Source organism: Colobus angolensis, unplaced genomic scaffold, assembly GCF_000951035.1.
Source record: "Colobus angolensis palliatus isolate OR3802 unplaced genomic scaffold, Cang.pa_1.0 Scaffold16, whole genome shotgun sequence".
NCBI classification, from domain to species: Eukaryota; Metazoa; Chordata; class Mammalia; order Primates; family Cercopithecidae; genus Colobus; species Colobus angolensis.
In genome coordinates this window covers 11,739,294-11,811,382 of record NW_012114710.1, presented here as the reverse complement: position 1 = coordinate 11,811,382, position 72,089 = coordinate 11,739,294, and the positions used below count along the sequence as shown (strand labels likewise).

General features: G+C 37.6%; 1 protein-coding gene across 6 annotated transcripts; it reads right to left on the bottom strand.

The window, feature by feature from the left end:
• Positions 1–19,803: 19,803 nt before the first annotated feature.
• On the bottom strand, positions 19,804–71,064 carry CA1 (carbonic anhydrase I). 6 transcript variants are annotated; one of them, XM_011937101.1, is made up of 10 exons: positions 70,956–71,022; positions 42,924–42,977; positions 40,997–41,071; positions 32,940–33,000; positions 29,697–29,894; positions 28,391–28,509; positions 25,024–25,119; positions 24,006–24,068; positions 21,203–21,358; positions 19,804–20,246 (listed from the first exon to the last, which is right to left on the bottom strand). In XM_011937101.1, exons 4-10 carry the CDS (start codon positions 32,974–32,976, stop codon positions 20,130–20,132), a joined length of 786 nt encoding a protein of 261 aa, XP_011792491.1. In that variant the 5' UTR covers positions 32,977–33,000; positions 40,997–41,071; positions 42,924–42,977; positions 70,956–71,022; the 3' UTR covers positions 19,804–20,129. The 6 variants fall into 6 exon arrangements, with proteins under 6 accessions (XP_011792491.1, XP_011792490.1, XP_011792489.1 ...); XM_011937100.1 differs by lacking the exon at positions 42,924–42,977 and having other exon boundaries at positions 70,956–71,064; XM_011937099.1 differs by lacking the exons at positions 40,997–41,071; positions 70,956–71,022.
• Between the last annotated feature and the right edge of the window lie 1,025 nt (positions 71,065–72,089).

The window sequence follows — 72,089 nt, the reverse complement described above, 5'->3', positions numbered from 1 at the left end:
TAATTCACATGAAAGAATATTCACAAATTATTGACAAAAGAAGTGAATTATGGAAGAATTAGGTCTCAATTTGTAATTATCTATCTATATATTTTTATCAATCTGTATAGCTCTCTATATATTTATCTTTATCTATATATCTACCTTTGTATCTTCAACCATCTCTCTATCTCTATCTATATATCCATACATGTATTTCTGGAAGATTATATATCAATATCTCAATAGTGGTCTTTGGACAGAAGGATTATGGGTGATTTATGTTCATTCTTAAGCATTATTTGTATTTTCTAATTTTCATTCAATTAACTCACATTCTTCACCTACACGTCCTGGAAAATATCAGATGGTGGCAACTTCACAATTCTGGTAATAAAGAGGGCTTCTTCCCCTGCACAAATGCATGATCATACCCCTCTATCTTCCCATATTTAGAACAGTAACATGACATTCTGGGTGTCCTTTTAAAAAAAAGTATTCTAAATTCTCCTTAGAGAAGACCAGCAAGATAAAATTCTACGAGGCAGCAAATGCTGATGTGGAGACTAGAGATGAAGATGGTTCAGCAATGACGCATCTTACTGGTTTGGTCACAGAAAGGAGTGTGTTGCCAGTTCCCGCTGTCGGGATGCCTTTTGTGTTCTGCATCTTTTTTTTAGCTCAGGGATTATCAGGGCAATGTTTCCATGCCAGAGCATTCAATGCAACACTGCCCACCTAAATTCAGAGCTCCGTGTGATTACTACCAGCTTTTAACAACTTTGCTAGTTAAAAATTTATCTCTTGCCAACAGAATTTGTTCTTATGGATGACTTATTCATTCAGAAAGTAAGCAAATAATGCTATGGTGACTTCAATGCCCTACAAAGGCATTTACGCAGAGTTAATTTGAGTAGGGTATAATCTTTCAGTTGCTTTGTCAATAAAACATCCAAATTTTCTTTTCCACACTGACACTTTACATACTTGACTTCCATAGTCTGTAGGCATCATGGGGACTCACGGGACCACATGATCTAACACCAGTTATGCTGTCAATAATGCTCTGTGGTGAGGATGGAACTCAATATTCCTTAGTTAATCTATACATTCATTTTTAAGTATAAATAAAATAGTAATACTGTATTTTCAAATTGTTATACTACAGAGTGAGATACAGATTTTTTAAAATTAACTAATTTCTTTTAGAGATGGGGTCTTGCTATGTCGCCCATGCTAGACTGCAGGAGCTATTCACAGGCATGTTCATGCCTCAGTACATCCTCAGGAGGATCCTGAGACCAAGTGATCCTCCTGCCTTAGCCTTCTGAGTAGCTGGGACTACAGCCGCACACCACCATGCCTGGATCAAAAGTTAATTTTTGAAGTTACTTCTGAAACATCGTGTCGTGATAGGCAAGGTTAAGCAGTTGTTCCATCCCTAAGTCTGTTTCTCTGGAGACTCCCACTAACAAGGTCCTGAAACAAATTAGAACAGATCTAAAAAACATCAGGTCACAGATCGAGAAAGATGTTTAAAAATTGAAACCATAGCCAGGCGCGGTGGCTCACTTCTGTAATCCTAGCACCTTGGGAGGCTGAGGCAGGCAGATCACCTGAGGTCAGGAGTTCGAGACCAACCTGAGAAACATGGTGAAATCCCATCTCTACTGAAAATACAAAAAATTAGCTGGGCATGGTAGTGGGCACCTGTAATCCCAAACTTGGGAGACTGAGGCAGGAGAATTGCTTGAACCCAGGAGGCGTTGCAGTGAGCAGAGATCACGCCATTGCACTCCATCCTGGGCAACCAGAGTGAAACTCTGTCTCACAATAAATAAATACAAGTGAAAAATTGAAACCATGCACAAAGAATTGGGTTATTTACTCAGTCAGGTTAAGAGTATGCAAGAATATCTTCAACCCAGTAAATAGAAAATCAATTGAATTACTTTTTTCAGGTAGAGGGATCTGGGGAATCCCTTGGCAATATCTTTTAAGTGGGTTCTTGAAGTTTTCTATACCCTAGTTCTCATCTAAACCTGAAACAACTTTCTCATTTTCTCTTAAAAGTGTATCTTCTAAAAGACAATATATTTTTTTCTTTTCTTTCTGTCTTTCTTTCTTTCTTTTTTTTCTAAGATGGAGTCTCGCTCTGTTGCCCAGGCTGGAGTACAGTGGCATGATTTTGGTTCACTGCAACCTCTTCCTCCCAGGTTCAAGCGATTCTCCTGCCTCAGCCTACTGAGTAGCTGGTACTACAGGTGCTCGCCACCACACCTGGCTAATTTTTGTATTTTTAGTAGAGACAAGGTTTCACCATGTTGGCCAGGCTGGTCTCGAACTGACCTCAAGTGATCCACCTGCCTTGGCCTCCCAAAGTGCTGGGATTATAGGCATGAGCCACTGTGCCTGGCCAGACAATATATCTATGTAATAGATTCAACAAACATTTGCTGGATGTGAACTCTGCATCTGGTCTTTTATATGTGGTCCCTCAAAATATTCTTTAAAAAACAATATTGCTCCAGAATAGCCTCAACAAGTGTCACCAATTTGCATGTAGGAAAAGGATGTTCAGAATACACTAACCTTTAAAACTGGTCAGCCTTTGCACTAACCAGTTTTTCCTCCTCCCATCTTGTCCAACTCTTATCTATCCTCTTCTTTGCTGGTCATGTTACTTTAAGTAGACTTGTTCCATAAATAAAGGTTAGGAAATGGAAGATTTTGTAAGTTAATAATAATAAAAAATCCAGTGCATTGTCTATGTAAGTCTTGCATTCTCATTTTATAATTCTGGTTGACATTGTTTATATTATTTCCATAAGTCTGCTTCTTTTTCCTTTCCCTAAGAACAACAAAATATCACTCAGAAGAAAAACAAAACAAGCTTACCTTATCGACAAATGAATTGTCTGTATGAGTGAACAAATGTTTATTGAGTAGCTACTATATGTAAAGCAGTTAGAATATGATGATAAAATGATGAAGTCCCTGACCTCATGGGAATCTCGAACATCAGTTAGTAATTATTAGTGTGATACATGCTGGGAAGCAGAGTAACATAGGAACATCTATTGCTTTCTTTTTATCTTTTTTTTTAATAGCTCACCCTAAAAGTTAATGTTTCTATTTGTGCTTCTGTGCATCAAATGAATTATTAAGAAATATATAATGAATTCATATAAAGAGTACAAAGTATGTGCAGAGAATAAAAAGGCAACAGCTTGAGGCAGGAAGAATATATTACATTTCAGGAACTGTGATCTTGGAATCTCTCTGTCCATATTATCTATTCTTCTTTCAATGCTAGCAGCCCGTTGCCTGTTTAATTTTTTTCTTTTCCTTTTTTTTTTGAAACGAAATTTGGCTCTTGTTGCCCAGGCTGGAGTGTAATGGTGTGATCTCAGCTCACTGCAACCTCTGCCTCCTGAGGTCAAGTGATTCTGCTGCCTCAGCCTGCTGAGTAGCTGGAATTACTGGCGCCCACCAGCATGCTGGGCTAATTTTTGTATTTTTAGTAGACACGGGGATTTCACCATGCTGGCCAGGCTAGTCTCGAACTCCTGACCTCAGGTCATCTGCCCGCCTCGGCCTTCCAAAGTGCTGGGATTACAGGCGTGAGCCACTACACCTAGCCTTGTTTCATTTTTTTTCTGTTAGTTAATTATCTCTGTATGGATTTAGCAGAGACCTATGACATTTCTAGTATGACACTGCCATCTTGACCAAATCTACTTATAAGTACTGTTCTTGCTTCAGCAGAGCAAGAGGTTTGCCATCTTTCTTTACATGCTGATTCCTTCATTACCATTTAATCTACTTCTTAGTATGTTTTTCTGACTATACTGTCGAGTTTAACCTGCCTAGGTAAACGCAGAATTACACAACATCCCGAGGTTTGTAAACTTCAATGTCTCTCATTTCTGGCCTTGTTAACAGGTGTGATTTATGAAACTGTGCTTGTTAATTTTGTTTTATTAGATTACACAGTTCTTGAGGGTAGAGGTCATCTTATGAAACATTTATAAACTTGATAACATAAAATACAGTGGAAATACCTTGAAGTCCTATTAAGTCATTTAGTAATATTTTGTTGTGGGAAGAAAGAAGTATTATTTCTGCTCCAAAAGAGTTTCTGCTCCAAAAATGACCAGATAGAAGTGATTTAATTTCATTTTTTAAAATCAGGCAGATATCTATAATTCTCCTGTACTTTATGTACCATAGAATAAATATGAGTGCTTATAAAATGCTGCAATATTGGAGGTCACTTAGGAGCATATTGTATTTCTAATGGCTAGTGACATACATATTTATACTCATTGTTTTAGACATATAAAGCAATCAAATATATACTCTTTATTCACTTATTGCTTATCTACAGTTTTGCTGCTTAGATGCCAAACACACTTTTCTTCAGAATTTTAGGACATTATGACGACTTAGGAAAAATTAAACATAATTTGGCTCTAAGAAAGAGTACTATGTTTTAATAATTTATTTATTTTTGAGACTGAGTCTCGCTCTTTCACTCAGGCTGGAGTGCAGTGGCCCGATCTTTGCGTACTGCAACCTCTGCCTCCCAGGTTCAAGCAATTCTCTTGCCTCAGCCTCCTGAGTGGCTGGGACTACCGGCACGTGCCACCATGTTCAGCTAATTTTTGTAATTTTAGTAGAGACGGGGTTTCACCACGTTGCCAGGCTGATCTTGACCTCTTGACCTCAAGTAATCCATGGACCTTGGCCTCCCAAAGCGCTGGATTACATGCATGAGCCACTGGGCCCATTTTAATAATTTATATATACATACATATCTTTAAAGTGTATCTTGAAAGAAAGTTTATTTGGCAGTTAAGGGTTCAAACACCACCTCCACAAATATTGGAATTCCCATCCTGGCTTTGCTACTCTCCAGCTGTGTGGCCTTCTACAGAAGCAGCTACTAGAGCTCTCTGAACCTCAATTTTCTCATCTGTAAAATAAGGATAATAATTGTACATAATTCACAGGGTTGATGTGATGATGAAATAAGATATGATTTCTAGTTAAGCCTAAACAAATATTGCTTGATTTCATTAGGTATTTATTTAGCAAATACTACCCAATGTGCAGTCACAGTTCTAAGTCTTGGTAAATATTAATTAACTAACTTTTTTCATTTAATACTTCAATCTTCATAACCTTGTAAGGTAGGCAATTTTATTACATCTATTTTATAGAGGAGGGAACCAAGGGGCTGAGAGGTTAAGATAACTACTTGAGGTCAAAAGACAATACCAGAGCCAGGCTAGCAACCTGGGCCATTAGGCTCAATAATTCATACTCATTTTTTTGTTTTGTTTTGTTTTGTTTTGAAATGGAGGTTCACTCTTGTTTCCCAGGCTGTAGTGCAATGGCACGATCTCAGCTCACTGCAACCTCTGCCTCCTGGGTTCAAGTGATTCTCCTGCCTCAGCCTCCCGAGTAGCTAGGATTACAGGCAGGCATCACCACGCCCGGCTAATTTTATAGTTTTAGTAGAGGTGGGGTTTCTCCATTTTGGTCAAGCTGGTCTTGAACTCCTGACCTCAGGTAATCCACCTGTCTCGGCCTCCCAAAGTGCTGGGATTACAGGCGTGAGCCCCCGCGCCCAGCCAATAATTCATACTCTTAAACAATGCTGCCTTGTTTTATTTATATTTATATATTAATTCAACCAAGATATTTAACTCCTACCACGTGTCAGGAAATGTCCTAGACACTTGGATTATAAAGATAAAGACGTCTCCAACCTTGACAAGATCATGGTTTAGTGGTAAAAAAAAATTCGTGAACAAATAACTATAATATAATGTAGAAGACATGTGCAGTGGGCTATGCAAGCACAGTGGAGAGAAAGTTTAATGGAAGTTCTAACCTCCACATTTGAGGGGCTGTGGGAGAGGTACACATGGTTACACACATGGCATATGCCTAACAATTTGAACATTATAAATCAACTTTTATACAGTTACTTTTATAATGACAAAATTAAAAGTACATGTAAATTTACAATTTTTTGTGACCAAAAGTCAGTACAATATCAAATACAACTGATTTAAATATTCATAGGTAAATCTGTGTATTCAATTGAATATTTGGTAATGTTTAGATGAGTAATAAAATAAAATAATTCATAAATAAAATGTATTTATTCCACAAATATATTTTTCTGGCCTTAATTTTAGCAGAATAGTGAATTATAATTTTATGATCAAGATTTTTACATAATTTATATACTATTGACAGTAATAATGTAAATATCTAAAAATATACTTGTGTTCACAATGTATATAATGTTAACATTTTAAAATCAACTCATGCCAGATGTGGTGGCTCACGCCTATAATTCCAGCACTTTGGAAGGCCGAGGATGGTGGATCACTTGAGGTCAGGAGTTCGAGACCAGCCTGGCCAACATGGTGAAACCCTGTTTCTACTAAAAATACAAAAATTAGCTGGGTGTAGTGGCGCATGCCTGTTATCCCAGCTACTTAGAAGGCTGAGGCATGAGAATTGCTTGAACGTGGGAGACAGTGGTTGCAGTGAGCCAAGATCATGCCAGTGGACTGCAACCTGGGCAACAGAGAGACTTTGTCTCAATAAATAAATAAAGTAAAACAATACACAAAATTAAAAATTTGTAATTTTCATATTTTTTGAAATGTATTTTTATATCATCTATTAAAAATAAAATGTATGATATAAAATCAAAGTATTAAACAAGACATTTTTGAAAAATTAGTTAAGGCTGAAATTTGTAATTCAATTTTTTGAAAATTTAATTACATTGTATTTTTATAAAAAGAAAACAATTCCCAATTCTAGCAATCAGTGTCCATCTAGTTGCCAATTGGATTGATGTGTCACACATGTTACATCTAGACCAACTTACATGCACATTTAAGAGTAATATGAATTGCTTAAAATTTCAAAATGTTCCTCAGCAGCCATGTGCAACTGCTATGAATACTCATTCATTTGTGAGTATCTCTAGAACCATAAATTTGAGTACACAGACAAGAAAATGTGTACTTGGCTCTGTCTTCTGAGAACTGGGAATAACAGTTTATTTTGTAAGAATCTACTGCATATATGTTGTTTGAAAAGAATGACTACTGTGGCCTCCCTTGCCTAAGTGCTATTACTGCTCAAGTCCTCCCCGTGCTCTGCAGCAGTCTCCATCTCCAGCACTGGCAGTGGCGCAACTCACAAAACCTTGCCTCGTTCAGACACAGTGACCTTTTGTTTCAAGGACATAAGACTAAAGACTTGGAGAGGTATCTCCTTGGGCCCTCAATCATTTTAATCATGACAACAGATATTTAGTGTTATGGGTTCTGCTGTGCCAGTCTGAGCATCAGATACAAAAAGACAGTTATGTGTATATGTTTCTCAAGAAATTTATTTTTGTTTGTTTATGATGTGTGAGGTCCTCTAAAGTGCGGGGTTTAGCCCAGGTCTTCTTGTTTAGGTCTAAGGGTCAGTGTAACTATTTCTTATGGGACCAAAGAATTTTTTAGAATGACACAGATATTTGCTTGCATCTTGAAGAAGATATAGCACCATGAGACATGCTACTGACTGTGGAAAGGCACCGAGGAATGTAGTGGCGTAACCTGTTAAGGGAACTGAAGACACGTCTGTATGGCTGGAGCACAGGTTGCTTGAGGGGAGTAGTGGGAGGTGAAGCAGGAAAGATAAGTTAGGACACATCCCAGAGGTCTCAAGAGCCACTTTAAGGAACTCGGAGTTTATCCTAAATCAAAAGAGGAACGTAAAAGGTTTTATACAGGGAAATAGTTGATTAATTGAATCCTGGATGGGGGCGTATAATTAAGAGAAGGGCAACCATAGAGGCAGAGGCACCAGTTAGGGTGGTGATTATCCCTGCAAGAAGCAAGGATGACTTTAATAATGATGTGTTAGTGGACTTGGAAATGATGAAGGAAGTTAAGAGGGATCCGGGATAAGTTGACAGACTGGGTGTCTGCGTGGGGGTGGCACATTTTAGTTGTTTAATAAATGTTGTTTGGGTAAAGTTTGCTCCTGTTGCCAGTGCCTCCAGCATTTTAACTACACTATCACATACCCTTGTTTAACTGTGGTTGATTTGCATACATTGTTTCAATACTTCGAATTGCAAAGTGGGTACATTCTTACCAAGAAAAGATTCACTCCAACAGAGTGGTGCCACTAGGTTCTCAGTGAAGCTGGTCTGTTACTGTTACACAGCTGTGTTTATTCCTATTATGAGGTCCTTGGGTCCAAGTTCATCTCATAGGTCCATCAGGTCATAGATAACTGTGATATAATGTACAATGTGCATCAACAAGTTTTCTGTACACAGAAAAAAACCTGCCATTCAGTTAGCTTTCCTAAGACTCTGTCCACATTGCCCAGTGGGAAACATTTGGAATCCTTTTCAAATTTTCCAAATAGACTGTAACTTCACAGAATGTTTCCTTTGTTCTTTAAAGTGTTAAATCATTTATTTTAAATCAGGTTTAACCTAACGCAACTTTAGTTTTGGTTTGCTCTATTTGATTTCAAGTAACCTTTCAAAACAGGTCGGGAGCAGATTTATAATAATGTAGCTTAAACTTGGCTTGGAAATTTGATAATGGCAGGCAAAGGGGACTATGTTGTTCTTATATGTCTTTTTAAGAGCCCTCCTTATTTATGCCTTTTCATAGTTGGGTCAACTACACTGCTTGATGTAAACTCAATCCAAATTCTAACCTGAGCTTAAACAAAGGAAGGGATATGAGAAGCCCACCCTAACAACTAGGAACTCCACACCTAGCCAACCCTGCTACTGCTATTGACCATGTGATCTGGTTCTAATAACTGCTTCCGTCCAATTCTGTGTATCTGAGTCCAGGCATTGTTAATCAAGATTGTCTAAAATATGGACAATAGCACACTTTCACTCATTTTTTTTAATACAGAAATTGAAGTCTGGTTCCTCAATCTCAACTTTGGGACTGGGGCTCTTGATTGTGTGTCTACATTCTGGATTATCCAGCTGGTCCTGGCTTTTATTCCAGGGCACACCATTATTTTGTATCTGAAGTTTTAGTATGGACTTACTATTTTTTGTCAGTTGCATTATCTTTTACGTATTTTAGTTTGTACAACAAGACGGCTTTTCTTTAATGATATCTATTCTTCTCAAGTTAGGCCTATTCATCTTGCATATTCCTCATCCCAGGAGAAACGGCCAACAACAGGTTTCAAACCCTTCTATAGCATTCCAATTTGTTGAGCAGATTAATTGTATCCTGGAAGAGATGCAAATTTGTAGCTCATACACCAGTAGAAAAACCTTGCTGGATAACTAGCAATAGGAAGTCAAAGTTAAATCATTATTCCTCTGCCTTCCTAGCATGTGGTTGTGTACATATTATAGTATGCATTTAATTCCAATTGGTCTTACAGTTAAGTCTCCTCAGTAGGATTGTAAGGTCCTTTTGACGGGGTCTATTCTTATTCATTGCTGTATGCCTTGCAGCATGAGGGTAGTGCTTTCCAGGTGGTAAACGCATAGTAAATGGTTGAAAAACTAAAGACGTATAATAAAATTAGAATGTGTAAGATTCTCATTAATAGGATCAGTGTCTTATTCATTTACCTTCTTTATACTAATGTAATATTTTCCACATAGTGAAATACCTAGTAAATGTTTGAATAGTAAAGACAGAATTAGAGTATCACTTTTTGAATGTATATTTGCTCTCTAATTTTTTTGCTGCATAGAAATCAGCTGTCATATTGGCTTTTTGTGCTTGATTTTTCATACAACATATTATTCTTTTTTTTTTTTTTTTGAGATGGAGTGTCACTCTGTCACCTGGGCTGGAGTGCAGTGGTGCGATCTCGGGTCACTGCAACCTCTGCCTTCTGGGTTCAAGCGATTCTCCTGCCTAAGCCTCCCGAGTAGCTGGGATTACAGGCACCCACCATCATGCCTGGCTTATTTTTTGTAGTAGGGACAGCATTTCACCATATTGGCCAGGCTGGTCTTGAACTCCTTACCTTGTGATCCACCCACCTTGGCCTCCCAAAGTGCTGAGATTATAGGCGTGAGCCACCACGCCCAGCCCGTATTATTCTTTTTTATGGTGAGAACAGCTGCACCTCTGTTCAAGTCAAATACATTGAGTGCCCACTGTATGCTTTAACTTCTCAAGTTCTTCAAGAGACACAAACATGAATGATTAGATGAATCACTGCCTTCCTTATTTCTTTCCTCTCACCTGCTCTTTTTGCATTCTGTTGTCTAAAAGAAGAGATATAGCTATTTAGGAAGTAGTGGCAGGAGGATCTCTTGAACCCAGGTTTGAGGCTGCAGTTTGAGGCCCTATCTTCTCTAAAAGAAGATAGAATCTTTTTATATGTTTATCATATGCCTTATCAAGCTAGATCAACTACACTGCTTGAAGCAAATTCAATCCTGCTGGTCTCCAAAACAAGAAAAAAAGAAGAGAGAAATCAAGTGCATGCGTACTATGAAACACGACAAAGGGGAAGAGCTTGGGGAGATGCTCATCTAATGTCCTGGGGGGAACGCTACGCTGGGTAAGGCTTGTATCCAGCTGTGGGAACTTTCTAGAGAGGTGGTATTTGAAATCAACATGAAAGTATGGCCAGGATTTTGACTGAAGAAGTAGGAGACCATTGGAGAAGAGAAGAACAAGAGTAGAGACAGAGAAGCAAGATATGTCTAGAGAATGTCAAATGGGTTTGTGAGGCTTAATGTACAAATAGCAAACAAGTGGGAGGTAAGTCTTACAAGGACAAGGTAGATGGAAGACACATTGTGAACTTTAGGGAACCTGTACTTGACTTGGGAAGACAGTGGGGAGCCATAACCATGTGTGTGTGAGTGCATGAGAGAGAGTGTGTGTGTGTGTGTGTGTGTGTAAGGAGACAGAGAGAAAGATAGGAGTAGGGGGAGGGCTCCCAACCATAGCAAGCTATTATAATCACTTGAGGATCTTTGAGAAAGATACTGAATCAGCCCAGATCTCTAGAGTGAGAATATTAAGGTGACTTGGGAAACTGTACTTACCAAAACCCCCAAAACTCCTCAGGTAATTTTTATTTCCCAGGTTTGGGAGTCACTTGTGGATTATAGATTACTGGCCAGGAAATTCTGTTCACTAATTTATCAAAAGTCTATTGAGGTCAGCCTTGCAGTGGATCTTGCCTGTAATCCCAGCATTTTGGGAGGCCGAGGCAGTTGGATCACCTGAGGTCAGGAGTTCGAGACTAGCCTGGCCAACATGGAGAAATCCTGTCTCTACTAAAAATACAAAAATTAGCTGGGCATGGAGGTGGGCACCTGTAATCTCAGCTACTCTGGAGGCTGAAGCAGGAGAATGGCTTGAACCTGAGAGGTGGAGGTTATCCTGAGCTGCGATTGCACCACTACACTCTAGCCTGGTGACAGGGTGAGGCTTTGTCTCAAAAATTAAAAAAAAAAATTAAAAGAAAGTCTATTGAACACCTACAATGTATCAGACACTGTGTGAATTGCTGGAAATATAGAAAGGAAGACAACAGGCACCATCACTGATCTCATAGAGTTTACAGCCTACCAGGATTAACCAACACCAAATGAGTAATTACACAAATTATAACTGTACTAAGTACTGTTCAGGAGAAGCACGGGTGCTGTGAGAAAACGTAATGATGAGCCTGACAACTCTAGTTGGGGGAGACAACCCTGACGAGGTAAAATTTTAATCAGAAGCTCAGGACTCAGGTAGGCGAAAGGTTTGAGAGTCACTGTAAGTAATTCAGAGTGAAATAATGACTTGAAACAGGGACAAGAGTGAAGGGGGAGATGGATGAGCTTCTGTTTCTGTTTGCTTTGTCCAATAAAATCAAGGGGAAAATTATGTCAAGAAAAATCATCAGAAAGTAAAGCAAAACTTGAGCTATCATTTTGGCAGAACTGTGGATTTCCCAAGTTTTTAATAAAATTGGTGCCATTTCCCAAACACTTAATGCTTAGCTTGGGCTGTGGTCTCTGGAATTGAGTCTTTGTTAACTTCTTCGGTGCAACAGAAAACTGTATTTCTGCTGAAATAAGGAATTGAAAGTTTATATACCCTTCTTGAACAGTGCCAATCTACAAAAATACAAAAAAAAAAAAAAATCCCTCTTTTCCCAATTTTAGAAAGAAAATAAATGCCTGAGAGATCTCTCGGCTCTAAACTATTTCTCTAGGTATAACTTCTCTCTTTATCTATCATTGAATCTTAGCTATCTAAGGAAGCAATAAATGTTTCCAAGAACTTCCATTTATTTTCTTTTACATGTTATTTAAGCTGCAGAGCTTTCTGAGACTTTTCATTTCTGTGGAAGTAACAAATGCTGCTGTTTAATCTGTGTTCCACCTGAAAGCTTAGATTTCTTTTTGAGGTGATTTTCTGATTAACTCAGTTAATTTTCTGATTTGTATAGGGATTTATTTTCCTGGAAATGGCTTAATGATTAGCTCTAGTATTTACAAAATAAAAATAACTTCCTGACCTGCTATTCAGTTCATATGGTGGGTGGAAGGAAATGGCTGTTTCTGATATTCAGTTGACATGCTAGGATTCTACCATTAAAAATTTCAGGGAAAATTCAGATTTCAGAATTGGGAGTGTCTTTCTCAAATGAGCCCAGTTCTAAACTTTACCTAGATTCACCTAACTTTACTCCTAGCCCAATCTTTTTCCTCTCTCATCTTCAAAGAAGTGGTAACTCTTTTTAAAGTTTCCATTTGGTTCACAATGGCCCCTAAACTGCATCTGCTCCTGCAGCCTATAGCCTATCTTCCTAAATGTCAGTGAATTCAATGGGATCTCCACCCCATGTCCAACCACAGTTGATAGGACCATAGCTGGGTCCTATCCAAGCCAGCTGGGATGCTTTTCCTGGGAATATGGAACTGGAACTAGAAATATATCTGTTTCTTCATGTGGTAGGTATCATTGTTCCTGTAAAAGAAAAAATGTAGGAGGTAGCTTGTGACATAGGAAGTTTAGTCCAAGAACACTGCTCTTGATAACAGAAAAAAAGAGGAGGATAATGATAAGAGAAATATTATGTTTGAAAAATTAGAAGGGATCACATCAAGCTCAGTGGTGACATTGATTAGAGCCATGTTTTATGGATTTCCACCGTGCCAAGCAGCCCCTGAGCTACAGGAAGCTCCTCCTGCCTCATCATCTCTGTGCACAGTGGGGCTGGTGGGAACCAGCTTTGAGAGGGCATCATGAACCGTGTTTTGAGTAGTTTGAGATGTTCTTGTGACATCTAAATGGAATATCAAATAAGCATTGGATGTGGGCATTTGAAACAGTCTTGGATAAAAATGTAAATTTAAGATCATAAACCTAATAAAGGTTTACATAGCCTTTGAAGCCGAAGTTATGGATAAGTGAACCTTATTATAGCAAGTTTAAAATTTTGCCATTTAACTCTTTTTTCTTATATTGAACCTATGTTTTTTTGTTACATGATTTTTTTTTCTTTTTTCTTTTTTTTTTTTTTTGAGACAGAGTCTCGCTCTGTCGCCCAGGCTGGAGTGCAGTGGCCGGATCTCAGCTCACTGAAAGCTCCGCCTCCTGGGTTTTACACCATTCTCCTGCCTCAGCCTCCCAAGTAACTGGAACTACAGGCATTCGCCACCTCGCCCGACGAGTTTTTTTGTATTTTTTTAGTAGAGATGGGGTTTCACCATGTTAGCCAAGATGGTCTCAATCTCCTGACCTCGTGATCTGCCTGTCTCGGCCTCCCAAAGTGCTGGGATTACAGACTTGAGCCACCGTGCCCGGCCTACATGATTTTTAAAATAAGACTTCTTCTGGAACACACCCTTTGTATTAATAGTGAACAGATGGTACCAATTTATGCTCTTCTCAGCAACACATGATAGTTCTTATTTCTTTGCATCATTGACAGCACTGTGTATTGTTTAAAAATCTTTACTAATTTAAAGAATGTAAAGAATGATAGAACATTATTTTAATCTGTAATTCTTTGATTATTAAGTTGGGTCATTTAAAAATGTATTTATTTATTATTTGTATTTCTTCTTTACTAAATTGCCTCTTTATGTCTTCCTGACATGTTCTCTTGGAAATTCAATTTTTATGTTAAAAGTTGTGAAAGCTTTTTACAAAGCAAGGACATTGTTCCTGTGGATGCCAGTTATATTGGAACATTATTCCCAGTTGTCATTTTCCTTTTCATTAAATTTTTTTATTGTTGCTGCTTTTACCAACATATTTAATTTTTCACAGTTCAATCAATTATTCTGCCATTTCCTGGGTTTTGCCTTTGGTATTTTTGAATAAAATTCGCCTACCAAATATTATTTAAATATTTATGCATTTTCTAGCATATTGATGATTTCATTGAAAAATTTAACCCATCTTGGATATATTTTAATATATGAGTGAGATCAGGTTCTAACTATTTTTTTTAAGTAGCTAAATGTTATTCTAGCACCATATGATTCTGTTATGCATGTTTGCTTCTGCTGGCAATTTAGGTCATCTAATAACATAATAGAAGGTAACATACTTAAGTAGCATAACATGCTTCTACCTGTAAGGGGTATTAAAATATTTATTAATGACTTGGGAAAGATATACTCTAGTTTTTAAGAGAAAAAATAAAGCCATTTAAAGTTTGTTCCTCTCTAACATAACTGCTATATCTATCTTCTCATAGTTAGGGGATTAGCATCCAAGATGCCATTGTGAGAAAACTCTAGTTACTGGGGGAACCTACACCCAATATTTCAACGTAGGTTCTTCTGTTTTCCATAAATGTCAGCTGGCTAAGAAATAAAGAGAGACAGTATAAAGAGAGGAATTTTACAGCTGGGCTGCTGGGGGTGACATCACATGTTAGTAGGACCATGATGCCCACCTGAGCCTCAAACCAGCAAGTTTTTTTAAGGGTTTCAAAACGGGAGGGGATATAAGAACAGGCAGTAGGTACACATGCTTCAAAGGGCAAAAAGCAGAACTACTAATAAGGGTCTAACAAAGATCACATGCTTCTGAGGGAACAAGACAAAGGGCAAAAGCAGAACTACTAATAAGGGTCCAACAAAGATCACAAGGCAAAGGGCAAAAGCAGAACTACTGATAAGGGTCTATGTTCAGTGGTGCACGTATTGTCTTGATAAACATCTTAAACAACAGAAAATAAGGTTCAAGAGCAGAGAACCGGTCTGACCACAAATTTACCAGGGCAGAGTTTTTCCCCACCCTAGTAAGCCTGAGTGTTCTGCGGGAGACCAGGGTGTGTCTCAGTCCTTATCTCAACTGCACAAGACAGACATTCCCAGAGCGGCCATTTATAGACCTCCCCCCATGAATGCATTCCTTTCCAGGGTATTAATATTAATATTCCTTGCTAGGAAAAGAATTTAGTGATGTCTTCCCTACTTGCACATCCATTTATAGGCTGTCTGCAAGAAGAAAAATATGGCTGTTTTTGCCCAACTCCACAGGCAGTCAGACCTTATGGTTGTCTTCCCTTGTTCCCTAAAAATCACTATTATTCTGTTCTTTTTCAAGGTGCACTGATTTCATATTGTTCAAACACGCATGTTTTGCAATCAATTTGTACAGTTAACACAATTATCACAGTGGCCCTGAGGTGATGTACATCCTCAGCTTATGAAGATAACAGGATTAAGAGATTAATATAAGACAGGCATAAGAAATTATACAAGTCTTATTTGGGAACTGATAAATGTCCATATTAAAATGAAATCTTCACAATTTATGTTCCTCTGCTCCAGCTCCAGCCGGTCCCTCCATTCCGGGTTCCTGACTTCCTGCAACATCTAGTAAGTGCACTTGTGATCCGAGCATTCTAAAGTCTTCAAACACAAGCTCTTTGTTCACCAGTTCACTGTTTTGGTACATGGTGAGAGTGTGCACATATTTTTAAGACTCTAAGTTACTCCTTATGGCTTACTTCTTTATTGAAAGCAAGATTTTATACAAGAATCCTATGGCTACTTCTCCACATTTCCTTCAAACATGTTGTATTTCTATTAAAATATTTTTTACTCTTTTTAAAAATTTTTTTCCTTAGCTTTAAGTCTAGGAACACAAAATAAGCTACCTTTTGTTAATTGGTTAGATACCTACATCCATAGTTCCATTTTGCCAAAGTAGGTATACTCATTTGTACAGTAGCTATGTCTGTCTGTCTGCCTCTCTCTTTGTGTATCTACTGAGATTAAAAATTGGTAACTATATTAAGAGTAATAAGAAAATCTGTGCAGTGTCTCATGGAGATCAGTTGATGAATAAACATTTGGGGTTTATAGATAATCAAGAAGATAATGCTTATAAAATAAGTATTTCCTTATGCTTTCATGGTCTTGGATGCAGAGAATGTTGATGGCGTTTAAAATGATTTTGACCCTTTATTTATCCGATGACGTCTTCCTCAATCAAACTTTCTCTTCTATACCCTTTTATTCTCATTTGTAATCTTTTATTACCAGTAATAAACAATTCACTAAGGTTTGGGTTCTCTTTTTTTAAAAAAATCTTTTTGTATCTCTTCTGCAATGAAACCTTATATCAACCCAAAGTAATACTTTTAGAGGAGAAAGAAATAAAAGATAATTCATGAATGATACCAGAAATATACTGTCATTCCATTTGTAGGTACATGTTATAAAGAATGAGGTAGAAAAGCAAGAATAAATATTATACTAGGATGCAAGATCAAGAGAGACTTGGAGTCCATTTTTAAGTTTTTAAATAGTTTAGAGCAGGGATCTTTTCCTGAGGTTCAGGAATGACTTTGTGATGGGAAAGGAAGCAAAAGACTGAGTTTCTAGACATTCTAAGACTCATTGCAAAATTTTGGCTATATTTGATTATGTGACTTTTTTTTGGTAAGGAAGAGAAGTTTCATAGCTTTAATCACATATTGGTAGGAATCTGCCACCACAAAACAGAGAAAGACCACGGATAGGGAATTACCAGAGTTATAATAAATAGATATCTGCTCTTCTGAGTCATGTAAGGAAATTAAATTTAATGAAAATATTTCTTCTTCTTTATTTCCTTTGCTCTAATTCCTATTACGATAAATTTAATGTATTTTGAGTCATTTGCTAAACCTTACATAAATGAACAATGTAGAAAATATTTTGGACTCATAATTCAACAGAAGGGTACCATAGTGATAAGTGTACAGCAGGGTATTTCTGAAGGGCAAGTGAAAAGACAGAAAACAGAATGGAGTAGAAGCACTCTTTATCCTTGAGCCCACGCTGGGCCTCACCAGCTGGCTTATCATTCTAGATGCCAATAGATGCGGCATAAAGAAGGTCAGCTGCCAAACATCATGGAAAAACCAGAGAATCCTTGCAGGATGTTTAAATTCTTTAGGTAAGTTGACAAAGGATGAGGACGTACAAGAGGAGGGTGAGTCAGTGACACGTATGAGTTACACTCTCAGATGATCCAATGCCTAGTCCACATACCTTCTCTCAACAGCTGTTTTTATCGGCTACTTCAGAGAAATTCATAATGCATCTCATGAGTTCTGCCAAATATATGAAATTCTGGCAGAGGCAGTAAGGGGAAACATGCTCCCCAGTTGGCATTTGCCTTAGGGATAATGTTTGATGGTCATAATGTATTTTTTGTCACATTTTTGCCCTTTCCATAATAAGACTTACAGACTTATATCTAAATGCTGGAATCCATTTTAACCTTCTTAAAAAATATTTGGACCATCAAGTCAAGTGTTTTTCAGATCCTTCCTATGAAATTTATTTCTAAATTGTTTAATTTCTTTCCAGAAAATGTTTTCAAATGAACATCTTTTGCAAATGTATTTCTCAACTTAAGCTCATATCCCTCTTTAGCGCTCACCTTTTGAGAGCCTTTCATAACTTTATAATTACAATCCTATCAATACAACTCATGTAAAGTAATAACATCCTAGGCCAGCTATAAGTGTTGCAGGCTTTCTCAATATCTGGCATATATAGAGTATCATACACAGTTGGATTCCTTTGCAAAGAAAGTATTTTATATTTAGAGATTGCATATGGGGGCAGAGCTAATGTGTTATTTGAGTCCCTTATATTTGTATTTTTTTTCAATTAATAAATTCTAAATTTCCCAACTTTGTGTAGAGAAACAAATCAATTTTGATTAAAAATAAAATAAAAACAAATTACATTTTAATAAAGAGGATTCACCTAAATTCTAGGCCCCAAGTCAAATGTTTCAAAAGAAGTCTCTTAGTATGGTTTTTAGGTGTAAAACAAACACAGCCTTTGCAGAAAGGCTTACTTAGAGCAATGAAGAATCTGCTTACGGTTTTTAAAGCAATTTTACTAAAACTTACAGAAATGAACAATTGGGCTTGGTCTCTACTACTTCAAATGAGATAACTAAAGTAAATAACAAGATTAAACACTGGACACAGGATTTGTAGAATTCTGGATGTAGATATGGCTTCGGCAATATAGGAGGAATAAGTTCTCATGTTTTACAGCATAATAGGATGACTATGATGAACAATAATTTATTGTATATTTTAAAATAGGTAGAGGAAAGGATTTTGAATATTCTCAACACAAAGAAATGATAAATGTTTAAGGTAATGGATATGCTAATTACCCTGATTTGATCATTACACATTGTATACATGAATCAAAATATCACACTGCTTGCCTGGGCACCATAGAGACACCATGTCTCTACAAAAAAAAATTAAAAAATTAAGCTGGCATGGTGACATGCATCTGTAGTCCCAGCTACTCAAGAGGCTGAGGTGGGTGGATTCTTGAGCCCAGGGATTTGAGGCTGCAGTGAGCTATTATCACACCATCACACTCCACCCTGGCTGGCAGAGTGAGACCTTGTCTCAAAAAACAAACAAAAAACACCACATTGTACTCCATAAATATGTACAATTATTGTGTGTCAATTAAAGATAAAAACAGCATACGGTGAAGTGCACATCTGATTAAAAGATTGCATGATGTTTCTATATGATTCTAAGCACAAATGACTTCTTTAGCTTTTTTTTGGAGGCGGAGTCTCGCTCTGTTGCCCAGGCTGGAGTGCAGTGGCGCGATCTCGGCTCACTGCAAGCTCCGCCTCCCGAGTTTAGGCCATTCTCCTGCCTCAGCCTCCCCAGTAGCTGGGACTATGGGGGCCCGCCAACACGCCCGGCTAATTTTTTGTATTTTGTTTAGTAGAGACAGGGTTTCACCGTGTTAGCCAGGATGGTCTCAATCTCCTGACCTTGTGATCTGCCCACCTCGGCCTCCCAAAGTACTGGGATTACAGGCGTGAGCTACCGTGCCCGGCCGACTTCTTTAGCATTTTTATAAACCACTCGCTTGTGACTTTTCTTCCAATTTTAAAGTAAAGATTCGCCATGCAAACTAACTAGTTGTAATAATAGCAGAGAAGCATTGTCCTTGCTAACGTGGGGAGAAGAAGTGAAAGCAATATCCAGAAGCATCATCCTCCTATATAAAAGATAATCTTTTTGATCACAGACAACACAAATGGTAGCAATGTTGGGCCAGCATAACGATATTAAATCCAGTTGTCATCTCAGCTGTATTTTTGTCTTCAGGAGTAAGCAAATGAATTTCTCAATATTTTATCTTCAGCTGCTCTTAGGTTGTTACATTTGACACAAAATACTCTTGCAAGTAAAGTAAGATTTTTGAATGTAAATGGAGTAGAAGCTTAATGGTTTTAGAAACTGAATGCACAATAGAAAGAAAGAGATAAAATTATTAGTTCAAATAAACTGAAAAAAATAGACATACAAATCACTTAGTTGTAATTTTAAAGAATTCCTCAAACTAAACTTGAATTTAAGCATAAGCTAATGCTTACAGATTACTATTTGCTAGCTTACTAATTATTATTTGAATTAAGCAGTAAGAAATAAAATTTAAGTTTCTTAGTTTTACGGGTTGATTTGAAGGCATGCTATCTTGCTAATATTGAAATACATTTATTTCTTAAAAATTACTATTTTACTGGATTATGTCGGAAGCACAGCTGTGTTCTTGAGGAAGGACAAGTTTCTTCTCCGACTCATCAAAATGAAGCTCTCACTGTTCTGCCCTTCAGAGGTTGGGTTGGACGGTTGTTGTGCTGAATGGGGACAGGGTTATCACCTTCAACATTTGATAGAAGACTGCGGAATTGTGCCAGCTGGAAGGATAAAATATTTTAAAAATAAAAAGTTTTTAGAGTTACATAAAGCATTTTATTTACAGTATTACTAATGCACTAATATTCAGAAAACTGAGTTAGAAATGGCAGTGATATCACTAATAGGAAGAGAGAAAGCCCCAAAGCCTTTACATTCATTCCTTTGAACCAGGCATTTTGCTTTAATTATTGATGACTGGGTTAAAGTATCAACTTTTTAATTTCAGCTGGGGTATGTTAGGCAAGTGATGTATTAGCTTGGTACCTTAGTTTCCATATAGTACTTACTTCACTGTGTTGTTGCGAAGATTAAATGGGTTAATACAGGCAAAGCCCTTAGAATGATGCTTGACATATAGCATGTGCTCAATAAATGTCAGTTAGCAACAGGCTACAATGCTTGTCCTGTGGGTTTGTTATGAGAATTGGCTAACAAAAGATATGTAAGGCACATAATAAAAGTGGTTGAGCAACCAATGATACTTACTATAATCACAATTATACAAACAGTTAATGAGATATTTTGCTGAATATATAAAAGTTTAAGCTCCACAAAAGGAACAAAAATATTTTGCCAACTATCAAGGTATGCCAGCTGAGAGCCACGGTTCCCCAAAATCTTATTGAAATGTCCACACAGTTTTTCTTTTATTTCTGAAATGCTTAAGAAGCATTTCAGGACAGGTCGGACATTTAACAGGTCAGACATTTCCTTATTAAGGAGGAAAGAGTAGTGGGAGTCATTTTTTTTTTCTGCATAAAGGTCAAAAAATTGTATTATAATGCAGTTTTGGATAGTTTAATAAACCGATGTCCCCAAATTATTATTTTTAAGTTGGGAGGAAAAATGAACTTCTCACAAAGCTGATTGAAATAATAATCTCTCTCATTGATACTACCAATTAAAGTAATATTCCTGCTACATATTCCCGGTTCCCATTCATTCACAACTCTACCTGCTCTGAGCTGACACTGATGCTCTCCTTACAGATGATCCAGGTTACACTCTCATAAAGAGGAGGATGAGTCAGAGAGCCAGAGTAGGTCCAGAAATCCAGGGATGAAGGAAGGAGAGTAGAGGGGTCAAAATTTGTGAACGGGGCTCGTTTGCCCTGGAAGAAAATAATACATCATTACAGCATGATATAAAATACTTATGTGAATATATGTGACATATATATATGCTATATTATCTTGTTATACATTATGTAGACATTTTAGCTAAGAGCCATTGATTTTTATATTTCATATTTCTTGACTGGTGTGTTTGTGGGTATAAACAGTAATATCAACAGAAGAAAAAAGATGAAAAATGTGTTACATGTAAGTTTTTGACCAAGACATCTTCTTCCTTCTTCATTTGGTTGCAGATAAGCAAAGATGCAAAAAACGTTTTTACAAACTGTATCTTTAAAAGATATTTAACTTCTAGTATAACGCTTTTATTTTTTCTCTAGGAATGATGCCAGATTCTATTTCAATGGCAAAGTTCTTTATTGACATACATATTGGTTGTTTTAGTTTTATTCTATTTATTCCTATCATCTTTTCTGATTATTACTGGTGTATAGGAAATGTACTGATGTTTGTATGCTAATCTTTTATGCATTCTGTATTTTAGATGATTCTTCTGGAGTGTTCAGGTGGATGTTAATGATGATATCAACTGCACATAATGATAGTTTTGCTTTTGCTGTTTCAATATCTGTCATAATATGTATTCTTTCATTATTTTGTTGCACTGATTAGGACCCTTATTATAATTTTCAATTGTGATGGTCACAGTGGCAGCTTGGTCTTGTGCCTGATTCAAATGAAAATGCTTCAAGTGTTTCACTATGAAGTAAAATGTTGATACAAGTTTCTAGGTAAAATTCTTTATCAAATTCAAGAAGTTTTCAGGCAGTTTTCTTTCATTTTGTTTCATCCTAAAGAAAGGGCATTAACCTTTATAAAATGATTTTTAAGCATTTAACAAGTTGATCATGAGGTTTTCTTCATCTTTAGTTAATATAATGAATTAATTTAAGATTTTCTGACATTGAGTCATTCTTGCATTTTTGGGATATACTCTACTAATTCAGAAACTACTCTTTTAATACACTGTTGAATTTGATTTGTTATAATAAATTTTAGGATTTCCTTTAGCTATATTCCTAAGAAAGTTTATGCTATGTTTTTTGTTTTGTCTGTTTTGTAGTTTTGATACCCGGTTTTGGTATCAGATTCCATTAAATTGACGGGAAGTTTTCTGTCTGTTCCTTCATCTGGGCAGTTTAGTTAACACTGGCATGATTGTTTCTTAAAAGTTGAGTAATCCTTTTCCATGAAATGGTCTGGGCCTAGTCTTTTCGTTTAATAGATACATTTTGACTATTGTTTACATTTACTTTTAGGTTCTCAGTCTATTTAGGTATTCTAACTCCTTGTGAGTCAATTCCCTTACTTCACATTTTCTTGGAAAATTATCCATTTTATCTAAAGTTTCAAATTTACTGGCATAATGTTATAAAAAATTTTGTCTCTTAAAATTTTCTTCTATATCTTTAGTCATAACCCATTTATTTCTAATAATGTTTTATATGTATGGCTTTTTTTTCTCTTTATCCAGCTTCCCCATATTCTGACTTTTTTGTTGTTCTTTGAAAGAATCAACTTTTCAATTTATTGATAAAATTTTACCCTTTACTTAGTCATCATTTTTCTTTTTAAAATTTATTTATTTAAGATAGAGTCGTGCTCTGTTACCCAGACTAGAGTGCAGTGGCACAATCTCGGCTCACTGCAGCCTCCACCTCCGGGGTTCAAGCGATTCTCCCGCCTCAACCTCCTGAGTAGCTAGGACTACATGCGTGCGCCACCATGCCTGGCTAATTTTTTGTATTTTTAGTATAGATGGGATTTCACTATGTTGGCCAGACTGGTCTTGAACTCCTGCAATCTCAATCCTGAAACCTCAGGCAATCTGCCCGCTTCGGCCTCCCAAAGTGCAGGGATTTCAGGCATGAGCCACCACACCCGGCCATAATTTTTCTTTCTTATTTTATTCTTTTCTGCTTTTATCTTCACTAATTGTTTCCTTCTATTTTCTTTTCATATTTTTTTGATAACTCTTGAGTTGAGGGCTTATTTTTTATCTTCTGTCATTTATACTTTATAAGACACTCACTTAAGTTTAATCTTTTCTAGAATCAGCATAAATCAGATTTATTTTACACAAAAATATGACAGTTCTCCATGCTGCAAAAAATGACAAATCTCTGATTTATGGTTTAACTACTTACCATTAAAACAATAAAGCTAACTTTGTGTATATCAAAAAATCCATTTTTTGAGTTGACTAATAAGAGTTATGGTTATCAAAGATTGTATATCAATCGTATCTCAAAAGAATGCCCTTTACTTCTGAATTTTTGTACTGCTAAAAAACTAGAGATATCTTTATTTATCAAATGGAAAATCACAATTTTGTTAGATACAGTTTTTCAAGCAAATTTAAATGGCTATGTAATCTGCTTTTCTACAGGCCATATTCTGCTGAAATAAATAAACCATAATTATGAAAAACAAAAAACCAAAACAATTCCCTGCATTAGAGACTTTCTCAGAGGTAGGCAATGTTGAAGTAGCACCTTGATTTTTAGTTGGTAGCTTTTGCTATCGCCTTCCTACTTCCCGGTTTTAATACTTCATTAAATGATTTCCATAGATTTGTAAATTCTTGTTCTCTGATTTAAACTACGTATTTAGTGTATTTACCTTGGTTTTAACTGCATGGAGAGCATCAAGTACTTTCTGTAGCTTTGGGTTGGCCTCACCAACCTGGAGATTTAAGAAAATAAAGTATGAGATAAAGATTATTGTCAATCAAACACTGCTTAGCTAAGCTTTAATTTTTTTTTCAATTAGCAACTGACGAGAGGTAAGGTATTTTCTCTCTGCTTTAGAAGGAGAAGTTTTTCAAGCTGTATGTCTTTGAGAGCCTTTGTACTCTATAAATTGTTTATAATATGTACCTACGGATAAAGTAGCAAACAAAAAAAATGATTAAACTTGATTATTGGCAATATGTTCAAAGTTTTACAGGACAAAATCTAGACATTTATCAAAACTGACATGAAAACAAATCTCTTATTTTGGTCTGTTATGTTAGTTATTATTACTACAGTTTTTGGCATATTGTAAGTGCTCAGTAAAGATTGGGTAGAGATGCTATAATTTCAAGAGTTACTTAGTTACCCAGGCATATCCAATTTAATAATAACTTTTTTGTAGAACTTTTCAGGGATTCTTCTATAGAGTATTTGAGCAACATCTCCCGTTTAAAAAAATCAACCGAATGTTCTTTGTAAGAAAAAATTCTCTTTATTTCTTTCCTAATGAGATTTTTAAATTGATAAATTTCTGAATCTATGGTTTCAGGTTTCCTTATTAATATTTAATAATATTTCTTTCCTGATGAGAGATTAATAAATTTCAGAGTCTATGAGGTAGGAAGTTTAGAGGAAGGGGAATTTAGAAGAGCTGGAAAATAGAAATTCCTTTTTCCCTTTGAACACCTTTCTATCTCACCTCCACCTGAAACTCATTTCTCTCAGAGGGAAAAGCAGAGATAAAACCAAGCAATAAAATACTAGGGAACTATTTTTTCACCTGTAGTCATCGGTTGAATGGGAACTTTAAAATAAGAAATTCTAAAATATATGTTGCCTTATTTCCTTCTATTTTGAGGTCTAATTGGAAGCAGAGCTGTATAACTTAACTACCTGTAACTCACCTTCATCAAAACACCAATAATTGCCAAACCATCAGCCTTTGAGACAGCTTCAGCAAGGCTGGAGTATTTTGCAGAATTCCAGTGAGCTACATGAAGCTAAAAATGATACTCTGGTTAATTATTTATACCAGTATGACGACAAAAGGTAAGTTATAAGTTAACTTGTTACCATATGATGATGTATCTTGGCTTAGATACATAAAACTTACGTGAACCTTTATCCAGTGGATTAGAAGAGTTACCTCCTTACTCTTAGGAAGGGTTATCTGTGTACTAAGTAGAGATTGCAAAACCTGGAACCAGTAAGCAAAATGTCCTTTCCTACAATATTGTTATTTAATATTACTCCTTTAAATGTATCACTCTTTGTTATGAAAGGATCAGGAAACATGACTAACTAGTTTTTGGGAAAATGATTGAAGTAATTTTCTCTCACATGTGGTACTTTGTAGTAAATTCGTGAGAAAGGGTTCCTGGAGTATCTGGGAGTCTCAGCCAAGAACGGATTCTTTCAGGCACATTAGTGCCCTTTTCAGACACCTCTCAAATAAATATCTCGTTTAATGTCTCTGCAAACTTTAGATTTGTATATCCAAGTATGTATGTATGTATTCTTGATATCTCTATATGGATGTCTAATAGATGTTTCAAACTTAATCTGGCCAAAATAGAACTCTAGATTTCCTTCTTGCCAAACCTGCTTAAATTTACCTTCTTAGGATAAGGTTTTTTAATTGCTCAATCAATAAGTACAACAATTATCATTCATTTCTTACTTTCCCCACCTATCAACATTCACATCTTACAGATTATACTTCATCACAACTTTGAGTCTTTGCATTAACTTCTAATATTCTCTGGAATTTCCTTCCCCATGATCTTCAAGTGGCAGACTTTTGTCTTGAGTTAGGGTTGAACTCAAATGCCACTCCTTAAATAATTCTTTTCTGATCATCCAACATAAAGTAACCACCACAAATCAAAACAATTCTATCCATATCACTTATTTAATCTCTCTTCTTCCTATTCTCCTCCCTCCCTCCCTCCCTTCCTTCTTCCCTTCCTTCCTCTGAAATTTTTATTTTCCCTATCAAATGCAAGTTCTGATCACAAGTACTTTTTAAAAACAGTATCTCACGCCTGTAATTTCAGCACTTTGGGAGGCCGAGGAGGGCGGATCATGAGGTCAGGAGTTCGAGATCAGCCTGACCAACATGGTGAAACTCCGTTTCTACTAAAAATACAAAATTAGCTGGGTGTGGTGGTGCATGCCTGTAATCCCAGCTACTCAGGAGGCTGAGACAGGAGAATCACTTGAACCTGAGAGAAGGAGGTTGCAGTGAGCCGAGATCGCACCTCTGGACTCCAGTCTGGGTGACAGAGCAAGACACTTTCTCAAAAATAAATAAACAAATACAAACAAAAAATAATTAAAGAGAGTATCTGGCATATTGTAAGGGTTCAATGAATATTTGTTTAATGAAAAAAGAATGATTAAGACAGTATATTAAGAGGGATCACTTATTGCAAATTCCTCTGACCATGCCAGTCTAGATTCTGTCCCTACTTGTAATCAATTATTCTTACATCTGTATTCCTGTGCTTCTTTGTGAATAGTCATACTGCCATTTGCTACTATATTTATTTAATCACAATAATTTATGCCTACACTTCCCTGCTTGAAAAGGGCTTGCTTGTGTCTCTATGGAAATGTTAAGTAACATTTATTCAGCACATGCAACATGAAAGGTGCTGGTCTAAGTGTGCTCTGTATGGGTTTACTCTTTTCATGCTGTTAACAATCATTGAGATGAACACTAATGTTATATTATCTAGATTCTCTACATAGGAATATTGGAACGTAGAGTGATACATTTGAAGTTGTACAGCTAGTAAGTGGTCGAGCTTTGACTCAAACCCTGGCAGTCAGCTGGGTACTTGCATTCTTAAGCAACAGGCTGCACTGCCTCTCAAATCTAGTGTCTTATAGGTATCCCAAGAAGGTTTATTGAATTGAATTTAATCACATGCTAAACTTTGTGGCTAAGTGTCTCTCATATCTAGCATGGGTTATATTGATTTTTCTCAATTTAGATGAGTCACTAATTTAGTTTTCTTGGATACTACCAACTGTCTTTCCAAAAAGATAATACTAATTTAGGCTGTTAGTCCATTTAATTTTAATCTATCTTCAATTTTATGGAGGAGAAAATCCAATTAACAGATTCTTGCAGCATTGAAAGGTGCTAGTCATGCTTTATAACACAAGGTAAAGCAAGTTTTATTTGTACACAATCGCCGATATTCTATCAGAATAAAAGATACATATACTTTGTAATTTGGCAATCTGCCCTGTAAAAATCTATCCTACATAATTACTTTCACTAGCACTTTTACTTTCACTTTCACTATATATGTACAGATACATTTACTGAAGCATTTTTTTAATAAAAGGAAAAGAAACCAATTAAACAAAAATTGTATGTTGTGATTGTTCATCAATAGAAGGCAGTTAAATAAATTATGATGTATTCACCCAAATGAAATACTATGCAGAAAGTAACAAAGTGAGGTGGAATTCAGTCTTCTGATTTAAAAAAAGTATCATGATAAATGGGTAAATAGAAAAAAGCAGGTTGCAAAATTATGTATATTATAGAATTCATTTTGATTAAAGGAAAATTAAAAAGTCAACCTGCATATATGGGTACACATGTATTATATAATTCACACATCTAAAGTAAAGAGCAAAATTTTTCCCATTTTAATCTCCCAGATCCTCTGTTCACAGTTTGGTGTACATGTCTCCAATGTTTCTTTGGATATACAGATAATAATGTCCTGAAATAAGTCACAAATTCCATGTGAGAGCAGTTGAAGAGCCAGGGAAGCTAAGACCCTCATCTAGGTGTATGCTGTTCTCTGTGACCATTGCTATGGTTGAATTTGAGCTCTTAGTAGAGTCTCATTGAATTGTCCCAGCTTGGTCACAACCATACCGCTGGTGTGTCCAAACTTGAACATTTAAATAAAGAGGAAATGGTGGTGTGTTCCATTTCGGGTTAGAGCTTTAAAGGAGAGCAGTGTCACCCTTTGAAGCTAGCTATGGTATCAAGGTAACAGTTTTTGAGGCATTCTCAGGGAAAGGTGAATCTTGGACTCAGGAGTTTAGCTGCCTCTTTCCACATGAAAAATTTCCCTCTCTTGCCAAATATTATGTGTCTGTGCTTGATTTTAATGGAACCTGGGAGTTCATTACTGGAATACTCATTCCTTTGGAGTTGTTATGATGTTGTTTTAGGAGAGCAGGGAGAAGCTGCTTCTGGGAGTACTCTCAGGGTAATTATCTCTCACTAAATTACATTACCTCGCTAGAATATTTCACTCCATCCACTGTATGTTCGGAACCATACTCATTTGTACTGCCCCAGTGAAAATGGAACTGAAAGAGCCTATAGCTGTCAGAGAGAGGACCACCTTTCAGCACTGGAAGAAAAGGGAACCAATTGTTAGTCTGATGCTCCGCAAACTCTAGCTTATCTTTGCATTTAATATAAACCAACACTAAATTGTGTTGACTAGAAGTGAAAACAAACATTAGTGCCTAAACTCTCATCTTGTTTTACCCCACATCCACGAGGATGACAGTCATACGTATGGTACATCCCTGACTGTGGCACTGATGAGATATTCCATGAGTTATATACATTTCCCTGCACACGAGCTATAATTTTACCTATTTCTAACTCCTAGAAGGCATATTGCAAGGTGAGTGAATTATATCATTACAGGGCTGTCCTTGAATCTCCTTTTATTTGCAAGTTTATTCCTTCATTCTTTCAACAAAGACAATATGCATCAAAAATCTTTAGTAGTTTATTTTGAGTAATGAACCATTCATCACCTACTCTGCAACTGATGAAGACACAACAGTGTATCTTGACAGCTTTGTTGAGAATCCTTGGCCAAGGACCAAGAGAGAGTACCAGTGGGGCAGTGGGGCACTTTTAAAACTTTGTTTGGAGAGCCTATCCAATGATAATGTCAGTTAAATGCACATAATACCAGACCTAATCTAATATTAATAATGGACATAGCCCCAAGGTACTTAAAATTTAGGTCTCAGAAACTCGTAAACAAGTTTAGCATTTTAAATCAGTAGAACTGTTTTATGGAATTGTCATTTAATAAAATATTCAATAAAGCTTCATGAAAAGCTAACTCTGTAACAAAATTTGTTCCAGATTCTGAGTATAAGGATAATTCAGTCACTGCTTTGTTTTTCTTTTCTACTGTGCTCATTCATCTTCATCCCAATTAGAAAATATTTTTCTTTTCAGTTATTATATTTGTAATGACTGGTTCACTAGACCTTTCTGGATAAACACTGTTTATTCAGAGAGAGTGAAGTGAGCACACAGATACTAGAATGACCAGAAGAGACGTGATGGTGACTTTGAGAAGAAAGACTGAAAATACAGAGCTGGGAATTCCAAAAATTGTCTTTACCACCTGGGCATTTTCCAGAAGTCCAAGATGCCTCACTAGATTACAGCAATGCTACACACAAGCACAAAAGACTTACAATGGGTATCATGTTTCTCGAGTACTAATTTTTAAACTTCCCTAGTAGACTGTAAGAAAAAAAATATCAGCAGGGTCTTTCAGCTCACCTGATCGGTTATCGGTGTCCTCAAAATTTACATGGAAGGAATGTCCCACATTGACAATTTCTTTGGCTGTGGCTGGGTTGTAGGAGACACTAATAGGTTTCAGAGAGGTGTCATGTTTGGTTTCACTGGTTTTAATATCAACAGGGGACTGGTTATTTCCATTGGCAATGGGATATAGCTTGCTCCATTGTTCAGGACCTACAAGGACAAACACGTGTAAAATCGATACTTTATCAAATGCTTGATTCCAAGTTTTAGGAGTGTAGTTACCTATTTGCTTATTAGATTAGGGTTTAAGTGTATTAAATGATATTCTGTTAAGATTAATAAAAATTCTGTGTTTGAAAATGTCCCTTTTCTTTCTTTCTTTTTTTTTTTTTTTTGACAGAGTCTTGCTCTGTCACCCAGGCTGCAGTGCAGTGATGTGCTCTTGGCTCACTGCGACCTCTGTGTCCCAAGCTCAAGCAATTCTCATGCCTCAGCTTCTCGAGTGGCTGGGATTACAGGCATGTGCCACCACACCTGGCCAATTTTTTTGTATTTTTAGTAGAGATAGGGTTTCATCATGATGTCCAGGCTGGTCTTGAACTCCTGACCTCAAGTGATCCACCTGCCTCGGTCTCCCAAAGTGCTGGGATTACAGACATGAGCCACTGCACCTGGTCTCTTTTCTATATTATACTATAAAATAGTGTATTTGTCAATACTACTAATATAGATCTATACTCATAGTATATAGGATTAGACTATACATATTTTATTATCAGCAATAGATTTCTAATACAAGCATACCTCATTTTATTGCATTTCACTTTATTGTGCTTTGCAGATATTGCATTTTTTACAAACTGAAGATTTGTAGCAATCTTGCATCAAGCAAGCCTATTAGGGGCATATTTTCAACAGCATGTGTTTACTTCACGTCTCTGTGTCACATTTTGGTAATTCTCACAATATTTTAAACTTTTTAATTGTTCATATATCTATCATTGTGATCTTTGATGTTACTATTGTAATAGTGTTGTGACACCATAAACCATGTCCAAGTAAGATGATGAACTTAATCTGTAAATGTTGTGTGTGTTTTAACTACTTTACTGACTGGCTGTTCCCCATCTCTCTCCCTCTCTATAAGTCTTCCTATTCCCTGAGACAACAATATTGAAATTAATCTGATTAATAACCCTACAATGACCTGTAAGTATTCCAGTAAGAGGAAGAGTCACATGTTTCTCACTTTAAATCAAAAGCTAGAAATGATTAAGCCCAGTGAGGAAGGCATGTCAAGAGTTGAGATAGGCCAAAAAGTAGACTTTTTGTGCCAGTTAGCCAAGTTGTGAATGCAAAAGAAAAGTTCCTGGAGAAAATTAAAGGTGCTACACCAGTGCACGCACAAATGATAAGAAAGCAAAGAAGTATTATTGCTGATATGGAAAAAGTTTGAGTAGTCTGGATAGAAGATCAAACCAACAACCACATTCCCTTAAGCCACATCCTAATTAGACAAGGTTACAGCTCTCTTTAATTCTGTGAAGGCTTAGAAAGGCAAAGAAGCTGCAGAAGAAAAGTTAGAAGCTAGTGGAGTTTGGTTCATGAGATATAAAGAAAGATGCCATCTCCATAACATGAAAGTGCGAGGTGAAGTGGCAAGTGCTGATACAGAAGCTGCAGACAGTTATGCAGAAGATCTAGCTAAGATAACCAATGAAGGTGACTACACTAAACAACAGATTTTCAGAGTAGACAAAACAGCCTTCTGTTGGAAGAAGATAGCATCTAAGACTTTCATAGCTAGAGAGGAGAAGTCAATGCATGGTTTCAAAGTTTTAAAAAACAGCCTCACTTTTTGTTAGGGTCAAATGCAGTTGTTGACTTTAAGTTGAAGCCAGCACTCATTTAGTATTCTGAAAATCCTAGGACTGTTAAGAATTATGCTCAATCTACTCTGCCTGTGCTCTCTAAAAGGAACAATAAAGCCTGAATGACAGCACATCTGTTCACAGCCTGGTTTACTGAATATTTTGAAGCCCACTGTTGAGCTCTACTCCTCTGTAAAAGAAGATTCCTTTCAAAATATCACTGCTCATTGACAATGCACCTGGTCATCCAGGAGCTCTGATGGAGATGTACAAGGAGATTGATGTTATGTTTATGCCTGCTAACACAGCATCTATTCTGCCGTCTATGGATCAAGGAAAAATTTCAACTTTCAAATCTTGTTTAAGAATACATTTTGTAAGGCTGTAGTTCCCATAGATAATACTTTTTTTATGATGGATCTGAGTAAAGGAAATTGAAGTTGTCTAGAAAGGATTCACCATTCTGCATGAACATTCATAATTCATGGGAGAAGGTCAAGTTATCAACATTAATAGGAGTTTGGAAGAAGTTGATTCCAAAGTCATGGATAACTTTGAGCCTTCCCAACCTTCAGCAACCACCACCTGATCAGTCAGCAGTCATCCACATTGAGGCAAGACCTCCTCCATCAAAAAGATTAATACTTGGCTAGGCATGGTGGCTCACACCTGTAATCCCAGCACTTTGGGAGGCCAAGGAGGGTGGATTATGAGGTCAGGGGATAGAGACCATCATGGATAACATGGTGGAACCCCATCTCTACTAAAAATACAAAAAAAATTAGCTAGGCGTGGTGGTGGGCGCCTGTAGTCCCAGCTACTCAGGAGGCTGAGGCAGGAGAATCATTTGAACCTGCGAGGCGGAGGTTGCCGTGAGCCTAGATCGTGCCATTGCACTCTAGCCTGGGCGACAGAGTGAGACTCTGACTCAAAGAAAAAAAACATTAATACTTCTGAAGGCTCAGATGATCACTAGCATATTTTAGCAATAAAGTATTTTTAATTAAGGTATGTATATTTTTTAGACATAATGCTATTGCACACAATAGACAACAGCATAGTGTAAGCATAACTTTTAAATGCCCTGGAAAACTCCAAATTTTATGTGACTTGCTTTCTTGTGATATTTGCTTAATGATAGGCGTCTGAACCTGAACCTGCAGTATCTCTGAGGTATGCCTGTACATATATCAAACATATTTTGTAGTCAGTCATGCCCCAAAAGACAATGCTAAGAATGCATGCAAAGATAGTATAATTATTTAAAGCAGGCAGTTCAACAATTAACCTATGGCTGTACTGTTATTTTAAATGCTTAATATCTCCTCTGTTGGAAATGGAAAGAAGCTATCATTTTGATCTATATAAACAGGAGAACTCTTACCATTTTTGTCATCATATCCCCAGTCTGGACTTGCCATTATCTTCTACTGAGTTTTCTTTTTCTGAAAACAAAAATAATACCTGGAATAACTAACTGCAACTGTGCGTGCAGGAGACGCCTTAAATCCCTGCTTGGGCATTTTTATAGAAACTTATTTGCCCTTAATAGGCCATTATTTCATCATCTCTGCTTATCAGGAAGTACATATATCTAAAAAAGGTGTTGTAAAAAATTCTACAAGGGCTATGTTAGTTTCAATTGCTTTATTTTCCTATATTGTAAAAGAGAATCATCAAATCCTAGATTTTATAAAGCCAAGTCCTGTTTCCTCACGTTAGTAGAAGATATGGCTTAATATTATCATATATAATTCTTCAGATTTTCTAAATGAAAAATACTTGTACACTTAAGATTTCCAACTCTACCTTTGTTAGTTACTTAAGCAATACAAGCAAAAGTAATTTATCAGGAGAATAATTTGTGTGTTTACAGGCTGATCTGAACTAGTATCATAATGTTAATTTAAAATCAGATAATTAAATTACTTATCATTTGTAATATATGTTATTTATAATGGTACATTTTATAGATGTACAGGGTAAGAATAAAGTTCATTTTGGAGCAATACTGGAATTCATAAATGGAGAAGATTTTATTAATATTAAAGTTAAATATGGCCCAATATTTATTTGATACATCAAATAGGTGTACTAGAATGCAAGTCTTCTTTTTTAATAGTTCTATATAATTTATAAACCTCTTTCTTATTATTTTATTTCACCATCACACATACATACAAATCCTATATAGTAAGAATTAGCATTTTGTAATTGAGAGATGTTGAGGTACTTTGTCATAACTAGCAACAAGCCAAGAAGCCAAGACTTCAGCTTCCTAATCCAGTTGCCTTCTTCACTTACCTCCACCAAATGCCACAATTAATTCCCCTCCTATGCTCACAATACTCTTAAGTCCAAGTTAAGCCTGGACCAAGATGAAAACTGATGCCCACTGAATGATGAGAAGGTACACAGGACTTTTCAGGAAGGCAAAGAAAACTGATTAGAATGTGCCAGACTCTGACCAGTTCTACATATTCAAAGTTCTAAACATGCTCAGAGAAAAGTCAACCAGAAAAATAAGCTTCCATAGTGATGCTTTTTTCATGCCATGATAGTCATTCCTCCTTTCACACTGTAAGAATTGTCTGAGCTGCTGCAACCCTTGAAAGAAGAGAGGGATCAGGGCAATTTTCACCAAGGCTGACTGGAGACACGTTGTTTGCTCCTTTGCAGTTAACGATGGTGCATTGTCTTATATGCAGAGTGGGCTGTGGTCATGAACATCCACAGAGTGAGAAGAGACCCAAGCTCCCATTCTATGGCTTCAGTAAGCATAAGAAGATATTGTTTAAAAGGGATTTTTTTTTCAAAGTACTGTTTATTGAAGGCCCAATAGGGATCAACTGCTGTGCTAAAAACTTTATGTGCATCAACTTATTTAATTCTTATTATAACAAAATTGGGCATTAAAATCTGTGTTTTCGGATGAGATGGGAGGATCTCTTGAGCCTACGAGTTCCAGACCAGCCTGGGCAACATAGTGATATCCTGTTTCTGGAAAAAAAAAAAAAAATTGTGTTTTACATTAAAAAAAATTGAGGCTTACAGAGGTGAAGACACCTCCTCAGGATTACAAAGCTTGCAAGTGGCTATTTATATCCCATAAGCCTAGGGTTTAAACCTAGATCTGTCTAATTCCAAAGCTAATACATTTTCTCAACCTTCCACTGTCAACAATTGTCCACTGACCTCCAGTTGATTCTATTTTCTGGAGGATTGGATTAGGTGATGTAGCTTGGTTTGGCTCAAGATGACCCAGACTCAGGCTTCCTCCTTGGGCTTACTTCATTCTGGAAGCTCATGGAGTGACAGGAGCAGGTTACCCTTTGCCAGGTAATTTGCTTCCTAATATTGTATACTTTGTGAAAAGTAACTTTAGCTTGAACTGCTCTATTAATCAACAAATTTGAAAAACAGCAACCCCCTTTCATTACATGATTATGTGATGATTTGTTACATGAATGCTTTGACATCCATATGGAATGGTAATTTATTTAAAGTTTTAGGTACAGAATGACACTGGACCCTAACCATTATCACCTTTTATTTTATTATGTACCCAGGGTGTGCTAGTGTACTGCCTCAGGCAGAAAATTATATAGAGAAAGGATATAAAGTTTAACGAGCCTTTATGAGTCCAAACACCCTTCCCATTTACCTTTATCCCTCTTTTTCTGATTACAAATTTTGCTTCTCCCAGCTGAATCTATGCCAAATTCAAAACGTTTAATTTTGTATTCACTTCACTTTCACCAACAGTCTCCTCCCAGTATACTTTTCCAGGATGATCTTTGGGCTACTTTTGCCTACCAAGAAGGAGTTTAAGCTACACAGCCTTTGCTTTTCTAAACTAAAAAAAAAAATATATATATATATATGTATATATACACTTTTAAATTATATATATAATTTAAATTTATATATAATTAAATTATATTATATATAATGTGTAGTATATAATATAATTTAAATTTATACATATATAATATATATTAGATTATTACATTTATTTATTAACACCAATTAATTTCACCTAAAGATTTTTTAGTACCCTAAAATGTGTTTCAAAAAAGCATTTCTTCAGTGTTTTTAAGTATATATTTAAGTCAGTTTTAAATTATATTTAAGAGCCTTAGTATTTTTTATTTTAACTTTGGTTCTTCTAGTTCCTTTGATACTTTTCATCTAATTTTTACTTTAATATTTTAAAATCAAAAACATGAACTCTTCTGGAAGCAAATAAATTATGGTGAGTTTCAAATTTAAATTTGTACTTAGAAAATAACTCTCTGGTATAAAAGGAACAAAAAGTGAAAAAAAGTGTCATCCATGCCTAGTTATGGGCGACATCTGCTAAATGCCACTGAAAGGAAAAATCCACACCTTGGCGGGACCAAATTCCAAAAAGCCATAGCTGTTCTACAATGCTTAGAGTTCCACAACAATAAGTGGCTTTCCTGGGATTCATATTTTCCCTAAAATGAGGAAATACATATTGTGAAAATAAGTGGCATTGTTGACTATTAAATTAGGCCTGGCTCTCACATTTCTTCCTAAATTCCCTGCCCCTCCAGAAATGGTATCATTTGGGGTGGCAAGATAAATCTTATTTCCAGTGGAGAAGTGGGTCATGGAAAATGGTAATATTAGCCTAGACATTTCTGCATTGAGACAACTAGACATTCTGATTAATCAACTGAAGTGGCAGGATGGGTTATCTGGATTTCACAGTTATCGTTTTCTCTCAGTTGGGCTTTCTCTCATCAGTAACAAAGCTGTGTTGGTAACTTTATTCCTTCCAGTGTTTGTATTTGTCTCCATCCATACCGAGCTTGTTCCCATTTTAGGACCTTTGTGCTTGCTGTCCTACTGTCTAGGTTGCTCTGTACCCAGACCTTTGTACAGCCTCAGATATCTCCTGCTTAGATATGACTTTCCTGAACTCCAAATTCACATGTCCCCCTTTTCCCAGTCACTCCATTATATCATTCTGTCTTACTTCTTTTATAGCATTTGTCGCATCTTGAAATTATCTTGCTTGTATTATGAAATTAATTTACTTAATGTCTATAACCATCTCTAAAGTGGCATCTCTATGATATGATAAAACCTTGATCATTTTTTTTCACCACCGTATTCTCTTCACCTATAACATGCCTGGAAAACAGTGGTACTCAATAGACACTTATAGAGAGGATAATTAAATGGTCATTTTAAATTTAAACTATTGTATATTTTTAAAGATATAGAAGAACAGAATGTTTATCAGGGACTATGCTTACCCAAGTGCACTGATCTGAACTCAGGTTCTGTGCTACATTGATATCTGGGCATGTGAATGAGCTTTGCTATACTCATGTTTGTTTTTGGATTAAGGAAAAAGCCTTTCCCCTCTCAGTTCTATTAATGGGAGGAATGAAGTGACCCGTCTGTGTCTGTCAGTCATTAAGTCATTACTGGGAGAATGAAAACACTGATCTTTGTAAGTGTCAAGTTTTTGACACATTGTAAGTGTCAAAATCTAACTCTTCAAATATAGTTTGAACTTTTGACATATAAATTTCAAAAATCCATCACTCTTATGGCTTTTATTACTGTAACTAAAGAAAAGTTTCAACCTTTTATTTCCTGTCTTAGAACATTTTATTTTTAATGCAGTTGTTAAATCTGCTAATGAGTGATTTTTATTAACAACCAAGTCAACTCCCTTTTGTAATCATTTTAATACATGCATAGAGGCATTCACAATGTCTTACAATTTCATGTTTTTGAAAGTATTAAGTTTTAAGTATATCTCATTGACTGTCATGCTTACTGAAATTACTGGCTAGAAAGACACACACATTCAGAGAATGTCTTGTGAACTTTTACGCTAATAATTAGGAATCTCTTCTACTGCATGAAGGATAACTTGGGCAAGTTAATAGTACTACCCCCAAATTTATTTTTAAAATTGAAAATATACTATTGTATCTTATCTTCTATAACTATTTGGGAAACAAATGAGTCTTTATAGAACAGATGATGACACTATTAAGTAACATTTTCCACCTAAAAAGAAAATAACATGCATTAATGATTTGTAAATCATAAACTTCTGCCAGACATTGTGGCTCGTGCCTGTAATCCCAGCACCTTGGGAAGCTGAAGCAGGTGGATCACCTGAGGTCAGGAGTTTGAGACCAGCCTGGCCAACATGATGAAACCCCATCTCTACTGAAAATACAAAAAATTAGCCAGGTGTAGTGGTGGGCACCTGTAATCCCAGCTACCTGGGAGGCTGAGATAGGAGAATCACTTGAACCCAGGAGCCAGAGGTTGCAGTGAGCCAAGACTGTGCCGCTGCCCTCCAGCCTGGGCAACAAGAGTGAAACTCCATCTCTAAATAAATAAATAGGAAAATTCTGCACTAATATAAATGATCAACGTAAGCCTCAAAAAAAAAAAAAAAAGAGTTTGATTTTAACTCTCAGGCAAATAGATGACGATATAAAACAAAATAGTTCAAATATTGCATGTGGCCTGAAATTCAAACACTTGCTTCATAGATACCTGTTTGCTGTATATTAGACTAAGTCCTACATGTAAATATGAAAAAAGATAAGTTCTCAAGTGTAAATATTAAGTGAGGTGAAGTCAGTTTTATTAGTTACCTTGTAACATCCTTCACGCATCTGTTTGGGGGTTCCAGCTGCCTAAAATCTTTTTAAGATTAAAAAACAAGTCTTCTTACTCCTGAAATCAGCTTTGTTAGCTCTCAAATCCTTTTATCAAAGACTAGATTGCTAAAATACATTTGTAACGACGTGTCTTTTCTTAATCCAGTGGGTTCCCAATGTGTGGTTTGTAAATTACCTGCTTCAAAGTCACCTGAAGTGATATTAAAATACAATGTGTGTGTCTCAACCAATCCTTTATTTTTGTGAATGGCCTTGGCCAGTTTAGACGATCAACAAATAAGCTCTTTTAGTAAGTATTGGTAGCTTTGTTAGAGGTATCTGGGAGTTAGATGACTCCACCCCCACAATCTAATTACCAAGAGGTACATTTCAGTGAAAACAAGTCTTCAACAATCAAATTTCCCAAGTGTACATGTGTTATAAGCAAACAGCCAGAAAGTAGTCATATGACTTGCCTGTTGTTTCAGGTGGGCTGGCTGCAAGTGAGGCTCACCAACGAGCACCTTGCACGAAAAGCTCACTCCAAGCAGATGTCAGTGACATCAAGACCTCTTTTGGGTCAGGCAGCTGGGTTCAGTGGGGCTTAGACCTCACAAGCTCCATCAATGGCATTTGAGTGCTGGGCATTTGAGTGCTGAGAACCACTCCTATACAAGACATTTTCTGGGTGCAGAAAATTTTTCTTTCTCAGTTACTTCTCAGGTACTCTTGATACCACTAATTGTATAAAATTCTTTCTAACATCTTTTATAGTAAATAACAAAACTTCAGGTGTTGATTTCACTACAAATAACTAAGTAGCCACCTCTGAAGAGGGCAGGTCCTGATTAGGACACTATCAAGCATTCCTATTAGGCATTAGATTATATGAACAAAAGTTATTTATACTGAAGTGATGTATAATTATAACACTACTGAATCAAAATCTCTGCATGCAAGACCTGGGAATCTATGTTTTTAACAAATATTTCCAGGTAATATTTTAAAAACATATTTGTAGACTTTTACACACATTTTTAAAAATCCTAAATGCTGTTTTCTTGACTTACTTTCTCCTTTAGGAAGAATACTGAATTAATATTCACTTCAACAGCCACTTCAAAAACTACTCACTGTTTTTCTAAATGAGATTTCTCCCCATAAAATTTCTTGAATTTTTAATGCTTTTACTAGTACCTAACTCCAGTGAAGAAATTTTTTTTCATTCATTTTTTGTGATGCCCTTTTATCTATTGAGTCGGTATGCTAAATACAGGGTGGTGACTTGCTCTGCAGTAGTTTTTAAATCAAATGCTCAAGTCAGAGCCGTGATTAAGTGAAGACAGGTACAATAACTAAATGTCTTCCAGTACTGGAAATACCAATTGTTGCATGCAGGAGATTGTCATTTTAATTTACTCTTATCTGATCTTTGTCTTAGTAGATCTATCAAAGAAAAGTGGCAAGAGCACTATTTGAACTAATGATTTGCAGAACGACTCATTACCCAAGGGCAGAGTTCACAGAAAACGTACATTACAGAGGTCTACCTTACTAATCTTAAAAGAGTAAACAAAGACATACAATGAAGATGATGTAATATCTATAATGCTCCTTTAGTCTCTAGACTGTCTTTTGCTTCACAGTTATTTTTAAGAATTAGTATTAACTGTAAAATTTTTTTCGTCTAACCCAATTTCTTTGAGTAATGCTATTTCTTTATGATAAACCTGGGTTAATAAGTATAAAATACCTAAAAATATTTTCTAAATGAGAATTAGTGATTCATGCACATAGCAGGTGCACAGTAAAAGATGGCTTTTATTTTTTACTGAGCGTGCTACTACTGATAGAAAACTGTGGGCTAGGGTTGAAACTGAAATGCAGCCAGGTGTTAAGGCGGACACAAGGCTATGTCTGAGCTTCCAAGGATTGGATGATGTACATTAGCTGATCAGCCTTGAAATCAAGGGACATAATCTGACCCCCTCATCCTGGAGTTTTTCTAATAAATGGGGAAGGAATAAAAGGAATGATTACAAGTGCTTTCTGATTTTTAAAAAATCTTTTTATTTTTAGCCTCTACACTAAGGACACAACAGGTGCTTTTAAAGAAAGAAATAGAAATAGTTTCCTTTTAGAGTAACCCAATAGAATGAGACCATTTTACTCCGGTAATTTCTTTACTCACATGATCTTAATGTATGACTTTTAAGAAGTTCGGAGGCTGAGAAAAACAAGTATCAGTATTTCCATTTCAACAGGAAGAAAGAGGCTTTTACAGATGAGAAAGTTAAGCCATTTGTCCAAAGTCAGATGAAAGTGTTAAAAGTGGAATGTCAAGTCTTTGAACTCTGGGTCAAGAATTCCTCCCACTATGGTAAATTATAAAATCAAACTAACAATAACTTTTTCATTACTTTTTACTTTATTATCACAAAAGAGTTTAGTCTTATGGGAAACTATTACCTCACAACATCATTGTAGTTTCCCTAAAACAGACCCTATAACTTTGGCTTGATTTTGGCCATGGGCACTGATGATGGGGTATAGACCATCATTATCTTCGGAGAGAATGCATGCTGCATGCTGTGGCTTTTGCATCTCCACAGCCAGCCTGCCCAGCCCACGAAGCTATCACATGCATCCCTACTGAGGCTCTTTCAGGGCCTACCATTCCCACATTTGTATGGAGAGACCAAGCTATTCGTGATCTATGCTTCCTGATTCCAGTGTAGCTGGTGAATGCATATCCTACATTTCCACAAAAATCTACTTTATTTCTTCCAGTCCTAGGTGTAAAGGATCAGCCCACAGGATGGAACAAAATAGATCCTCCTCCCTTCTATTTCTAGAATAGGAAGGAGAAAAAAGCAAAATTATTTATTAGGATCTTCACAGCAAAATTTCAGAAAAGAATCCTGTCCTCTTAGCTAAAGGCAAAATAGCAAGGTTTGAATGAAAGTCCTTCCTGATCCTGTTTCCTTTATGCAAAAGATTACTTGGGCAATTAATTTAGCTGGTCAAGGTCATGTCTTATTCTGAATTTCCTGTTTTACTTTCTAAATATTTTTTTTTCAAGCTGCTCCAGGCAAATGAGAGTTACCTAAACATATTAAATAAGCAGATTTCTAAGATGGGTTTATCTCTAAGTAAGTGAAGAATTTTCAGGCCTCTTAAAGATCTTTGATACCATGTAACTCTGTCCTCAGTGACTCCCACAGAAAGAGTGCAAGGCAGCTTCTCCTGTGGTTTCTTAGGGCTCTTTTATCTTCTGGAATCAGAAAACTCTGGAGAGGCTGCTTAGGCAACAGTTTTTAAGTGTGACTTGAAAGGCTCCGCATTTCAAAATCCCAGGGTTATGAGTGAAAAGGTGTTGAATGAAAGGTTCTTAATTACATCCCCTTGCACCTAGTTTATCTGGCCCGGTGATGGAGTTCCTTAATACGCAACACCTGGACATTGCCGTCGTCCTAATTCCTTTAAGACTGTCCCGGACTCTGCCTTTAACTAGTTGGTAAAGTTCCACACAGCCTTTGTGCAACTGCCTGAGGGTTGCAAAATGAGGGGATGACATGTTGGCAAGTGCCTCAGTTTTCCATCATCAGCCAGGAGGCAGCCAGAACCGGTCTGGTGAGAAAGAACTCCAGGAAAAACACCTCCCCAGGTTTGTGTCAATAACGCTTTTAAAATGGAGATCCAGAGAGTCCAAAGGAGTTCTTATGGGCCTCATAGACTAAGAACCAAGCTCAGTTAGAATGAAGCTTATTAATGTGAACTTCTTAGAATAAATAGGGCTGATTTTACACAGTGATTCGATCTGGGGAAGAGGAATTCTTGGCAATGCTCTCAATTCCTCCTGTTGGTAATTCCTAGGGGTGCTTGCTAGCCAGGGTTCACGTTCGATGTTCTTACAATGCAATCTTTTGTCGCTCCTATCTCAGGCTCCAAGAGACCTCATACAGTCCTCTGCAGAGCTGGACAGGATTTTACTGCGTGGTTGCTTGCAGCTGGCAACAGCTGTCACTACACTTTTTTATCCGCATTTATTTTTGTGTGTTAAGATTGTGTTTCTAGTCCTCCCCCAACTTCTGATACTATGCAAACAGTGCCAAATTGTTTGCTGGCGAACATGATATTATTAGTAAAGGCCAGTGGCTTCTTCCAAGGGAGCATTGACTGTTTACGTCGTGGCTTTATGTAGCCACTTCTGGGTATGGCACTCACTGTGCCATTTATTTTGGTTAATGTTTTTAAAAGACTCATTTTGACTTTAAAATCAGAGGTGGCAAATGAAACTTTGCTTAAGGATTCATGTCCCTAAAATGTAATATTGGAGTGGTAAGGAAAAAAGGAATCATCTTTTAGCAGCAGCTAGGTATAAGGTATAATGAAGTTTGCGGAAAAGAAAAATAGGGTTTATTTTATTAGATCCAATATTGACAGCACTGCCCTAGCATGATGGACATGCCTTCTGTATGAGATGAGTATGACATCCACTCAAAAAACAGCCCAGTGGGGAGAGAAATGCCAGCAATAATAGATGTGACCTTTTAGTGCCTTGGCCATTGGCATTGCCTGAGGGTAATCCTAGATCACCCATTTTTCCATTTGGATGTAGCTGAGACTGACAGGGCAGGTGTCCTGCCTAAAGCAACTGATTTACTGATTTACGAGCAGCTTTCAGTCTCCTTCCTACTTGCCTCTTCCAAAGTGAACTTGAAAATCCAATTCTTTTCACTACCTCTGCAGAAAACCTAGAGGCAAGCACAGGATTTATTCTTTGTTACTTGTAAGGCTGCTGTTGAAGTCATGCAAAGGTCGATGCTTAAATGACATACCATAAAGATTTTTAGTATTGTTATTAAACCCAGTAGGATTAAAATGCAGCTACTGACGAAAGACTTGAACTGCAGTGTCTAGATGAAGCTAATTTGAACACAACTTAATCCCCTCATCATAATATGAACAAGGAACAAAACAAATGGTACCGTGGCAGCTGGACACTGTCTCAGGCACCACAACTTCTGGTTGTTGAAATTAGCTATGGGTTGATTTTGTAACTCATAGTTACATATTACCATTAATGTCACCAACCTGTCTCGTTAAACACCAGGTCGGCACCCAACTCATTCAACCTAACCTCATGGGGTGGATGGAGAAAGTGTGTTTTGAACTCAATGACCCATGGCTTCTTAGGGTGTAAAACATGGACTAGACAGCACTGAGTGTGGGAGGGGAGAGAATCACATTTGGCCTCGCTACATGTTACAAGTGGTGCTTGCAGTATCCTGGCTCCCTCTGTCTACATCCTCAGCAGGAAAAGTGCTTAAAACCATTAGACGGGGCATAGCTTAGTTACATCCTGAATAGACATGTGTGAACCTGTCTTTTCTGGAAGCTAGATTTAGGTTAGCTTGAATGTCCAACCAATACCCGTATGCCTGCTTTCCATTCTGTCCTGTGCCATCTGGAGCAACTCAGCTCTCTGGACCTTAGCCCCAGTTTTCCAATCTGGACTGTGACCTTGCCTTTGACCTGTGGTTGGTCTTATATCATAGCCACTGACTGCTGCCTGTGTCAGGATGCATGCCCCTGCTCTGCCCATCGCCTTCCTGCTGGCTCAGCCCCCAGCTCCATTTTTTTTTTTTTTTAATTTGAGACATAGTCTCACTCTGTTGCCCAGGCTGGAGTGCAGTGGTGTGATCTCAGCTCACTGCAGCCTCTGCCTCCCAGATTCAAGCGATTCTCGTGCTTCAGCCTCCAAGTAGCTGGGACTACAGGCATGTGCCACCATGCTTGGCTAATTTTTGTATTTTTAGTAGAGACGGGGTTTTGCCAAGTTGGACAGACTGGTCACAAACTCAGCCTAGCTTCTAATCCAGGACCTCTTACACCATTCTGTTCCATGGTCTGATGCTGACCACTAGTTGAGTTCAGGCTCAAGTGACTGCTTAGACCACAGGCTGAGAGTTTAGGCCTGGGAAGAATACTGCGAGGCACCCAAGACCCAGAGGGGAGAGTACAGGCTGTTTTGAGCCAGAAACAAAGGTCACTGTGTGCTCTCCAGTGGTCAAAAATTTGAGCAGAAATATCTGGCTTAAATGGGAGAAAAGTGAAAGCAAGAAGAACATGAGCCATTAATCTTGTGCCACACGAATAACTAACATGAGGCTATAGACTTGCAACTCAGCTCACTTGGGTAGCATTTGCATCTTGAGTTTCTCACACATTGTGAAAAACCACCCAGGGATATTTTTATTTATGATCTTAATTTAATTTTGTTGGACGGGTACTATGTTCATGTGGTTTCAAATTCAAAGGTATAAAAGGGTACAAAATTCAAAAAATCTTCTCCTATTTTCCATTCCAGAGAAAACCAAAGTTATCAATTTATTTCATACATTTAAAGAGATATTGGATGCATATACATGGGCATAACTGCATGTATCATTTTGCTCTTTTAAAAAAATACAAATAATACACACTGTATACACTTTTTTTGTGCCTTACATTTCCCCCTTATACATTAGAATTTGGCCCTATTACTATACAAAGAGTAATTTTATTTTTCTTTTTGTTTTACATATTTTGTTTTACTTTTTCTCCTTAACCCATTATCTTGGAATTTGGCCATTATGCAAAGAGTATTTTTTTTTTTTTTTTGGCTTTGCAATGTTCTGTTTTATGGATTGCCACTGTTTATTTAGCCATTCCTCAATCAATGGACATTTAGGTTATTTCTCATTGTTATAAACAACGCTGAAATGAATGGTACATTTCCTTGTATATGGAGAGGACTGCTACTAGATACAGGAAAAGGGGTCTAGTAATATAAATACCTTGTAAATAAATACATAGATTTTTGTTCTTCTCAATGACTTCTCACTACTTAGATTCTAATAACTATCCTGACAGGGAGGGAAAGGTAATACATACTTTTTTTTTTCTTTTCATTTTTTGAGACAGAGTCTCACTCTGTCACCTAGGCTGCAGTACAGTGATGTGGATCTCAGCTCACTGCAACCTATGCCTCCCTGGTTCAAGAGATCTTCCCAGCTCAGCCTCCCGAGTATCTGGGATTACCGGCCTGTGCCACGCCCAGCTGATTTTTTTTTTTTTTGTATTTTTGGTAGGGACGGGGTTTCACCATGTTGGCCAGGCTAGTATCAAACTCCTGACCTTAAGTGATCCGCCCACCTCAGCCTCCCAAAGTGCTGGGATTATAGGCATGAGCTACTGTGCCTGGCCCATTTTTCTTTCTTTCTTTTTTTCTTTTTTTTTTAACATAAGGAAAAATGTATATAAAGAGAGGCAAAGGTGACAGCTTTCTTTAAAGGGAAAGTTGAATGGAAGGAAATTCATTTCTTAGATACACCCTGGAGTACCACTTTTTAGCAGAGAAGTCCATTCTTGCTTCCAGAAAAAGTGCTAAGACAAAATCTTGTTGGGATGATCTGTTTTTAGAGCTCTTTAAAAAAATACCTGTTTCCTCACATATATACAAAGTAAAGGAAAGCAAATAGCTTATAGAACAAGGATGACTTTTACATGATTGAGAGCAGATTCAAGGTGGAGTCACCAGTGGAAGTCACTGAGACAACAGAGAAGAGAGATCTTTCAAGGTGGCGAACCAGCTTCTGATTGAAGGGAGTGTGTGGTGGTGGGGAGGCAGGAGCAGTCTCATTGTCCTTATAAGTAGCTCTCCAGGACAGCTTTTGTGTTTGATGGTTTGATGTAAAGAGAGAAAACAAGTTTTGTGAGCACAGTCTTAAAACCAACGGAGCATACCTTAGTTACGTCCTGGAATAGACTTGTGTGAGCCTGTCTTTTCTGGAAGCTAGATTTAGGTTAGCTTGAATGTCCAACCTATACCTGTATGTCTGCTTTCCATTCTGTCCTGTGCCATCCAGAGCAACTCAGCTCCCTGGACCTTAGCCCCAGTCTTCCAACCTAGACTGTGACCTTGCATTTGATCTGTGGTTGGTCTTATATCACAGCCACTGACTGCTGCTTGTGTCAGGATGCCCCTGCTCTGCATGCCCCTGCTCTGCCCATTCCCTTCCTGCCAGCTCAGCCCAGCTTCTACTACAGGACCCTCTTATCTCACCCTGTTTTATGGCCTGATACTGGCCACTAGTTGAATTCAGGCTCAAGTGACTGCTTGGACCAGAGGCTGAGAGAAATGCAGCAAATCAGGGCACTGAGATCACTGATTACTGTGCGAGAAAAACTGTAGCTGCAAAGGAAGAACTGGTACACACGAACACTGAGAAACATCACCCCAAAATTGCTCTTCTCTAACTGAAATATGAAGATGAATATACAAAGAAAGAAACTTTAAAGCTTAGTGAGAAAGTAACCAAACATAACTGTGCACTTATTTTTTTATTTAAGAATTTAAAACAAATTTTTAAAAGACGAGGTCTTGCTCTGTCACCCACACTGGAGTGCAGTGGCACGACCACTGCAGCACCCAGGTCCTGGGCTCTAGTGATCCTCCTGCCTCAGCCTCCCGAGCAGCAGGGACTACAGGTACACACCACTATGTCTAGTTACCTTTTGTTTTCTTTTAGTAGAGACAGAGTCTTGCTATGTTGCTCAGGCTGGTCTTGAACTCCTGGGCTCCAGGAATCCTCTTGTCTCGGCCTCTCAAGTAGGGGCATTATAGGCATGAGCCACCATGCCTGGCCCAAGTTTAAATTTTCACTTTTAAAAGTATATACTTTTTATTTTAAAAAAGTGATTAAGTGTATTTTATTTATTTTGTTTTAATGTAACTTGAAGCTAAGCTTACTGTGTGAACCAAGCCATTTTGATCAGTGATAAATTGCAGGTCTAGTTTTCTTTTCTTCTTATTGAAAGATCAAGAACCTTGGGAGGCTGAGACGGGCAGATCACGAGGTCAGGAGATCGAGACCATCCTGGCTAACACGGTGAAACCCCGTCTCTACTAAAAAATACAAAAAACTAGCCGGGCGAGGTGGCGGGCGCCTGTGGTCCCAGCTACTCCGGAGGCTGAGGCAGGAGAATGGCATAAACCCGGGAGGCGGGAGCTTGTAGTGAGCTGAGATCCGGCCACTGTGCTCCAGCCAGGGCGGCAGAGCGAGACGAAAAGAAAAAGAAAAGAAAGAAAGATCAAGAACCTCAGCCTGCCATGACTTTCTTGGCTTACTTTACTAGCATTTAATCCTTCTAGTATTTGACGTAATTCCCATGAAAACATGTGGACTGAATATAATGTCCTTCATTTCACAAATGAGGAGATTGAAGTTGAAATATTTTGTCACTTGCCAGAAGTCCCATGTCAGGGTGGCAGTGTTGATATTTGATCCCACTTTTTGTGCCTCCAGTCCAAGAGTTTTTTCCATGACAATCAGGAACCTTGAGATTAAAAACACATTGAATGTTGTCATATGTTGGTAAGAATAAAATACCAAAAAGAAAATGCTTTCTACACACAGCTTTTCTCATGTACTCACTCTAACCTTCTATTTGCGCAATTGGAAGCAAATGTGTTAGCCTCATTGAACTTTAGTTTTCTTGTTTGTGAGGTAGAAATAATAATAATCTTACACAGTTGTGAGGATGAGCAAATAGTGTATATAAAGTGCTTCATGAAAAGATAGCACTCAGTGAATGGCAACTTTCCTATAATGATAATAATAATTATTATTATATCTAAGATCAGGTAGGTGAAAATGTTTTATAAATTGCAAATTGATAAATGCAAGGTAGTCTTGTTATAATTATTTTCTTACATTTAAAAATATTTATTCACTATTTTTAGAATATGTTTTAATTGTTGGATCCATTTAGTATATTCACTTTCGTGTTAATTCTAAGCCATTATTTTAGGAAATTAAAAATTTTAAGTTAGTTTAACTGAGTGAATACCAATGCTTCTGAAAAGTGCTTTCCTTTTTTTTTTATTTTACTTAATCTTAAACTAAATGTCTTTCTGCAAGAAGAAATAACTCAAAACTTCTGTTGGGATCAAGTATGATTAATAGCCTGAAATCAGGAATAAAACTGCTTTATAGAAGAGTAAGAAAATAAGGCTCAGATAAATCTCCTAAATTCTTTGTGTACTAGAGGAAAACAAAATAAAATTTCCTCAACCCTTAAAAACTTTGTGAGCTCTAAAACCATTCACAAACATAATTTATTATTACAGAATCCCAGTTGCACACCTGAAAACCCTGGGGCCACATGTGTTTCAGAATTCAGAATTTCTCAGATTTTTTTGAAAGCAATGTAACATAAATACTATATATGAATGCCCTTATCAGGGTCTGGGGGAGCACCTTGTAACTGAACACATTACTATTTTTGGAGCAAATGTATGAAAAGTCATGGCACATGCAATAAATAAAGACTATAAATAGCTTTGTGTCAGGTCAGGTTAGGCCCACAGATGAGTTCAGGTCAAATCAGGTCATGTGTTTTCAGGAACACTTCCGGTTTTCAGAAATTTTTGGATTTCAGAGCTGGAGATAAGCGACAGTGGAGCTGTATTTTTATCCCCAGTGTGGAGCAGGTCAACACAAAGGCAACGTGTCTGGTAGGAAGATCATCAGATTTGGACTCAAGTAGGCCCGAACACCTGATCTACCTTTTACTCCTCGGATTTACTGTGGAAATTGCTTCACCTCTATAGGCCTCTGTTTCCTTATCTGAAAATGGGGAAAAGAATCCTACCTTGCAGGATTGTGGTGAGGGTTAATGATAATATAGGCCAGGTGTCTAGTTACCTGGTACTTACAGTATGATTGATAGCTGCTATCATTGTTCATGAGAGGTAGTATCTAATGAAATTGAATAAAATCTTTTTTTTTATTATTTCAAATTTGAAAGTAGCAGGGAAAAGGGGTAGAAATTTTGTATATGAATCCCAGCAGACTTCCTAAAGAGAAAAGGGGCAAGGCCCCAAAGCTTTGTCTCTGGGACATAACATTTATTGAAACCTATTAGGCTGGACAGGATAGCAACTGACCTCAGCTCAGAGTCAGGGAAGTTCCAAAGAGTCCTAAGAGCCCCTGAAATGAAACCCCCAGGAGGGTAGAAAGAACTTGCACAGTGGGTTGGTCCCAACTGAGAGACGGGCAAATGTAGTCTGGGCCCATGAGGAATTGGACATAGGAACCTGTCTCACCCTGAGCATCTGTGATCATGTGTTCAACCTGCACCAGTGACTATGTTAATTCATTTATTTATTCATTCAGCAATTGTTTTGGAATGTCAACGAAGCATAGATCTATGAAAATATCCAAGAAACATACAGAAACAACTCTATCTTCATTAGCATTATAGTTTAAGAGGGACTTAAACAAGGAGCAACAGCAAATCACCCAAAATTGTGGTGAATTTTCTAAAGGGATAAACTTGGTGAGCAGTGGTAAGGGCAGGAATGGGCTACTTACAAAGAGGAAAGCAAGAGGAGACAGGACAGCCATGACCGAGGCTGAGGTGTGGCCAGAACACTCCTCCTCTGTGACACCTCGCTGCTGTGCCTTCTCATCACCAGCTTTCAGATGGAGTGCCATCCCCTCAGAAGGCCTTCTTGAGCTCACTAAACTGCATTTCACTCTCCACTTTCGCCAGTCACTTTCTCCCCATTATCCCAGTTTATTTTTTCAGAGCTTTTATAACCATCTGAAATTATCTTTTCTAGTTTTGCATGTATTTATTACATGCTTCCCCTCTTTAGAAAGATTCTTGAGAGCTCTGAACATTTTGTCCAGTGTCTGATGGTGCCTAAATATTTGTTGAATGATTAAAAGGAAGACTATGCAAAGACCTTAAAGCAAAAAAAAGCTAGATGCATTCTATGAAATAAAACGAGGCATTTGGGTCTTGTTAATGATAATGGCCTCCAATGAATCCTGCCTCCTGGTATCCCTTATGTAGTCCCCTCCCATACTGACTCAGGGCATGGCCACATGACTTATTTGGCCAATTGGACATCAGCAAACAACAGAAGCGAAGACTTGATAAGTGCTTGTTTAGAACACAGATGAGCCACGTGAGAAAGTCCTGCCTGGTCTGGTCTCCTTCAAGAGGAAATACCACTTGGAGTGCAAGGTGCTGACATTCCAGCTGTCCCAGCTGAAATTCAGTCATCCAGCTGAAATTTGCTCAGTGAATAAATCCAGACAAAACCAACAGAAAGATCCACCCATCCACCCTGTAACAGTGAGAAGAAAAAAAAAGTTGTCACTGTAAGCCACTGAGTTTTTGGGTGGTCAGCTATGTGCAAAAAACCTGAAACAGAGCCGAGAAATAGTGAGCAGGCAAAGGTAGTGTGAGATGGTTTAGGAAGGAAAACAATTATTCAGAACCTTATACATGTCAAATTACTGTATGTTAAATACAATGGAAATTATCAGGTTTGAAGGAAGGGAAGACTTATCACTGAAAAGATCAGTTAGGAGGCTATTCCAGATATCTCTCACTGCTTTGAGTAATGGAATATGGTGGAAAAGACCAGAGGCCAGTGCCCAGGCTTAGGCCTTATCAGACTGGCAACTTCTACTTTCCTTCTTTAGGAACACTCTCTGGGAAGCCTGAGCATCTGTTTAGAAAGCTGATTACTCTGCTGGAGCAATTACTTGGAGAGGCCCTTAATCACAGACACCTTCACCCTGCTCTGCCCCCAAATTCAAGACGAGGAGATATACATCATCTTTCAACGGGAAGAGTGCAGTCCACCATAAGTTCCCAGATATCTCTTAATTCTCACAATAACATTATAATGTCATTAATATCACTCAAATTTTTACAGATGAAAAAATGAAGTATAAATGATCTATATAGCTTTGTTTGAAGTTTCACAGACATAGAGGCAGCATTTTAATTTAGGTCTTCCTAATTCCAAAAGCAAGCTATTGCCAATATAAGATCTGGATGGGCTCTGGGTTGGCAATATATGAGAGTTTTGGTGGCAGAAAGAGAGGAGGTGAAAAGTTGTATTAGAGTTAGGGAGAAGATAAAAGGAAAGAAAGCGATATTCTGGGAAAGCAACTTTTTCTTCTTACTACTCCACCCAAATTGTAGATGACCCTCTGTGACAACCACAACTAAGGATGAGCTCTGAAGAACAACACATGCTTATTCTATCTGGTTGGTGTACAAGGATAATTGTGGTTTTTGCCATTACTTTCAATGGCAAAAACCATAATTACGTTTGTACCAACCTAATAAGTTTTCCACACTTACTATTGCTTCAAATCCATTTAAAAGGAAAAATGCTTATTGAAGCATAGTCATCAGTAGCTAAAAACTAGAAACCACTTACATATCAGCCAACAGGAGAACAGACAAGTACATTGTGGCATTGTTATACAGTAGAGTATAAACAGAACTATATGCTCAACATACATAATTCTCAAAAACATAATCAAGAAAAGTTAGAGAACAATGTATATAGCACAATACCAATTTTATAATGTTTAAAAATATGCAGAGCAATGCAACATGTAACTTACAAATTCATACTAGGTAGCAATCACATGAACAATACACTTGCGAAAAGTAACTACCTGTTCAGGTAATCACAGTTACCTCCAGGAAGAAAAAAATAAAGAAAGAAAATGGGAAATCTAGAATAAAGCTTTAATGGTATCAGTAATTTATTATTATTTTTAAATGAAGCAAATATGGCAGGTAGAAACAAAAGGAACTGTTTTCAAGGTGATTTTGGTGAGATCAAAGGCCAAAGCAAAGTTGTGCGAAGGCTTAGGTGGCAATTTGTAAAAATTTTAACCCATTAGTTCACCAAGTACAGCATAGGACCCTGAACACAATAAGAACTGGAAGAAATGAAGTGTCACTTTGTACCTCGATGTTGTGCAGTTGGGAAGGCACCCACACACTGTACCCTACTCAGCAAAGCCACATTCTCTTAATGGTTTTCAGAAGCCAAGGTAGAGAGGAAGTGCCTTTTAAAAATAGCTTTTGAGGCAAGAAAGGCCATAACAGGAAGGCCAGATGGAAGAACATGAACAGACTTGTTTCTGAGCACATGAAACATCCAGGAATTAACATGGTGGGTTTTGATTGGAGTGGAGTATGGGGAGAATCTTTTCCTGCAGGCCAGATCTATGAGTCAGTGACTTCATTCGGTGGATGAGTCCTAGGGAAATTCAAGTAACTCTTAAAAATAGAAAGACCTGGAATTGCTAACAGATGAAAAATAAGATTCAACCACTTGTAAATGATGATATCAGGACCCTTCTTGTGTTAATTGGTAGAGAGGGTTTGGAAGAAGAGACACTAAACCTAGAATGAAAAGGAAGCCCTGCATGGAAATGATGTGAGGCAGGATGGGGCAGCTGGAGAAACAAACAACCAGTTTCATCAATGGTTATCTTCTGTTTACCTTTGTTTGTGCAAGAGCCCAGAAGAAGCTGCTTGCAACAGTCTTTCACATATTGTTGATAACTTGGTAGGGGTTATAACAAAGGCTTATTCCACTAATGCCCCTAAAAATGTGGGCATGTATCTTATCTTTGTGCACTGGCCTCTTTGATATACCCTGGGACATCCAGATACCCTGAAACCTGAGTCCCAGGGCATAAAACCCACTTACTAGTATTGTGTATGAGTTACCAATAAGGAGACTAAATTCCCTGGAAGAACATGGAGAACATGTGCTGATGTTCGAGACAAATTATGTTTTCTAGTTGTAGCACTTGTTTAAAAAGAAGACACTGAAAAAGCAAGCTATGAACATATAGAAAGAAGGGTTCAAGTCCCATTGAATCTTTGTTAGCCAGTCTTTGGGAGCAAATCCCAGAGCCCTTCCTCCATAAATCCTTCTAGAGAGACAAAATATGAGATTTTTTAGCCTTTTACCTCCTCTAACCCTAACTTGCTTGAAATACTTAGTAATTTTTCATATCTTAAATAGAAAAATCAAGCCAGCCAGATTTTATTTATAAGAAGATGAAATATCGGTTTTCCCTGAAAGTAGGCCTAAATGTAAACTAAAGACACTGCTGACCTTTCCTTGTCAATCTAAAAGGTAAAACAAAATTCAAAATGGCCTGGGCACTCAACAGTAAAGCCTTTTTAGAAAACGATACAAGCATTGGCTGGGCGCAGTGGCTCAGGCCCGTAACTCCAGCACTTTGGGAGGCCAAGGCAGGAGTATCACTTGAACTCAGGAATTTGAGACCAGCCTGGGCGACATGGCAAAACCCCATCTCTACTAAAAAACACAAAAATTAGCCAGGCATGGTGGTAAGTGCCTGTAGTCCCAGTTAGTTGGGGGACTGAGGCAGAAGGATTGTTTGAGCCTGGGAGGTCGAAGCTGCAGTGAGCTATGTTCGCAGCACTGCACTCCAGTCCGGGCAACACCCCTTGTCTCTAAATAAATAAATGAATAAATAATTTAATATGATACAGGCATAACTCTTGTTTCTCATCTCTGGTAACTGTAAATGGCATTATACCGTCCCTATTTCTTAAGGAAGAAACCTAGGAGTCCTCTTTGAATATTTCCTTTCACAAAATCTATTGATCAAATCAGCAGCAAGTTTAATAGCTTCTTCCTCCTAAACATAATTTAAGTCATCTCTTTTTACACCACCACCTGCCATCACCATTTCTCTTGCAGAGCCACCAGGCCCTGGGGAGACCACACTCTTGGAGAGAATGTGGGTTCTGCACGAAGTAATTGATACCTTCAGGAAATGCACCTTTTCCCTCTAAACACAAAGCAAAACCCCCAAAACTGCGAGCTGGGCGTTAGAGGCACATGTTGTCCCATCCTGAGAGTGGATGCCAATAATAACTCTGAGGCTCAGGTCACTGGGATGGGAAATCTGAATCTGTGACTCTTCTCCTTGGGGAGCTGAACTGGTTCATGGTTGCTGATGACCACTGGCTACTGATCTCTTTAAGGAAAGATTGTCCAGTTTAGGAATCTAGGACTCCCCCAAATCATCAAATAATGAATTCATGAAGACCACCAGATACCCAAGAAAATAAGCACTGTATGTGTCAAAGATGTTTAAAGAGGTATTAAAGAAGAAAATGTTAAAGAGATATCAGATGTGGCCAGGTACCATGGCTCACACCTGTAATCTCAGCACTTTGGGAGGCCGAAGCAGGATGATTGCCTGAGGCCAGGAGTTTGAGACCAGCCTGGCTAACATGATGAAACCCTGTCTCTACTAAAAATACATAAGTTAGCTGGGCATGGTGGCAGGCACCTTTAATCCCAGCTACTCGGGAGGCTGAGACAGGAGAATCGCTTGAACCCAGGAGGTGGAGGTTGCAGTGAGCCAAGATCACACCACTGCATTCCCTGGGTGCAATGTGAGATGCTGTCTAGGTGACAGAGCAAGACTCTGTCTAAAAAAAAAAAAAAAAGAAAGATAACAGACGTGAAGTATTGAGCTCGATGTCTAACACTCAGTGGGGCTTACTTACTATGTGGAAGCTCCATCTGGATTGCACCTCATCCTTTCTTCACTGAACCAGTGCTATTAGCACCAATTTACCAGCTATTATCATCTGAAGGTACACGTTGATCATGCAAGTTACCTTCTCTGGGCAGGCAATCCACATCTTTATGGTTTTGAGTTTATGGCAGACTATACAGAGAGGTAATATAGCAGTTTTCTACTGCTGCTGAAACAAATCACCAAAATTAGCCTCTTAAACACAAATTTATTCTCCTGACACTTCTAGAGGTCAGAAATCCAAAATACATTTTTGGGGCTAAAATCAAGGAGTTGGCAGGGTTGCATTCCTTCTGCAGGCTCTAGGGGAGAATTTGTTTTGTTGTCTTTTCCAGTTTCTATAAGACTTTTCCAGTTTCTATATTCCTTGGCTTATGAGCCCTTCTCCATCCTCAAAGTGAGCAGTACAAAATCTTCTCTCCCTCCTCTTTTCTTCCTCCTTCTTATAAGAATCTTTGTGATGGCATCAGGCCCATCTAGATGAATCAGAATAATCTCCCATCTCAGGATCCTTCATTTAATCATACCTGTGAAGTCCCTTGTGTTGTGTAAGACAACATTTTCAAAGATTCTGGGGATTAAATCGTTGGGGTCAATTATTTAGCCTACTACAGGTAGGAAGCAGGGGGAAACTTCTCAAGGACTCATTTAGTGATGGTGGACTTTGGAGGTGATGGTGGCTGGGGTACTGAAGAGGAAACAGGCCAAATGGGAAATAAAAGATGATTTTCGACCCTGGGTGTAATTGAATTGGCATATTTTGAGGGGGTGAGATTCAAGGAAATTAGTTTCACTGAGGGCTGAAAAAGATTCAGGGATTTTGCTTTCTAAAAAGCAAAATTGGGAGTATAATTGTGGTGGGGGGGAGAGCAAGGGGAGTTAGTGATGGCTGAAATAATATAATGTATGAATAGTTTCATTACTAAAGCATATCATTCTCTGGATATTGATAGATATCATTCAATTGGCTGTAGTTGATGTAGCAGAAAAGAATTCTAATTGGTCATCCATTGATTCTATTGATTCTATTGAAATTTTTAGACAGTTAACTTATCATATATTATTTTGATGAAAACATCAATGCTGATATTAGCAATAGATACATGAGAAGAAGCAATTAAAAAGATCTAAAGATCTGTGGTTTGGCAGAATGACTATCAATATAGTCATTTATGTGGACTGCTTACCTTCAATTCCCTTGTGGCACGATAGCACTAAAGCAAGTCAGGGTGCTGTGAGTTTTATTTTATAAAGGCTGTTAAGTCTAAATAGGTTTGCTTAGTCATCATGGTTGCTGTTTTGTGGCATATCCATTCACTTATAATTTAAGGAAAAAGTAAAGTGAACATGTTTCTTTCTCAACACTTTTGCTTCAGGCAACCCCTTGTTGCTTTTACTACTAATGAGAGAAACTCCAATTCTTTAAGAGTTAATTTTAGGACAAAATTTTGCCTGCATCTTTCCAATCCCTGGAATACCATTCACAGGAGCATAGCACAATAAATCTGTTCATGCGGGTGATAAATGCTGTTGAGGGCTCTGCTTGCTAACCATTTAAGAAATACAGATTTACATACTTTCAAGGCATATCTGTGAAAATGTCAGTCCTTTAACTAAACGCTCAGCTACACAGCCTTTCTGCTAAAGGGAGCACCCCCTGAGTGACTTGCCCACACTCTGAGCTCTTCCTGCCTCCAAATGAATTGGTGATTGTTCCCCTCCTGCCTCCAGTGTGTTGGTTACTCTTGCCATCCTTATCGAAGGTAAGGGTCCAGGCCCACCGGCTTGGAGTTATCTGTGTCTCCTTCCCTTTCCTTAGGCTCTGGTGGTAAATGCTGCCAATTCTATCTTCACAACCCCTCTGGTGTTCTTTCCTTCCTTCTCCTTTCATCACCATTGCCTCTCACCTGCTGACATCAAATCACATCGTAACTGACCTCATTGCCTAAGCCTTTGCTCTCTCATATCCAGCTAAAGACCTACTGCAAGAATGATAGCCCTGAAGCCCTATTCCAGTCAGCTCATTCATGGTCAGGGAATTTTCAACACCTTCCCGCTGCTTTGCATAAAAGGCAAATACCACCACCAAGCAGGCAAGGGCCTCAGATCTACTTTTCCAGATTTTTATTTCAATAGTTTCCTTTTTATTTTTCAGTAAAGCAGAACTATATGTTGTCCCCAAATTTCTTTTCTTTCCTTTCTTTTCCTTTTCTTTCTTTTCTTTTCTTTTCTTTTTTCTTTTTTTTTTTTTTTTTTAAATAGAGACAGGGTCTCACCATGTTGCCCAGGCTGGTCTTGAGCTCCTGGGCTCAAGTGATCTGCCCACCTTGGCCTCCCAAAATGCTGGAGTTACAGGCGTGAGCCACTGCACCTGGCTATTATCCCCAAGTTTATTCTGTGTCTCTCTCTCTTTACCTTCAGACTTCGCGATGTGCTGCTTTTTAATGTGAAATGCCCAACTCTTGTCCCAAATACACATATCCACTTGTGAAAATCTAACCTATCATTAAAACTACATCTCAAATGATCGGTACTTCTTGAATAAAGTCTTTCATCTTTGCATTGCCTTAGAGTTTGTTTTACATCTTTCTTATGACAGCACTCACATTCAAACCTTGGTTATATTTATGTGTACACTTGTCTCTCCACCAGATGGGTAGTAAGACTCTCAAAATCAGAGTCCAAATTTTATCAATCCTAGGACTCTTCCGTTCTCTTCAGTAGAAAATCAAAATATTTTGTTAAATATTGGAATGAATAAGCCAGTGAATTCATTATGTTAATTTATTCCTACAGAACATTAGTGATGTGGTGAAAAAACACTTCGAGCACATCCAAAATAAAAACCATCTGGAGCTAGAGTAACAGCGTTTTTAATCAAGCTACACTGTAATACACACTGAGTAATACACACTGTAATACACATGAAATATCAAAAATTTCATGCTGGAAAAGGTGCCAGAATCTTACTACACTATTTTCAGGAAAGAGATACCATTTCTTTCCCTAAGACGTGACCTCGTCTTAGTACCAGAAATGTGAAACCTAACTGGAGAATAAATAAGTTTCAATTTTTAATAGCTCATAAACTCTGACAGGGCTGGGAGTATCAAATTAACTTGAGCATTATCCACCCTGCAGTGCCAGCCGAGGGGCATGTGGAGAGAAAGGTGCTGAGGGTGGGTGTGGGTATGCGTGCTCAGCTTCTAGACGGTACTGGCAGCAACAGCTGCCGCTTGGCTCTGGAGGCAGCCATGTGCTCTCCCTCTGTGGGCAAGAGGTCCAGGATGAGATGGGGATGTGGGTGGTCAGATGGGGCAGGGGCTTAAGAGGAGGCCTCAGGCCCTGGATGGAGATTCAGCTGACCTATATGAAGCTGAGTAATTAGTTATGGCATCACCGGTATATAAAAGGGTGAGGGAATCTCAGAATTGAGTTATAGTACCTGCTTGTGAGACGATATTACATTAGTGATGACAAAGGGTAGCTTCTATGAACTTCCAGAAACAAAAGATTATTTGGAGAGTAAACTTAACAGACGCTTCATTTCAGAACAACATGAAAAAATTACAGGCACATAAATCTAGAAGTAGGCAGCTCCGTCTCTACCATAATGGATGATGAAAGGTGAGATTAAATGATTCTGAACTTTGTCTGACATGATAAACCTCTATGACTTAAGAAAGTGAACCCTGCTTGGCTGGACAGAGCCTCCCTAATATTATTATGGTAGAAGGAATTTCTCACATTGCAGGCTGGGGAAGCCAAATATGGACTTTGTGCCACAGTGTTCTGCACCTATTCGTACACAGGGCTTTTGCTTTAAAATGAGCATTGGGAAGAACTGGTAAATCATTTTATGCACTTTGCTTGTGTTATATTCTAAATAAATTTATAAATGGTTGAGTCCCTTTAAATCTTATTTTTAAATCATATCCTCTTCACCTTCAATATAGCCTGGGCTTGTTAATTTATTTTTAATTTCAGGGCGAACAATTGTGGCCATACACATGAAGAACATTCAAGATGTTGGGAAAGATGACAATTTCATTGCATATCCATGACCCCCTCTTCTTGTTAATGCCCTGCAGGTAAGAATCAATCAGTAGAATAAGCAAGGCCTAGGGACCTCCAAAATAATGAAGGCTTTTATAGACCCAGGCATAGGGCAGTGGCTATGGTACAGGATTGATGTTTTGCCCTGGGATAAGGAACTCAGAACCCTTGGCTCCCTGAGTGGGTGCAATCAGTGAAACCTGGTAGATGTCTCTTGGTCTTTGGAGAAAAATTCCCTTTGCCAATGTCCTATGTACAGCTTGCGTCTGCAGGCCAACTGTAGCGGCCCTGGAGAGGAACTGCAACTTTGAGCGGAACTATTGTTAATCTACACAGTTAAGAAGGGGAGAAGCCCCACCATGCTCTTTCTTCCTTTTTTTTTTCCTTTTTATTTATTTATTTATTTTTGTAGAGATGAGGTCCCACTATGTTGCCCAGGCTGGTTTAGAACTCCTGAGCTCAAGTGATCCTTCCACTTTGGCCTCCCAAAGTGTTAGGATTACAGGTGTGAGTTACTATGTGCCACCCATTACGCTGTTTCTCACCTGGAGCTTCAAAAGGTCACTTTTCCCCCTTAGCCTCCAAGGAAGACTTTTGACCTTTTGCTCACAAAATAGCCAATGGCCAACAGTGTGAGAAAAGATAATCTATGTGACCACTGTTTAGAGAAATGTAGATCAAAACAATGAGAGACCATGGGAATGGGAGGCAAAATTCAGAAGACTGATAATATTCCTGTGGAAACACAAAGTACTCCGATAATTCATTTGCAGCACTTATTTAAATTATAAATGGACATAGAGTTAGATTCAAATTTCTCACTTTTAGGAGTCTGTGCAATTGAAAAATTAACAAGAGTAATTGGAAATAAATGTGCAAGGATGCTAACTGAATCAATGTTTATAAGAGCAGGCATTTCAAAATAACCTCAAGGGGAATGGAATTAAATAGTGATACTAGACAAGTGCCTTTGTGATACTTTAAGTGTAAAAAGTGAATTGAAGAGCAATGGCATAATATGATCCTGATTTGGCATATGAAATGTTTTCGCATCTACACATTTATGCATTCAGTGAAGAGAGATTAGAAAGAAACACCAATCTGCTAACATTTGTTGCTTTGAAGAGAATAATACTCTAAAAGAGGACAGATTGTTAATTTTGACTTGATTTACAGCTGTATTGTTTGATAGTTGTAGATAATATATATTATTTTTGTAATAAAATTGTTTAAATTTTTCTTAACCTCATATTTAAAAGTTTATAAGATTTTGAGATATTAATCTGAAGAATTTCAGAGACAGATTAGAGAATTTAAAAATTAACAATTTCTTGCCTTAAGAATGAGTCAATATTTTAATAAATTCTTATTTTAACCAGTAAGAAAAGTTTATAAGAGGAAAAGAACCATTTCTGTAGTTTCTACATGTCTACTGACATGTCAATATAGCTGTTGTGCCCCCTTTTGAATACTATTTTATTGCCTTATAAAATTGGAAATCTCCTAACCAGATGAATGTATGGAGAAGTTATTTTATTTTGTACCATCTACGTGATGATTATACTCCTAAGAGGAAAATAAATATATTTGTTTGAAAAAAACCAAGGGAGTCAGGGGAATCTCACTCAACTCTGTGGCATAAGAGAAAACTTTTAAATTAAATGATTGGAAAGAGAAAAACAAAGCTAGGGATAAGTTCTGAAACCTTTTTAAAAAATCTTTGCTCTGTGGTTCCTTTAAGCGAGCGGTTCTCAAACATTTCTGTGCATCAGAGGGCTTTGTTAAAACACAGATTGCCCAGCCTCACCTTCAGAGTTTCTGATTCAGTGGGCCTGGAATGGAAGCTGAGAATTTGCATTTCTAGCAAGTCCCAGATGATACTGATACTGCTGCTCTGAGGACCACACTTAGTGAGCCACTGCTTTGGAAATATTCCTTGTATACCCTTTGCTAGAAATGGCTAAGATTTCCAGAAGCGAGAACAGAAATAAAGGCAAGATGTACACAAGTGATATCTGATACTGGGGTTGAGATTATGTATGATATACAATTTTTTAAAAAGTACGACTATGACTGAGCTGTCATTACACTACATGTGCTGCGGTAGTATTTTGTATGTTGTATAAAACAAAAGCATTAAATAAAACAAAAGTATTTAAGAATAATAGAAAATTATTTGTATGTATTAAATCTCACTTTTTTTCATTGCTTATAAAAGAATATGAACTGTACAAGTTTCCAGCTAGTTATACATATTAGAAAATAAACAAAAACAAAATATTGAAAGAAGAGAGGAATGTTTACAAATCGTTTGTAGTTTTAAAATTAAAAAATTAAATTAAATTAAATTTAAAATAATAATAATTATTATTATTTTGAGGCAGAGTCTCACTCTGTTGCCCAGGCTGGAGTGCAGTGGCGCAATCTCGGCTCACCACAAACTCTGCCTCCCAGGTTCAAGCGATTCTCCTGCCTCAAACTCCTGAGTAGCTAGGACTACAGGCGTGTGCCACCATGCCTGGGCAATTTTTTTGTATTTTTAGTAGAGATGAGGTTTCGCCATGTTGGCCAGGCTGATCTTGAACTCCTGACCTCATGATCCACCCTTCTCTGCCTCCCACAGTGCTGAGATTACAGGTGTGAGCCACCGACCCTGGCCAAATTTAACATTTAAAAGTTTTACCTGTCTTTAGTTGTGGTACATGATTGCTTTAAAAATACGGAGGTGTTCTTTTCACATTTTCTTTGTGTGAAACAAACATAATATGTTTTTAATGATTGTTTCATTGTGACTGAAGCAGCTGAAATGCACAGTGTGCTCTTTTGAGTTTCCCTATAATTGTTCAAGATTGGTTTTTCATTGTTCTTAAACTTCTTTTTTGGAGAAAGAGAAACATGGAAAAAAAAAAAAAGAAAACTTTAGATAATTATAACCTTATACTATCTTCGGGGCAATGCCTCATTTCTAAGGGAGTTCAAGCACTGTGCATCAGAGCCAGGAGGTTCCAGACTTGTCACTGTCATGCCAATCGTATAACTTTCCAACAGGTCCTCCTTCCCAGATTTTCTACTTGAAGCGGTACCAAGTCTCTGGACAGAGCTTCAAGGGAAGGATTTTGGGGTCATGGGTTTTTTCCAGGGAAGCTAGAAAAAAGCTTCCCTTGCAATTTGAGTTTGAAGGCAGTAGCTCAGTGGCAGATCAGGACACCTAGGAACATTTCCAAGGAAGTAGCCACTTCTCTCCCAGCCTTGAGCCCTAATCTCTGGGTTCTTCCCTCTGAGATTCTCCCCCGTCTCAGCTAAACTGTGCATCATAATTGCATGGCTATTTGAGCTATTATTTTTAAATAAGATGTTTACTTTGTGAAAGCTCTTATGTTAGGGAAACCAGAGGTCAGCATTGCAGTTTGTTTACAGATCTGTGAAATGACTTTGCCCTGCTACCCCCTTATTTACATCAGATTTCATCTTTCATGCTACCCTCTCTTTTCCAACTTCAGTTTTCTAATGCTCTTGGTTACCCCACTTTGGAGATCACCCCAGCTTGCCTAGGACGCACCTCTCCAACTTTCAATGCGTAACCTTGGCTAGTTAACCATCTTGAAACAAATTCATATCAATGCATTAATGACAGAAAATAGCTTAATGTGGTCATTTCTAGTCACATCTTGCTTTACATGGTGATTTTAAAGATCTTAAGTAAAGAAATGCATTTTGAACAATGAAATGCCATGGACTGGTAGGGCCAGCAAGGAGATGTTTAGCCAGAGCAGCTTCCCATGGTCCTTTGTATCATAGCAGCTAGTCTATCTTTGGTTGATGCAAAAGTTGTACTTAAGAGAAAGCATGTGAACAGGGTTCTCTTTTAAAAGTACACTACAAATAACTACCTGAAAGGGAAATGAATGGGAACCCTGGCACTATGGTGGGTCAATCTTGATGTTCTCTATTCATCCCTTATGCTTGTTACCCATGTTAGTCTGTTTCTTATTAATTGGAAATTACTTTCTGTTATAGTCCTGGACTTGCATGTAGAGGATAGGATTACAGTTCAACAAATAGCCAAGTAATATCTGACCAACTAAGTTAAGATCCCTGGAATCTGGTTACATAGGGTTTAATGTGGCTAGCAAACTACTTTCCCTGTAGTGAGAAATAACATGACACCAAACCTTTCGGAATCAGGCCAGGAACCGAAATGGGGGGAAGTTGAATCAGCTGTCTTTGAAGCTGAACCCCATCGTTAAGGGCTAGATGGCACAGCCATAGAATAGGTTAGGACTGTTCTAGAGAACTAGTGATGATTATATATTAATACCTGTAATTTATAAGCCCATAAGGATTTATGCTTCTTGTATTTTATATGTTTATTTGTACTGGTTTTCCCACTTTGACAGTCTCAGTCTATCTCAGATTGGCAGGAAATCAATTGAAGTAAGCTTTGTTCAGACTTCATTCAGACCTCTGGGGATACAAATGGTAGTGACTGGTTATCATGGGAAGAGTGAAATTCAGAGGAAATTGAATCAAAACCCTCTAAACTTAGGCATTTTTTAGTAGTACTAAAACCTTGGAGTTTTAAAAAAAAAACTTTAAAAATCTTTTAGCTTTGTTCTATCTTATTTTTATTCTTTAGAAAGAGATATAGGAACTTTGCGATCACCTTGAATGATTTTATTGTAGTTAGAGAGTAAAACATTGTAGCTCATTTCTGTAAATATGCAACTCAGTAACCATGTCTCAGTAGAAATGCTTTTTATTTACAGAGAGTAAATAGAAAGTAATTTCAATTTTCTAAAAATAACAAGTACTCTCAAAATTTATGACAACGTGTAGTATAAGTATGTACAGATACACTATTTAAAATTTATGTCTTAGACTTTCTTTTCTCAGCTAATATTCATTTTTATTGACTTTTCTCAGAAATTATTTTAATCAGTCCTGTATTAAAAGATGCACAATTTCAAATTTCTTCTTATCAGATTAAGACACAAAATAGGTTAAAATATAACTTGCCATTGTTAAGTTTAAATGGATCTTAGAAGTGTTAAATTTACATTTTCATACTATTCTGGATACTTCTAGGAATTTTAAATTTGATGTCATAATTTTTCTATCGCCTTTGGTTGTCTGCATTTAACATGTGACACAGTGTGATATCTGAATGCCTCTCTGAATAGCTCCCAGCTCTAATGACTACTGCTATCTTTGGGATGGATCCATGGATTCTGGATCTATCTTATGTGCAGGTAGAGGGAGTTTAAAGGAGATTTAAATTACCCTGTCAACTCCAATGACTCTTCATCCCTGGAGTTTGGTTAGCTGATTCTGTGCCTTGGTCCTAGTAATTGGGGGTTCTATCTCACCTAAGATCTGAATTCATACAACAAATTGTTTCAAGACATGTTTCTCTTCCTAAAGGTAAGCCTCTGGCTTGGTAATGATTCTGGTGCCCTAGGCTTTCTAGGTCTGTTAATCTTAATTCTTTTGGTCATGCATTCCTTTGAAATTATGATAAAAGTTAGGTTTGTTTCCTTTGAAAGTGCACATATTCTCAGGTACGTGTGCATATACACACATGCTCACAATTTTGAATACAGTTTCTGGGCTTTCATGAATCCTAAGGCAACCCCCAAAGAATGGGATCTCTGAATATTTCAGGCTTTAATGCCATGGGTAGTACACCCCAGCAGAAATCAGCCCAGCTGAGGCAGCATCCTAAATCACATGCCATTGAAGCTGTCTTGCCCTTTGGTGCACCAGAATCTTGTCAACAGTAGTCAGGTAGGGTCCACCCAATACAAATATTTGTCTAAAGCAATACCCAGAGAGGTAATATGATTTACAACTTAATGAGAAAAATAAAATCATCTGCTGAGCATGAGTGAAGCTACTTTAGAGAATGAGAACAGTAAAGATTGTACTGTGTTGATAAAGACTTAATTGCACTCAGTGAATTACAGAGCAGAAAGGTTCTGATATTTGCTTTCAGTTTCTCTTCACTGAGGAACTTTTGGACTTCTATATGCATTGTGACTAAAAGAATTGTGGCCTGTCTTCTATGGATGAATTTAAGCTCAACCATCAAACATCCATTAAACACCAAGTATATGTCAGATCCTAAGCTGGGTGTTGTGGAAAAAAAAAAAAAAAAAAAAAGGAGTGAGAAGCTCAAAATGCTGTAGAGGAGAAAGATGTGTAAGTAAATAATAATGAAAGGGATTGTTACTTTTTAAGTGTAGATTCCATGCTAATGGTTTCACATATGTTATTTCACCAAATCTTTAAAACAATCCTAGAGGCATGTTTATTTTTATCCTCATTTTATAAGCCAGGAAACAAAATCATGGACAATTGACCATATGCCATGGTAGAACTAAAGTTCAGACCTGAGCACAGGGAAGACCCAGGTTTTTGGGAGGCCCTTTTTAAAAAAGAATGCACTTTGTACTCATCAGATGGCTACTATGAAACAAAAAGAAAAGCCAACCAGACAAAAGTACCGCAGAAAACAAGTGTTGGTGATGATGTGGAGAAATTAGAACCCTTGTGCATTTCTGGTGGGAATGTAAGGAACTGTCACCATTGTGGAAAGCAGTATGGTGATTCCTCAAAGAATTAAACGTATAACCACCTTACGGTCCAGCATTTCACTTCTGAGTATATATCTGAAAGAAGTGAGAACAGGGGCTTCTACAGATATTTGTACACCTGTGTTCATAGCAGCATTATTCACAATAGTCCAAAGGTGGAAACAAACCCAGTGTTTATTGTCAGATGAATGAATAAACAAAATGTGGTACTATATGTACAGTAGTTTCCCCCTTAACCAAAGTTTTGCTTTCCTCCATTTCAGTTACACATGATCCACCACAGTCCAAAATTATTAAATAGAAACTTCCAGAAATAAACAATTAATACGTTTTCAATTGCATGCCATTCTGAGTAGTGTGATGACATCTCACAGCATCCCACTCCATCCTTGTGGGACTGTGAATCTTCCCTCTGCCCATTGTATCGCCTCTGTACACGCTGCCTTCCCCTGAGTCACTTAGTACCCTCTGGGTTATCAGATTTGCTGTTGCCATGTTGCAGTGTTTGTGTTCAAGTAAAACCCTTATTTTGCTTCATAATGGTCCCAAAGCCCAAGATTTGTGACACTGGTAATTTGGATGTGCCAAAGAGAAGCCATCAGTCCTCCCTTTAAGTGAAAATGTGAAAGCTCTTGACTTAATAAGGAAAGGAAAAAAGTCATATACTGAGGTTGCTAAGATCTATGGTAAAATCAAATCTTCTATCCAGGCAATTGTGAAGGAGGAAAAAGAAATTCGTGCTAGTGTTGCTATTGCAACTGAAACTGTAAAAGTTACAGCTACAGTACGTGCTGGCTGTTCAGTTAAGATGGAAAAGGCATTAAATGTGTGGTGGAAGACATGAATAGAAAACGTGTTCTGGTAACAACCTGTTGCACCAGAAAGCACTGAGCATCTGCGAAGACTTCAGCAAGCAAGAAATGAGTGATACCAAGCCGCTTACTACAAGTAAGGGCTGGTTACACCGATTCAGGAACACAAAAGGTTAAAAGGCTATGGCTACATCACAATGCTTACATCGTTCACCTCCTGTCATCTCATCACAGAGGCATTGCAACATCTCCCATCACAAGAAGAGTGAGTACAGTACAATGAGATATTTTGAGAGAGACTACATTCACATAACTTTTTTTATGAAATATTGTGATAGTTGTTCTATTTTATTAGTAGTTATTGTTGTTAATCTCTTCCTATTCCTAATTTATAATTTAAACTTTGTCATAGGTGTGTTTATATAAGGAAAAAAACATAGTGTTTATAGGGTTCGGTACTATCCATGGTTTCAGGTATTGTAACGTATCCTAGCAGATAAGGGGGACTACTGTTCATACAAGCAAATATTATTCAGCCTTAAAAAGAAATGATACCTGCTACAATATAGATGAATATTGAAGATACTATGCTAAGTGAAATAAGCCAGATACAAAAGGACAACTACTGTGTGATTCCAGTTATGTGCGATACCTAGAATAGTCAAATTTATAGAGTTAGAAAATAGAGAAATTGTTGCCAGAGCTCGGGGGAGGACGGAGTGGCGTGTTATTGTTTAATGAATATGGAGTTTCAGTTTGGAAAGATGAGAAAGTTATGGAGATGAGGTGCGATGGGGGTTGCACAGCAATGTCAATGTACTTACTGCCACGGACCTGTATACCTTAAAATGTTTCAAGTAGTAAATTTAATTTTACCACAAAAAGAATACAAAATTAATAATAAAAATTAGTGACTAAAGTGAATATCTATTTAGAACAAGAAAATGATTTATAATAAATCAAATATTTTACAAAGTTAAATATCAAAAAAATCACAAAATAAAAAAAAATTTCATATTCAGCCACCGCCAGACACAATTCTCTAATAGTTTTTATCTATATTTAAATTTCATAATTCTGGATTATCTCTTCATATGACAAAAATTTTATATTATTTTCTGTATAGAGAATAGAAAGATATTTCAGTCTTATTTCAAGCATGGTTGATTAAAATTTGTGTTTGTTCTTATTAATATTGGGATTCATAAAACTTCACACACATTTGAAGTACTGCTATAGGTTTGTGTCTTAATACACAGGATTCTTTAATTTTGCACTATTTTTGTCAAAAAAGTTTTGTAACATATTATATAGTTTTAATTGTACATAAGACATTATCAGATACATTCCTGAGAGAACCTGTCTTAACTAGGTTTTCTGGTCAAATTCTAAAAAGGAATTCTCTGCTTACAGTTTTACACATTGGATGGCTGAAATTTTTTTCCCTGGATTTGCTCTGCCTCTGTGCATTTCACCATCTGTTTCTCTTCAATAACCTACAAATTTCTGAACCTGGGAGCCATTAAGAAGCACACTTCCACTTTTCGATGTGACTTCTGGCCCTGCATATTTGTTTTGGCATAGTGGGTGCTACCCTGAATGGCTAGCAATAAATTATCAATATACAGAAATGACTGATACCCACACAAATATGTCCCACTAAAGCCAAACTAAAATTATTCTCAATCCAACATCCTCCCTTTCCGTCTCAAAAATGCCCGCAGCCTCTCCAACAACACCTGATACAGGAAATATGATGCCGGACAGTTGTAGTAATATGATAATGGGGTTGACTGATTGTGGTTACATATCTTTTGCAAATTTTATATAAAACATTTCTTGTGCCCTTCTGGGATCTTGGAAGTAAATCAAGCCAATGAATGGTCTTGCAGCTTAAGCATCATTATTTTTGCAATATTGCCACCTCTGCCTAAGTCTGTCTCACTCCAACATTTTTGCTTCTCTCCACTGTGCTATTCCACCTTAGATAATTGTAAAACATTAAGATAAGGGCAATGAGAAAAACCTAATTAGACAGTAAGGACACATTAAGGAAAGACACATAAAACAACCTGGAAGGAAGGCTACGGAGGGAAGAACTCACCTATCTCATGCTGGCCTGTCCTGGCATTGCACTGTTTTATTTTATGTATTTTGTTACCCCTTTCAGAAAAGTAACAGCACAGCTCTGCCCAACTAGCACATCTAATGCTGTGTCCCACCCACCTGCCTTACACTGACCAGTGGTGCCATAAAAGTCCTGTTTTTATCCTTTTCTTTTGAAAAAAAAAAATTAGAACAAATAGAAAGCTTTGAACAAATATTGGCATGATAGAAACAAGGAATAAAATACATAGAAACATCCCAAAGGAAGATCTACATGCTCTAAATGAGTTTGTGTCTCTTGGAGAGGAATAAAATCCAGAGCACAGAAGATGTTCAGATAAGATGGATGAAACTCAGAATAACTCGAGGTGCAGCAAAGACTCAGGCAGAACAACTATATCCTGGCACATGCTATCCCAAATTTCAAAAACAGAATGGTGGATGTAGGTGAGTTATAGATCATGAGCTTGACGCAAATGTAGGTAATATTCTAAGATACAGTATTCAGTAGATAGTGTTAATCATGTAGGGAATAGTCAATAAAATGACAATAGGATTACTGATGTTGAACTGGATATAAAACATGTAAAAAGCAAGTTGACTCCAATCAGGCAATAAAGACATTAAATTCAGTCGAGTAGTAAGTAATATCCTGTAGAGGGAATTTCACCTACCAAATTACACAATTATAAACTATAAAAGAAGCCAGGCATGGTGGCTCACACCTTTAATCCCAGTACTTTGGAAGGTCCAGGCTGGCAGATTTCTTGAGGTCAGGAGTTCTGAACCAGCCTGGCCTACATGGCAAAACCCCTTCTCTACTGAAAATACAAAAATTGGCTGGGCATGGTGATGCATACTTGTAATCCCAGCTACTTGGGAGACTGGGACACAAGAATTGCTTGAACTGGGAGGCAGAGGTTGTAGTGAACAGAGATCACGCCACTACACTCCAGCCAGGGTGACAGAGTGAGATTTTGTCTCAAAAAAACAAAAAAGTTGTAAAAGAGGTAACTTTAAAAATTGGGTAAGGGGGCTGGGTGCGGTGGCTCACGCCTGTAATCCCAGCACTTTGGGAGGCTGAGGCGGGCAGATCATCAGAGGTCAAGAGACCGAGACCATTCTGGCCAACATGGTGAAACCCTGTCTCTACTAAAAATACAAAAACTAGCCGAGTGTGGTGGCACACACCTGTAGTCCCAGCTACTCGGGAGACTGAGGCAAGAGAATCGCTTGAACCCGGGAGGCAGAGGTTGCAGTGAGCCGAGATCGCGCCACTGCACTCCAGCCTGGCTACAGAGTGAGACACTGTCTCAAAAATAAATAAATAAATAAATAAACAAATAAATAAAACTAGGTAAGGGTACACATGATATACCAGACTGCATGAACCGGTGTGAGTTTGGAAAGCTCTGTTACCTCAAGGAGATGTCCAGCAGATTGACTTTTGGGTTGTGTGATACCTGAGCATGTGTGGTACCTGATTAGGTCCCTGCTCCTCTCTCAAATTCTTTAACTGACACTTCAACCCCGGCCTTGATTCTCTGATACAGTATCCTTGGCCCAATCAGATCATACATCTATCTATTCTCTTTATTTGCATAAGTGGCTTTAAAATACTGGGAGAAGAGAGAAATAACTATAAGAATGTTGAAGTTAGTCAAATCCATAATATTAACATATTTGTATTAACTTTAGAAATGTAATAATTTAATCATTGGGATAACCTGTGATAGATTGTTAAGTTGCTTGAAGCATTTAATAGAACCTGATATATTAGAAAATCAGATATATGAACCGTATAATTTTAATTTTAAAGTACAAGAGCATTTTCTTCAGTCTATATGCAGTGTTTGAATGTTTAAGAGAACATAACTTACTACTGCATACATTTGATTTATTACTTTTACTGGAATTGCTTTAATTATTAGAACCCCCTCCCTCCTTTTTTAAACTTGCAAGATGTATAAAAGATACTAATGTGTCAGGCATTTGAAATGTTTGAGAGATTCAAGTAGATTAAATTTGTAATTAATATAATATATGATATTTAAAAGAAATTAACCAAATCTATCAATTGCATTAATTGTTTAGGGGAATTAACCTCAGATTGAAGATTAGTCATGGAATAAGCTTACATGGTAATTTATATTGGCCAGGTGCAGTGGCTCATGCCTGTAATCCCAGCCCTATGGGAGGCCAAGAAGGGCAGATCACCTGAGGTCAGGAGTTCGAGACCAGCCTTGCAAACATAGTGAAACCCCCTCTCTACTAAAAATACAATAATTAGCCAGGTGTGGTGGCACATGCCTGTAATCCCAGCTACTTGGGAGGCTGAGGCAGAAGAATCACTTGAACCCAGGAGGCAGAGGTTGCAGTTAGCAGAGATGGTGCCACTGCACTCTAGTATAGGCGGCCGAGTGAGACTCTGTCTCAAAAAAAAAAAAAAAAAAAAAAAAAGAGAGGCCAGAATATTATATTATCCTTTTCAAATTTCCAGATTTCCAGAGATCTGCTTGATAAATATAGAAGGTTTAGAAAAACTATAAGGGTTTTTTAAACTTTGCAGCTTTCATTCATTGAATAGTATTTAAGAGGTACGTAGGACTGTATTTTATAAGATTTAAAGATTCTTTCAGCAGTCAGACGAAACACTTCAGTGCTTAGCCAGATGAAAGGCAGAAGTCTTTGTTACTTACAGTTCCGAATGAGAGAAGGCTGCCACAGAGGACCACACAGGGGATTGCACCTGAGGACTGGATACCACAAGCTGGAGGGGGAAAGGGCAGCTTATGTATAGCAAAAAGGGTGGGGTTAGCTAGGTTGAATAATTTTGAAAATTTGCACAATTTTGGCGGGCTTTGGGACATGGGCGTTGTCCTTAATTTTCTGATGTCTGGCCCTGTGGTGATTAGAGTGGGTACATAGTGGCCCCGGAGTGTGAGAACCTGATAAGGGAAGTGGTTGGGGTGTGGATTTAATCGGCTGCTCAAGAAAGGAAACTGACCAGCCTCTAGCTGAGGCCTCAAAACCAGGTCAAGACAGCACCATAATCAATAAAAATACCATATATGAAATATATTTAGTCACTGATTCCTTTATATCTTGATGTTGATTTTGAACTCAATTATTTGGGGTATTTGAGTGACCTGAATAGTAGAGGAGACTTCTACAGAATAGGGCCTAAGTTGCACTAAACAGCATGGAAAACATTTTATTATGACAGTAACAAGGAAGAAACCAAGTAGAAATGTGACAAGTCCCGGAAGGCTGACTTGTAACCAGGCTCCCATTTGTTTGGTGTTGGCCAGGAGAATACATCAGTCTTGGCAAGGGCCTTTAGTCATATTTTGACTGAATTTCAGAGTGCGTTAAACATGTAAGGCATGTTTTCTTTAGGGTGATGGTTTTGTGATCCAGGCTTTCTGTTAGTGACCTCTTGATTGGTGGTGTTAACCCACCTACAACAAGAAGCTCTAATAATGTTACAAGCACCTCTTTGACTAGCTAATATATAATCAAGGACAAATTTACTGTCAAAAAATATTTTTGCCAAAGCTCCCTGGTCTAGCAGGACTAATATTTGCTGTAATTTAGAAATATCATATACTAGAGTTTTGGACATTTGTAGGGTAGCGTCAATTATTTTTGACTGTTGGGCTAAAGCAATGGTCCTTGTGGCCATCGCAGTGAGTCCTAGAGCAGGGGTGAGTCCCGGTATTATAGGTATGAATGTGGCACATCAATGACGTTTGACTGGATGGGGAAAGAATAATTAACATTTATATAAATAGGAATGCCAAGAGAGGCCAGAATACATCTCATGGCTTCCA

What these genes read in the sequence shown, in the direction of transcription:
- CA1 (XM_011937100.1), bottom strand. Translation starts at nt 32,976, where the DNA reads ATGGCAAGTCCAGACTGGGGATATGATGACAAAAATG. An exon ending in GGGATATGATGACAAAAATG is followed by an intron (nt 29,895 to 32,939) that starts GTAAGAGTTCTC and finishes TTGTCCTTGTAG; the next exon opens with GTCCTGAACAATGGAGCAAG. An exon ending in TTATTGGTGTTTTGATGAAG is followed by an intron (nt 24,069 to 25,023) that starts GTGAGTTACAGG and finishes TTAAATCTCCAG; the next exon opens with GTTGGTGAGGCCAACCCAAA.